General features: G+C 34.7%; 1 protein-coding gene across 1 annotated transcript; it reads right to left on the reverse strand.

Annotated features, from left to right (window-relative positions):
* Positions 1-22,456: 22,456 nt before the first annotated feature.
* On the reverse strand, positions 22,457-45,113 carry Rgs21 (regulator of G protein signaling 21). Its single transcript, XM_052201104.1, has 4 exons — positions 45,103-45,113; positions 40,921-40,997; positions 37,405-37,571; positions 22,457-22,660 (listed from the first exon to the last, which is right to left on the reverse strand). Exons 1-4 carry the CDS (start codon positions 45,111-45,113, stop codon positions 22,457-22,459), a joined length of 459 nt encoding a protein of 152 aa, XP_052057064.1.
* Between the last annotated feature and the right edge of the window lie 26,976 nt (positions 45,114-72,089).

A 72,089-nucleotide genomic window follows, 5' to 3' on the forward strand; every position in this document is an offset into this window, starting at 1 on the left:
TCCCCTACACACACAAACACACACACACACACACACACACACACACACACAAACACACACAAAACAACACACGAACACACAGAGCAGGGGAAGAAAGGTATACATTTCTCTCTCAAACTCATCATTGCTTCCCACTGTATTTGACCTACTTTCTAAAAAAAATGCTTAGATAGGTGGTGGATGCTTAGATGTTTGAGTTGGAGACATGATTACCTCATTCCACGTTCTCAACAACTTTGTTATTTAGTATTCCTAAATTAAACAATTAATAATTAGGAAGTATTGAAACTAGGAAGTCAAGAATATCAATGTAATAAGCAAAATAAAAGAAATAAAAATTTATTCCAAGCTCCCTATTGTTCATTTTTAGATATTCATGTTACACAATATCTGAAATTACTGAATATTTCCAACCTCATGCATATTATAATGAGGGATGGAGTAGAGATAGCTTAAATTCTACAAGTAAGAACAATTATTAAGAAGGAAGGTCATCCACAGTTTCTGTGCGTTTCTAATAGTCGCTTCCCTTAAATTTTTTTTTCTATTGGTATTTAATGCACTTGATCCACATATGAACTGTGTCTGTATACTAGAATGAGTGAATTGGTAACAAGCTGTTTTCTCCCACCTATTGTAGAATTATGATTATATTGACCACTTTATAATATCAGAATGTTCTGTCACACTCTATTTACACAAACTGTTTTAAATTGACATAGAATCTAGCTTCAATGTCTCACTGCTTAGATCTCTCATGAAGATAACTGGGTGACTGAAGGTGGCTTTCAAATAGGCAACCTTGACTCACTGCAACATCGCTTAACTGCAAGTGATGTGGTACTGACATGCTTCTACAGGACAAATTTAGAATTTATAATGTTGGTTTCTTGTGAGAAGACAGCAAATGGTTGGTGTGCGAGCAGTGATATTTTAGTTGAATAATCACTCTCGTGACACATTTTAAATGCAATCTGTTTCAACTAAAGCATGACTGCCTTTAAACAAACAAAAAAAAATATGCCTCTTCCAGGATATTTCTCTTAGCTACTTGGACGCAGCTTGTTGAAGAGCCTCCAAAAGAATAAATACCATCTTACAAAATAATGTACCTTGACATATTAATACAGAGAATTCTTCTACAGCAAAAGGCAACTGCCTTTTCTTTGTTGACTGTTACACACTGCTCTGAAAAAGGCCTTTGGCAAGGTCAAATACATGAGTATTCCTCACACAGTCTTTTAGATAAGATTGGTTTCTCCTCTTTGTGTGTTTGTTAACGGACAGTTTGCCACAGGCCTATCACATCTCTGTTCATCATGTAAGCAGAGGCATCAGCTCATTTCGTTGTTTGTACCTAATTCTATGCTAACAGTGTTGACCCCTACCATAACAGACCTTGCAGGCAGATATCACCTTGGCCCCTCTCTATCACTCTAGAAATTAGGGGTCAATAATACCAATGCTCTGGCTGCACAGTGCTTCTAATACCTATTACACACAGCAGTGCCTTTTGTCTTTGGACTTGGTATTTGTCTTTGGATTTCTGGTATCCCCAAATCACGGTAGATTAATTTGTTAGACTGAAGATTGGGCAGCCTCTCATGTCCTTCACAGTGAGATCTGCAGGCTGAGGCAACACGTCAAGCTCTGTGATGTGTGATTCATCAGTGAATGCTTTCATCTTGACTCATACTTTGTGTAGCATATGTTGCTGATGGTAGATTGCTGTGTGGTTAGTTTAGATTATCACTGAAGAATGCTTCCTTATGATATGGCAAGTGCATTTATTCAGTGTTGCAGTAAGGGCAGAATGCCATCTGCATAATATACTGCATAACACTTTAAAATCAGGATACTGCTTCTTTTCTGTTTAAAAAATTGGCACTGTTCTAAGTTTCAGATTTAAAGTCTGAGAAAAAAAAATAACCTTGGGTTTTGCAATTAAAATTCTTCAGATAGTTCCTATCATTAAGTTCTTTAATTATATTCTTATATTGCATCTCTAAAAACTTATACTTTTCCCAAGTATGCATCTGAAATAGCCATGCTTAATAAGAATTTGTGTTTGTTCACTTCACATGTGATTATAGTTTACAAAATCAGCCATTATCTAAATGGTTTACTAGTAATTATTACTTCAAATTCATAGACAATTATTAATTATAGATTAACATTTTATTTAACAAAAATTCTAATTTAAGCAACATTTTTAAATAATTCAAATATTTTAAAATATATTTTATGGAATTAAATTTTATTTATCACTAAAATGAGGATTTAATAGTGTTTCAGTTTATATTCTAGATTTAGGAAATAAATTCTTGACAATAATTTTATATTATACTTATGATTTTGAATTTGTGATAATTATATTATTAAATGGTGAGAAAACGTTTGGGTTAAGCAAGGTACATATATTTTATAGATTTATTATTGTTTTTATTTCTGACTGTGCCACGTTTTCTAGATGTGTTTTAGGGGAGACTGCCAACTTTCTGTGAGTAGAAACAAAGGTTAGTGTTAAGAATCAATGTTCATTGCAGTATGATGTGTCTGGCCTCTTCCTTTTGGTTCTTGGCTCTTCCTGTCTTGTCCTTTGTATTTTACTGTGTGTGTTTCCTTTTCCTCTTCTTTCTTTGTATCTGCTCTCTTCTTTCCTAGACTTCTAAGTCTTCTTTCAGCATCGACCTTGTAAGAATAGCCCCTGACTTCTTGTCTGACATGGAACACATAGGGTGATATTTGGTTGAGCTGCTCATAAAGCATGTTGTGTACTATAATATGAAAGGAGCAGTTAAGAAACACATGCCATTTTAGCTCATAAAAATTACATATACTTATGTATGTATCTCTGTATAGATATACATCATTTAAGGAAAAATATGGATCTAATGTGTTTAACATTATGTTCATTTTTGTCTTTACATCTTGCTTTGGGACTTGAACTAACCCTTTGTGTTTCCTATTCATAGTTTGCAATTAGCAAACTTTTCAGTGTTTGAGAACAAGGAAGTGAAGACTGTGAATTTTTTTTTCATCATATTAGATACAGCATTATGTAATTGCCTCTTCAAAGATAACAGTATTGTCTAGGGTTGGATTTCACTAATTCTGACCACGAGTTGAAATCCAACCAAATCGATTTTGGTTAATTCACAGGTAAGGATGGGTTTTATAGTTTTATACATTTTTTTTAAGAGGTAAAGACATAAAAATGAGTGTTAGGGATTTTATGTGGCTTCCAAATACTAAAATATTTATCATCTGACTCTGTGGACATTCCCTTAACATTTGATAGACAGGAATGAACTAACCTTTACTCTGCATTGTTCATCAGATTTCAGACTCAGGGTAGGTGGTACCAAGTAAAGTGATAAATTATATACTGTTTTACCAAATAGATAAACCTGTCGGGTAAACCTGAAGGTTAAAGTTGCATTACTTTCAAAAACATTTGCTTCTTTTACCTTCACTTTTCAACTTGGGTGTGAATCATTCAGTATTTCTTATACTCCTTTTAAATAGATTTACTCCATAATATGTAAAACAATTTTGCTGACTTTTTTATATGTGCACTAGAATCATAGATTTATCTCTTAAAAATTTAAGCATGATATAAATGAGCAACCTCACTTCATTTTATCCAGGATTCAGACTTTTTGCATGGTAATGCAGCATTTCTTTAGACAAGTAATTGTAAATTTTCACATATTATTCATTTCAAATTCTAGACATTTCCTTAATAGAATTTGAATCTACATGAAATGGATGTTTTTTCTAGACAGATACCACATACCAAAGTTAAATCAAGAGCAGGTAAACAATCTAAATAGGACCAAATCCCATAAGGAAATAGAAGTCACCTCCCAACCAAAAAAAAGCCTAGGGCTAGAAGGATTTAGTGCAGAATTCTACCAGACCTTCAAAGAAGTCTGGGCACCAATTTTCCTCAAACTATTCCATAAAATAGAAAGAGAAGGAACACAATCTAACTCATTCTACGAAGCCACAATTACTCTGATAACTAAACCGCACAAGAATTCTACCAAAAAAGAGAACTTCAAACCAATCTCGCTTATGAATATCCATGCAAAAATACTCAATAAAATTCTTGAAAACTGAATCCAAGAACACATCAAAACTATCACTCACCACAATCAAGTAGGCTTCATTTCAGGGATGAAAGGTTGGTTTAATATATGAAAATCCATTAACATAATCTACTATATAAATGAACTCAAAGAAAAATAAATCACATGATCATCTCCTTAGATGTTGTGGGAAGCCGTCCTGAGCTATTCAGATTTAATGCTTACTCATGGCCCTTAGGTGGTGGCTGCTAAAATATGAGAACAATTAACTAGAGACTTCCCCATGAGCTGTCGGTGCGAGAAGAGTGCGAGTTCGTGAGTTCCTGCCCTAACCTCGGAATGTTCCTGCCAGTGTTAATTCCCAGTGTCCTCACCAGATGACCTCTTCCCTTCCTGCTTCGGTCGATAGGGGTGTCTCAGCCCTTCCCTCCTTTGCTCATGTGTGAAGGTCAATTCCTTTTCTGTAAGCCTTAAAACCCGTTCTTCTCCCCGACATTAAATGAGGCCTTGACACAACCCAGATTGACTCTGACTTTGTTAGCGTGCTTGGCCCCCCTTTTCTCTTCCCCCCATTTTTGACCCTCAGGTAGTGCCTCTTCGAGACCCTCGAATAACTGGACCTGCTGGACGGGTCAAGATGTAGAAAAAGCATTTGACAAAGTACAACACCCCTTCATGTTAAAAGTATTGTAGATCAGGAATTCAAGGCCCATAACTAAACATAACAAAAGCAATTTACTGGAAGCCAATAGCCAATATCAAATTAGATGGAGACATACTTGATGCAATCCCTCTAAACTGGGGACAAGAAAAGGATGCCCACTCTCCCCATATCTATTCAATATAGTCCTCAAAGAACTAGCTAGAACAATAAGACAACAAAAAGAGATCAAGGGGATACAATTTGGCAAAGAAGAAATAAAGGTATCACTATTTGCAGATATGATAGTATAGATAAGAGACCCCAAAAATTCTACCAGAGAACTTCTCCAGCTGATAAACCACTTCCGCAAAGTGGCCAGATATAAAATTAACTCAAATAAATCATTAGCTTTCCTTTATACAAATGATAAACAGGCTGAGAAAGAAATAAGGGAAGTAACTCCCTTTACAATAGCCAGAAACAATATATCTTGGGTAACTCTAACCAAACAAGTGAAAGATCTGTATGACCTTAACATCAAGTCTCTCAAGAAAGAAATCAAAGATCTCAGAAAATGGAGAGATCTTCCATGCTTTTGGATTGGCACAATTAACATTGTAAAAATGGCCATTTGTCCTAAGGCAATCTACTGATTCAATGCAATCTCCATCAATATTCCAACACAATTTTTCAAAGACAGAAAGAACAATTCTCAAATTCATCTGGAAAGGCAAAAACTCAAAATATTGAAGACAATTCTTAACAATAAAAGAATGTCTGGGAGGAATCACCATCTCTGACCTCAAACTTTACTACAGAGCAATAGTAATAAAAACTGCATGGTATTGATACTGAGACAGACACTTTGATCAATGAAATAGAATTGAAGACCCAGAAATAAAACTACACACTTGATCTTTGACAAAGAAACAAAACATAAACAATGTATAAAAGAAAGCATCTTCAATAAATTGATCAAACCAGCCCATTCAGTCAACAGGTTTTCTAGGGCAGGAGTGAGGATTAAAAGAAAAAAAAGACAATTAGACCACATTGTAACATGACCCCCACCAGTTCTGAGGCTGAAGCAGTTTTATTATTATTTTTTCCAGTCTATTTTTATACCAGTTTAAGTAGATGCAAAATGATAATATCAGTTTTGGGGCAAGGAACAAGCAAGGCAAGAAACAAAATCTAGTCAACCCCTTTCTAGGGGCTAGTCAGGATTACCAAGACAAAAGGAATGTCACACATGCCTAAGGCTGCTGTGAGTTTGGCATTAACTCAAATGCAAGTATTCTTTTTATTATTATTATTATTTTTATTTTCTACATTCTTTGATTACATTTCAAATGATTTCCCCTTTCCCAGTCTCCCCCCCCCATAAGTCCCATAAGCCCTCTTCCCTCTGCTCATTCCCCAATCAACTCCCTCCCACTTCTCTGTCCTGGTAATCCCCTACATTGCAGCATCAAGTCTTTCCAAGACCAGGGCCCTCTCCTTCCTTCTTGGGAATTATTTGATATATTGTGTCTTGGTTATTCACTTACCAGTGACTGCATTCCATGTGTGTCCTTTTGTGGTTGGGTCACCTCACTTAGGATGATATTTTCCAATTCCAACCATTTGCCTAAGAATTTCATGAATTCATTGGTTTTCATTGCTGAGGAGTATTCCATTGTGTAAATAAACCACATTTTCTGTATCCATTCCTCCATTGAGGGACGTCTGGGTTGTTCAACATCATTAGTCATTAGGGAAATGTGAATCAAAACTACCCTGAGATTTCACCTCACACCAGTCAGAATGGCTAAGATTAAAAACTCAGGAGACATAGGTGTTGGCGAGAGTGGGAGAAAGAGAAATGCAAATATTCTTTTTTTCTATTTAATATATTTTTTATTTACATTTCAAATGAATTCCCCTTTCCTGGCTCCCCACTCCCTGAAAGTCCCATAAGCCCTCTTCCCTCCCCCTGTTCCCCCATACCCCCTTCCCACTTCCCTGTTCTGGCATTCCCCTATACTGCTGCACTGAGCCGTTCCAGAACCAGAGGCCACTCCTCCGATCTTCTTGGACATCATTTGATATGTGAATTATGACTTGGGTAATCCAAGTTTCTAGGCTAATTTGGGCCTATTTACTGAGGACTGGCCCAAAATCAGATTTTCACCTTGAGTTTACTTCTTTTGTCCTGGCCCTACAATAAATGATGTTGGTCTAACTGGCTGTCTGCATGGACAAAAATGAAAGTAGACCAATATTTGCCACCTTGCACAAAGCTCAAGTCCAAGTGAATCAAGAACCTTAACATAAAACTAGAGACACTGAATCTAATAGAAGAGAAAATGGGAAAGAGCCTTAAACTCATTGGCACAGGGGCAAAGTTCCTAAACAGAATTTAAATGGCTCAAGATCTAGAATCACGAATTGAACAATGGGACCTCATGAAACTGAAATGCTACTATAAGGGAAATGACATACTCAATAAGACAAATCGGCAACCTACAGATTCGGAAAAAAAAATTTCACTAACCCCACATCTGAAATACATAAATAACTCAGGAAGCTAACCAGGAAAAATCCAAACAACCCAATCAAAAAATGGGGTATAAAACTAAACTGAGACTTCACAAGCAAGGAATCTCAAAGGGCTGAGAAGTACCTAAAGAAATGTTCAAAGTCCTTAGTGATCAGAGAATTTCAAATCGAAATGGTGCTGAGATTCTACATTAAACCAATCAGAATGGCTAAGTTCAGAACCTCAGGTTACAGCACATGTTGGCTAGTTTGTGTGGAAAGAGGAACACTCCTCCGTTGCTGGTGAAATTGCAAACTGGTACTGTAAGACTCGGGCGAGACTCCTGAGTGCACAACGTGGAGATGGGAACTGTTGCAAAAGCAAGAGGAATTTTATTTAATCCAACATGCTGGGGTCACCATTCACATGGAGAGAGAACAACCAACAGGCCTTATGTAGTCCACAGGGCAGCTGCCATTAGGCACAATGTGACTGGAAGAACAGTGTAACTTTTAAACTGATTGGCCTTTTGGGAATGAGGTAGATGGCCTAAAGTCTGTCCTGCAGAATGTGTCCCCACCTGCAGTTCAGTTCCATCCTCCCTCCCTTCCCCACCCTGTGGTCTGAGGAATCTTAATTAGCCTCTTTCTTTCAGAGGGGCAAGTGTTCCCTGACCTTCCAAACTTCCTGAGCTGACCTCTTCAGTACAAGCACTGGAAATCAATCTAGAGGTTCCTCACAAAATTGGAAATAGATCTACCTGAAGACTCAGCAATATCATTCTTGGGAATTTACCCAAAAGATGCCCCACCATGTCACAGGGGCATATGTTTTACTATGTTCATAGTGGCCTTGTTTGTGATAGCCAGAAACTGGAAACAACCCAGATGTTCCACAACAGAAGAATGGACACAGAAAATGTGATTCATTTACACAATGGAATACTACTCAGCTATTAAAAATGAGGACACCATGAGTTTTGCAGGCAAATGGATGGAACTGGAAAATATTACCCTGAGTGAGGTAACTCAGACCCAAAAGGACACGAATCATATGTACTCACTAATAAGTGGATATTAGCCAAAGGGAAATATAAAAAATACCCAAGATTACAGTCCAAAGAACCCCAAAAGATCAATAAACTGAAGGGCCCAAGTAAGAATGGCTCTGTCCCACTTGGGAGGGAGAAGAAAGCAATCACAAGATGGAAGGGAGAAAAGGATCTGGGAGGGAAAGTGGATGCCTGAAGGGGAGTAGGGAAGAGGGGAACCTGATCTGGTATTGGGTAAGAGAAAAGGACTGAAACCCCATTCCAGAATGGGGACACTTTCTGCAGGACAGACTTTAGGCCATCTACTTCATTTCCATTCCAAAGAATGGAAACAGGCAACTTCAGGAGGTAGGAGGTTGGGGGGACCCTCCAGAATGTACCTGAGACCTGGGAGGTGAGAGACTCTCAGGACTCAAAGGGAGGAACCTTAGATGAAATGCCCTATTGTGGGGAAAGGGAACTTATAGAGCCTACCTCCAGCAGAAAGACAGAGCATCAAGTGACGGATGGGATTTTCATCCCACAGTCAAGACTCTGACCCATAATTGTTCCTGTGTGAAAGAACTGCAGGGATGGAAATGGAGAGGAGCCTGAGGAAAAGAAGTACCCAGCACAAGGAGAGGCCCAAGGCCTCTCTGAAGCTATGGAATGCTCATAAAAGGGATCTATCATGACAGACCTCCAAAAAACCCAACCATCAGCTGGTTCAGATGCAGATATTTCCACCCAACAAATGGACAGAAGTTGCTGACCGCTGTTGCTGAATTCGGGGCACGCTAGAAGAAGCTGAGGAGGAGGGCAACCCTGTAGGTGGACCAGCAGTCTCAATTAATGTGGACCCCCAAGATCTCTTAAACTGTGGACTAAACAAGGCAGCATATACCAACTGATATGAAGTCCCCAACACATATACAACAGAGGACTTTGAAGCTGGGTTCAGTCAGAGTAGATGCTCCTAACCCTCAAGAAACCTAAGGCCCTAGGGAGTTTAGAGGTCTGGTGGGGTGGGTGATGGGTGGTAGGGACATCCTGAGGGGGAGGGGAGGAGGTATAGGATGTGGAACAGTTGGAGGGTGGACCAGGAGGGGATTAAAATCTGGAGTGTAAAGTAACTAACTAACTAAGTAAGTAAATAACTAACTAAATAAATATAAAAAGACCTCTGTGTTCTCTGATTTTCATCAATATTTTTAAAGACTATATTTTCAGAGTAATTAAGTTTCATAGCAAAATTAACAGAGAACTATAAAGATTTTCCATGTACTCCCTGTTCCCCATTAAACAGATCATTTCCCAAGGCCAGCAATCCTCACCCCCATTCATGTGGTGGTACATTTACTGCAGTTGATGGGCCTATGTTAATGTGGTACAAACACAGGAAGTTTAGAGTTTACATTTGGGCTCACTTTGATGTTCTTATTTCCTAAGGAAATGCTACTTGTGCTGGAGTAGTGAAGTCTTATGGTCAGTGCCCGTCTGCTCATGCCAAGAAACGTGTGTCTGTCAAGAGACAGGCACGGTTTACTGTGTCTTAAGTTTTAATTTTTATTGTTACTGCATGCTTTAATTAAATAATGTACTGGTAGATAAAATTAGTGAACACAGGAGTTTAATTTAATAAAGATTAAACTAAGTACTTTTGGAAGACTCAATAAAGGTGAATTGTTTAACAGTTGCTGTGCAATTAAGTCTGAGTGAAGCCTTTGCAGAAGATTGGCATGCTGGGCTGGAACCACACTTTTGTTTGGGAGATATTATATATATTTATTTATATTAAATTTATTTATATATAAAATTTATTTTATATTTAACTCACCCTTATTAAATATAAAATATTAAACGTTCATTTTTTTATGAATGTGCAACAGCTAGAAAGCCTACTTGCCTTGTATATTATGACAACAGGAAGTTGCACTTTTTCTTAGGAAGGGTCTAGAACTAACTGGGGTTTACTAAGATTAAAATTCCATCACAGGGAGATACTTCTCTACCATAAATTATTAACTCAAGGACCTGTGTGACCTTATGAGGATTGAGAAGGTATGGGGAGAGTGTGTGACTTTTGGCCTAAATGCCTGAGGTATTTATTATCCTTTCTTAAGTTGAGAACATAGGTGATTGTCATGAGTAATCTAAGCTCTGTCACTACACTAGGTTGGGTTGTCACATTTGGAAAACAAGACTTGTAATGATTTTTCTACATTCAGATCATTTCGTTAAGTTCTCATTCTTTTAAAATAAGTTATTAACATAAATTAGAGTATTACAAAAAGAAATGACATGGAATTAGGAGATAAACACTGTGATGCTGTACCTGAAAGCATTGATTCACCTCATGTACCTTATGGGACCTATGATACACTGTTACCATTTCCTAATCTACCATGGGTCTAATCAGGTTTAATAATGAGCCTTACAGACTGATAAGAAACAAAATTACTAAAGGAAATAAAGGTATCAGAATAGATATTTTGTGACCTTCTTTTAATCGTTTTTCTCACAGTTACCTGCTATCTTCTTAATAAGAAATGCTTGCCGGGCCGTGGTGGCACATACCTTTAATCCCAGCACTTGGGAGGCAGAGTTAGGTGCATTTCTGAGTTTGAAGCCAGACTGGTCTACAAAGTGAGTTCCAGGACAGCCAGGGCTACACAGAGAAACCCTGTCTCGAAAACAACAACAACAACAAAACAAAAAACAAACAAACAACAACAAAAAAAAGAAATGCTCATTAACATTGCCTCCTGTGCAATAGTTAAGCAAGACAAACAATGCTTTCATATTAAGAAAGGAAAACTTTGAACCATCACAGTTCCCTTACAGTACCAAAGATTTATCAGCTAGTTAATGGATTTTAATATAAACACCAAATTCAGCCCTAGTTATTTCCAATTATGAAGATGAAAGAAAGGCTTCATTTACCAAGCCTTCATCTAGGTCAGCATGCTGTGGTCGTTGGAATAAAAAATGTTTTGGAACTTGTAATGGTCATAACAATTTAAGCAAGGGAAATGGGGGCATAGTGATAGTAAAGAAACAGTAAACACATAGGTGAAATGCTTTTGCCAATGATACAGGTCATATTTCAATATCAGTGGAATCTTCCGTAGTGCTGTGGAGGAAGAGTGGAGACAAGCTCAAAAGATGAGGATAAGATGGGTGGGACTTGTATTATGAGAAGAATCATTGCACATTTCACAATTAAAAGTTAGGGATTATCTTGAGGAGAGAGTATCCACTTAAGAGTTCAAGAAAGGAGAAGACGTGATAACATTTTCAGTGCTGAACATACTCTTAGGCAAAGAACAGAAGATAAGAAACATTCTAAGACTGGCAGAGAAAGGGCCAAATAGGAAACACTTAGACAAGCAGAAGTGTGTGCTATGACTATTATGGTCAGACTGTATGCTGTACATCGGAGAAAGGTAAGATTCAATGGTACCTGTTACAAATAATGTTGAAGAACCATGTAAAACTGATTGCTCATGTTGTGCTTATGAATCCATGTGCTAGGTAGCTGATAACAGAAGGGATTCTAGAGAATATACTCGTTCTGACTGACAGCAAGGTGGTAAGTCACTTATGGTTATTCACAACCAAAAGTGTTTGAGAAATAGATCAGTGTTGATTCCCATCTGGCTAAGAAAACTTTAGCCTTCAAATTGTGTGTTTACAAGAAGAGTCTTTTTGATATTTTCACATCTTTTTTTTAAGATTTAAAAAGTTAACACTGAAGTTGGCTGCCCTTGTGGGCTCAGATTTCCTTCCACTCTCTCTTTAGCTGCTTGTATAGTTCAGCTAAGCAAAGATGATATTTTATTTTAGGTATGGGATAAGGTTCTGATGCTTTAGAGATTTCCTTTGATAATAGAGTTTCTGCTAGCCACCCTAGTTCAGATACACCCTCCAAGACAAATATACTTCTCATATCAGCTCACCTGCATTGTGATGTAAAGTTGCAGGCTGTAGGGCCAAGTGTCCTACAACAGCTATAAAGAAAATGGAAGAAGCTGAGGAGGAGGGCGACCCTGTAAGACCAGCAGTCTCAATTAACCTGAACCCCCGTGATTTCTCGGATACTGGACCATCAACCAAGCAGTACACACCAGCGGATATGAGGCCCCCAATACATATACAGCAGATGACTGAAGGTTTTGGGTTTAGTCAATGAAGATGCACCTAACCCTCAAGAGACTGGAGGCCCTGGAGAGTTTAGAGGGCTGGTGGGGTGGGGGGGGTAAGGGATGGGGATATCCTCATGGAGACAACAGGGTGGGGAGAAGGTATGGGATGTGGAACAGTCGAAAGGTGGAATGGGAGGGTAATAAAACTTGGAGTTTAAAACAAACAAACAAATAAACAAACAATTTATTTAAAAAAGGAAATATCTGGGTAATGAAAGAAAAATGAAGTTTGAATTGTATGCAAGACAAACAGGACTGTGGAAAATTCCTCTTATCTCAGCCTTCTGTCTTCTGGAATTGAAAATGAAATGAAAATGCATCATAAATTTTGTATTTATTTATTTTGTTTAGTGTTGGGGACAAAATGGGTGGTCTCATACGTAGTAGACTATTAATATATTATTGAAGTGTACTCCTAAGTGTGTTCAACTTTTAAACAGTAGTTTTAGGCTCAGAACCATGTACTCTATTTATAAAAGTTCTCTTTGAATTGTATAAGGTCCAAAACTTATATGACTTAAAATGTCCTAAAAGTAAACATACATATGTGTTTAGAGGGTATCTGTGTTCTGAGAGCAACATTAGGATAGGAGTGCAAAAAGCGGGGGTGGGGGAGCGGAGAATCAGGAGAACGCAGAGGTCAGACAACAAAGCCAATGGAAGTTTCAGAAGGAAGTAACTTATGTTAAAAATCCCATAATGCCCATAACGGTATCACACCCACACACACACACACACATACACACACACACAAATTGCTAGTAGCTTTATTCCCTTAAAGATATAGCATTTTCAATGAAAAAAAAAGTAAAACCAAAACAAACCAAAAAGGAGTAAATCAGTGAAAAGAGACCAATGCACATTACGTTAAAACATGAATTTATGAAGAACCGGAGAATACTGAATATACATGAACTTTTCGTGATGCTGGTTATGAGAAGTATAAGCCAGGGCAGTTTTAGAACAGTGACTATTTTGTGAGAGGAAGAAAGCCTCTTTACTCAAAAGTAGCTCATGATTGTGTTTTTAACTGCTGACAGAAGCTGCATACACTTCCTGCAGCACTCCTTCTCACCCTGGCTAGGCATGGGACCCAGACACCAGCTCAAATGCACATAGCAAGTTCAATGCTCTGCTTGCCAGGTGATATCACCATCTTGCTTCTGTCAGGCTGATTCCCTACCAAGGGTTTTCTTTATAGTGCTAGCATCATTCTTCCATTCATCCTGGGACAGAATCTGGAAATCAACATTTGCTTACCTTCCTTGGGTTTTTACAGCATGTTTTTTTTGTGCATTATTTCTTCCTAAGATTGCCATCTTTCTGCATTTTATGCTCTGCGCACTCTGCTCTTTATCCTGCTTGCTGTGCTCTCTATTCTGTTTGCTGTGCTCTCTAATCTGTTTGCTGTGCTCTCTATTCTGCTTGCTGTGCTCTCTAATCTGTTTCCTAGGTTCTATACATTCTGTTTCCTGTGTTCTATACACATTTCCCTATATCTTCCCAGGTTTGATTTTGAATTTTTTGGATTATTTTTTGGCTAGGTAACCACTCTATTTACCATAAATTGACCCGTAATGATAATGACTTACCATTGTCAGCTCATCTCATTTAAATGAATTCAGCTATTGTACTGGCTGGTTTTGTGTGTCAACTTGACACAGGCTGGAGTTATCAGAGAGAAAGGAGCTTCACTTGAGGAAATGCCTCCATGAAATCTGGCTGTGAGGCATTTTCTCAATTAGTGATCAAGGGGGAAGGCCAGTTGTGGGTGGTGCAATCCCTGGGCTGGTAGCCTTGGGTTCTATAAGGAAGTAAGCTGAGCAGGGCAGGGGAAGCAAGCAAGTAACATCCCTCCATGGCCTCTGCATCAGCTCCTGCTTCCTGACCTGCTTATGTTCCAGTCTTGACCTTCTTTGTTGATGAACTGCAGTGTGGAAGTATAAGCTGAATAAACCCTTTCCTCTCAAACTTGCTTCTTGGTCATGATGTTTTATGCAGGAATAGAAACCCCGACTAAGACAGATAGTAGTTGTTGCATACTGAAAGGTAGCAACATGAGCTTCAAAATTTATATTTATATACATTGTGAAATTATTTTTGCTTTAGTCATTTTAGTGATATTTTTCTTTGAGGAGATATAGTGAAGTATAACCATGCCCTTTTCTAATGTGAGGAATCCTTTTAGAACTTTTAAAATACTTTTTGTGATTTCTGTATCTTACCTCAAAATTGTTAATTCAGTAAAAAGTTCTTAAGACTAGACAGTAGCTTTTAAATACTCCTGAGTCTACTGTTACAGTCTTTAACTGACAAGAAATGATTTAATCTTTTACAATTTATGATTATTTTTAATTATTCATAGAATGAGGGAATGCATACATTGTATTCCTATTTAGCATCTTTTAAGAAAGATATTGATCATGAAAATAGATCTTCTGAACATGAATAATATTGTTTCATTTTATGAATTTCTGAAACTTTACTCCTGTTTCAATTAAAATTTATAAAGATTGAAGTCATTATATGTTCACAAAAATGAAATCACATAGAAATTAATCATTAACTGAATATATATGCTGTTCATAAATATATATGCTTTTAGATTTTTAACGGGTTTTCAGATTTTTAAAGCTATTATGTTATGAAGTCAATTCTCTGTGTAGTATAAAAGACACATTTGGATAAATGAATTTTGCCAGCTTAAAATGTTGCTGTAGTTCAATCTGTAATATTCAACTGTTAAGATTTATTTAACTTGTGAAGAGACAGCTTCTATAAGAGAAAGCTTCAAGGGCATCAAAGGATTTATTTTACCTGAAACAATATTCAAAGTTAAAATTTCTATCAGATGTAGGATTGGCAAAGATCTTTTCCCAATCTGTTGGTTGCTATTTTGTCCTATTGATAGTGTCCTTTGCCTTACAGAAGCTTTGTAATTTTTTGAGGTCCCATTTGCCAGTTCTTGATCTTAGAGCATAAGCCATTGGTGTTCTGTTCAGGAACATTTTCCCTGTGCCCATTTGCTCAAGGCACTTCCCCACTTCCTTTTCTATTAGTTTCAGTGTATCTGGTTTTATGTGGAGGTCCTTGAAGCACCTGAACTTGAGCTTTGTACAAGGGGATAAGAATGGATTGATTTGCATTCTTTTACATGCTAAGTGCTGGTTAAACCAGCACCACTTGTTGAAAACGCTGTCTTTTTTCCACCGGATAGGTTTAGCTCCTTTGTCAAAGATCAAGTAACCATAGGTGTGTGGGTTCATTTCTGGGTCTTCAGTTCTATTCCATTGATCTACCTGCCTGTCACTGTACAAATACTATGCAGTATTTTTTTTTAACACTATTGTTCTGTAGTACAGTTTGAAGTCAGGAATGGTGATTACCCCAGAAATTCTTTTATTGTTGAGAATAATTTTCACTATCAACAGATTGGGAAAAGACTTTTAGCAATCCTACATCTGATAGAGGACTAATATCCAATATATACAAAGAACTCAAGAGGTTAGGCTCCAGAGAAACAAATAACACTATTATAAAAAGGGTTACAGAGCTAACAACTGTAGCTGCCAGCAACTACTGCGAACTGGCTTCCTAGAAGAGAAGATGGGAATAGATGGGGGAATCACTAATACATTTTTTCAAGACTTACATGTAAAACATTGATTTTTTGAATTCAGGATTATGCATAGAGAGTAAATATTACATGTTTGGAAAATAAAGTGAAAGGAATAATTCAAAGGTATTTTGCACAAAATATTTATTATTAAAGGCCTATACTGACACTGTAAAAATAACTCTATTTTTGAAAACTATAGGAATAAATATAAGCATTCAATATATATAAATTATGAAAACTGTAACATTTATCATTAGTTTTTATTAAATGAAACAACCATATTAGTATATCTTACATCTAATTTATCATTTCCACCATTATTGTTTCAAGTATTTTAAACTCTTTTTTCTTCTTTCTTTCTTTCTTTTTTTCTTTCTTCCTTCCTTCCTTCCTTCCTTCCTTCCTTCCTTCCTTCCTTCCTTCCTTCCTTCCTTCCTTTCTTTTTTTTCTTTCTTTCTTTGTTTTTCTTCTTCTTCTTCGTTAGGATGTAGTATTTTTTGGTAGGCTTACCCTTGACCTGACTTTGTAGAATAGGCAGACCTCAAACTAAGAGATTCACTTACCTCTGCCTCCCCAGTGCTGGGGTTAAAGGTTATAACACCACTGCCTGGCATAAACTCTCTTTCCATGTACATAAAGAAATACAGTTATTTGAACAAATAAGTCATTGGATTTTTGTAAGGAACTAAATATTTAAAATATTTACAAAAATCTTACTTTTGAAAATGTACATAAATGTTTAAAATTATATAAGAAAAATAATTGAAGATGACAATTTCCAGGGCTGTTCATAAATGTGCCTGCCACAGAACTAGAGCTCAGTTACTCAGCATCTTGTAGACAGTCAGGGGCGCTAATGAATCCACTGCCATCAGTCTAGCTAACTGAAGCATGCTGGTTTCAGTTTCAGGGAATTAAAAAATTAGAGTGGGACCTTATCACGGAAGATACCCGTGATCTCCATATACATAAACACACCCATGTGCATATTTGTGTACCTATGTACACATATTCACCATGATAGTTTTATGTCTTAGAAGTATTCAAACTTAACATAGCTTTTCTTTTCTTCTTTTTTTTTGTAAAGATTTGTTTATTTATTATATATAAGTGCACTATAGCTGTCTTCAGACATTCCCGAAGAGGGAGTCAGATCTCGTTATGGATGGTTTTGAGCGACCATGTAGTTGTTGGGATTTGAACTCAGGACCTTCAGAAGAGCAGTCAGTGCTCTTAACTACTGAGCCATCTCTCCAGCCCTTAACATAGTTTTTCAATGGCAAAATAATAACCTGATTAAATGTCATTAGAACTTTTTTTCTGTTACAATGTATCCAGGAATACACACACACACACACACACACACACACACACACACACACACACACAGAGAGAGAGAGAGAGAGAGAGAGAGAGAGAGAGAGAGAGAAAGTTCAGGCGGCCATTAAACTTCAGCACTTCCTGTCACAGTGGTAGAATTAATTGCATGTGCCATTATACACAGTTTACACTCAATCTTATTTAAAATGGTGTAAAAATGATGTGTTTTTTAAAATTAAGATTTTTGTGAAAAAAAGAAGATTTTGGGAAGGAGGAAAGTACCAGTGAGCAGAGGACAGGAGAGTAGAGTGGAGGGTGAATGCAATCAAGGTATGTTTTATATATGTGCACCAAAATATTGCAGGAAAACACTGCACTTTCTTCAGTTAATACACATTGTTATCAAAGAGGAGAACAGCCTTTGTTTCACTTGTAAACATCCCAGTGCCTTCTCTCTTATAATTAAAAGTAATTATGCACATATTCTGTATTCTAATATAATGTATAAATAGCAATTATAAAAACACACTTTTTCTTTAATGGCATTCTTTAAGTAGCTGCCATTTAATATTCATTTCTGATACTCCTCCCTAAAAATGCAATGGAAAATCTGACAAAAAGAGGCACATGGTCTGTGTGACTCTTTATTCATATAATAATTGATTACCTTTCTGACAACAACCCACCTTTTTACATGGCTGTAAAAAGAATTCATTTTAAATTAATTGACAACACTATGAAATAAATTGCTTTACTATGTGGCGAGAAAGTAAAGTGGACCAACACCAGACATAATTATTTTCAAATTGCTAGAAAGGGCTTGCGGGGGTGAAGGCTAGAGCCAGAAGGATTTGCATGGGAAGCAAATGTTAGGAGACAAATGATGCAGGGACCAAACACTCTCTTTAGTTTTCAAAGGAAAGTCTCTGCCACCTCTCACTCTCTTTTGGTATTACTCTGTCTTTTGTAGAGTGAATGTCTGGTTTTCCTGCAGTGGGTTAAACAGACAAATGGCTTATGTCACAGCTGTGGTACAGTGTAGCTTTCATGACTGGGAGTATTATCTGATAAGTACTTTTTAAAGTACTGTAAGGTTTTATTTTCTGATTTTTAAGTTGGGAGGTACAAAATTATCTCCCAGTTTAGTGGAAGAGAGGAAAGACTCACTATTGATGCATGGAATTTTCCAATAAGAATACATGGGAATGTTATTCTAAACTTTAGTTCCAGGATCATAGACATGAATACTTTCTAAACTTTTAGAGCAGCAACAACAACAACAACAAAATAAAACAGAAACAAACAAAACAAACAAAAAACCCCCTCTAGACTATTCTCAATGTGGTGAGTCTGCATGTTGTTATCCTTTAAAAATCCAGAATTCTGCTAATCTTTTTTAAAAAGGATATTAGAAGGAAACAAAACGAACATTTCTTTGCTCTTTATTAAGCAACACATACTCTTATCAAGAGTACTAGGGAACACAGAGACCATACAGAATAAGAACTACTATAGAGAAAATGAAAAAAAGAAGGTAGGGAATTTCTTCTTTCTACGGTAGTTAGAATATAAAAACAAGTTTTGAAAGGTAAAGATGGAGACTAGATCACATTTTTAATGTCTTAAGGGTTTTAGCATTTAATAGTTTTTATCAAAAATATCTGTTGATTACATCCTGAAATTGACATGGACATTTCCTAGGCAAATATATGAAAGTACATTTGTACAAGTAGAAAAATCTGTGTTGATCAAAGTATTAATATTTGATATGCAAACAATTCAAAGAAGATAAGTTAAATTTATGATTGTTGCAACACTTGAAATTGTTAGAATCTAAGAGTCTTTTAGAAAATAAATCATCTAATTTTCTTCAGTCTGTCTTAGTGAAGGGTGTTTGAAAATAGAAAAGGCAAACACGTGGATGAGATGGCTCATGCCTACAATCCCTGGAGTCAGCTATTGGAGTGGGAAGATTGTAAGTTCAAGGTCAGATTGGTAGACCCAGAGACCATATCTCAAAAAGGAAAAGAACAAACATAAAAACTAAAACAATGCAAAGAATTCATTCCTTATAATATGTAGCCATTTTGGGTCAATTATTTTATACTTTTATTAGCCAATTACTGCATAGTTTTGCTTTGATAACCTCATTTCTATAAGTCAGTTAAGATGTTTTAAAATGATAGTACAGTATGACTGATTATTTATTTTCATAATCAAGATGTTTACATTATTTTCACATTTTTTCTATAATATTTTATGCTTGCATTTATATTTCTCGAGTTGTGCATGATAACTACTGATTAAAATAAAATTTAGTGTGAAAGAGTCATGAATAGAATATAAAATACTGCATGTAGTAGTTACACATGGTATTTTTCTAAAGTCCTCATATTGATTTGTTTTCTGATTTATTAAATTGGAAACTCTAAAATTATATCTCATAGTGGAAAGTGAGTAGAGGCAGTAGAAGAAGAGTTCTACTGTGGCAAATTTAGGTTGGTTTTCCATAAGAGGTCATTTAGCATCCACTTTTAAACCTACCATGCTTAACTCAGGATGTTCCTGTGCAATAATATCTCAAGCTCCTATGGCCTCAAGGTGGTGAATGTGGGATCGGAGTCCCCTTACTTCCTGAGAGCCAATGATAAAAGTTTCGCTGTGTTATAATAGTTTATAAACTGACTGTAGAGATAATTCAAACATTTGTGGCACCTTGCCAAAGTGTGGGAGGTTTGTTGGAGCTTAGATTCCACACTTCCATGCAACTCAATGGGGAGGGACCACACTGTTTTCTTGGATCAAGCATCAGTGTGACAACGTGGTGACATCCACTGGCTGCAGTTATAGCTCTGTCACTCACCAGATGTGTGATCTCAAGAAACAACTGAGCTTTAACATTTTTTTCCTCTATTTGGAAATAAGAATGTGATTTAATGATTCTCGATGCCTCTTGCCCTTACATTTCTTGGAATAAATAAAATCTCTCCCGTTTAAAAGATACTGAAGCTAGAACCTATAGAAGTAATGCTGGTATAGTATGGATATTTTACAATTAGTGGACAACGCTTTTTCCCCTCCCCCGAAATTCTATTATGCCAGGTTTGTTGGAATTTGCAAGTGCACAGAGAATAGTCCATCCATTTGCATGGGTTTAAGTGTTGATTTTTCCACGAGGAGGAGGCCGCAATTGGTAGACAAAGATTCTTGTCTATCAAATGAATCGTTTATAGAAGCAAAATAAGTCACCAATGTTTTCCCTTCATTTAAAAAAAATTCAGTCCGAAACAGAGAATGGCAATGAATAGAAATGAATCTGTGAAAATAGAATGGAAACACAATGATCTGTTGAATCAATAGCACATTGTATATACAGGAAATAATTTATATTTGTTACATTTATATCAGTTGCTCATTTAATAAAATAAAAATTTTAAAATTTATTTGGGTTTTATGAACAAATTTCAGCACTGAGTAAGCAAGGAGACTCTTAACCCACAACGGATAGGTGATGTTACAGTAACTTTTACTTTATGGGACAGTCATTGCTGCATTATTATTCATCATCTGCAGTTGATTGTGCCTCCTTGATCTCGGTTCCTCCTAGTAGGAGAATATAAAATCCATCATTCACAAGACCCTTTTCATACACACATAATGTCAGGTTATTATTGAGCCAAGAAATAGATTTTGAAAAATTTGTTCTCTGGCACTGCCAGGCATATGTACAAGAATGCACACATCCATCACTTTTACTTTTTAACTTTAGAACCACAGTAGTTCAGATACTCATCACATTATCAGTTATTGTTCACAAGGAATAGTTGAATCCAGCAAACGAAAAATTATGTTTAGGTTAAGATGAAATGCTTGACAGTAGGGAGAGGGAACTTATAGAGTCCACCTCCAGTAGGAAGACAAGGCATCAAATGAGGGAGGGGGCTGCCATTCCAGAGTCAAAACAATGACCCATAATTGTTCCTGTCTGAAAGAACTCCAGGGATTGAAAGGAGAGGAGCCTGAGGAAAGAAGGCACAAAGTGTGATCCAGATCAAGGGGAGGTACCAAAGCCTGATACTATTCCTGAGGCTGTGGAGTGCTCACAAAAAGGGACCTAGCATGACTGGAAGACCCAACAAGCCGCTGACAGAGTCAGATGCAGATATTGGGAGTGAACCAATGGACAGAAGCTGCTGACCCCTGTGGCTGAATTAGGGAATGGCAGAAAGAAGCTGAGGAGGAGGGTGACCTTGTAGGAAGACCAGTATTCTCAATTCATCTGGACCTCCAAGATCTATCAAACACTGGACCACCAAATAGGCAATAGACACTAGCTGATATGGGGCCCCCAACACATATAGAGCAGAGAACTACTGGGTCTGTGTTCAATCAGAGACAATGCATCTAACCTTTAAAAGACTGTAGACCCCAGGGAGTTTAGAGGTCAGGCTGGATGGGCATGGGGAGTGTGGACATCCTCGTGGAGACAGGAACTTGGGGAGGAGGTATGGGATGAGGAACAGTTGGAGGGTGGATGGGGAGGGGGGAATAAAATCTGGAATATAAAAAAAGAAAGAAAAAAAAAAGAAAAAAATTTCTTTTTACAGAAGTGAGGTTTTTGAACATGCGAATGGCATTTTAAATGTTGTATATGCTAGGCAGTCCTCAACTTGTGATATGAAGATTTGTATATTTTTTGAAATTATAATATATAAATGTATTTACTAATGGTTGAAAAATTTTATTTATCTCCATCAACTCACTCTGTATTCTTTCAGTAGATTGTTAAGTACCTTATAAAATGACTAAATTTGTAGCATTTGACTTTTATAGTCATATATCTATGTGTGTGTTGAGAATATATACATATATATGTATGTGTATATATGTATTTATATATGTACGTATATGTATGTATATATATGAATTCTGATAAAGTAAAACTTTTTTAAACCCTGAAACGTTTTGTATTGTTTATGTGTTTTATATGGTAGCTTTTCATATACTATTTTATTTACCTTTTTTCACAGGAAAGGCAGCCATTTTTTATGATTTCCAACCTGTTGGCTATTTACCAATTTCTTATAAATTTCTGATTTTAGAAAACGAGGGAATGAATCCTTGGCCATGAGGCTATAGATTAATTTCTGAGCCTCATCAAAGCATTTTGGAGTTGGTTCAGCAATATTCCTTGAGATGAGGTCTCTGGTACTGAAGTCAATGTTAATCTGTAAAAAACAAGGTTGCATGTCATTACATGAGATTCAAACCACACATGACTCCTCAGGATACTATATATTCTTACGGCTGAAAAATTTTCAAAATTATTTGATATAAAATAGCAGTAAGGTCATGCATTTATTTTTTTGACACAATGGGCACATTCTTGGTTTTAAAATTTATTGTAGCTTGAGACAGGGTGCATTGACAGAAAACAATTAAAGTTGGCTTTTAATATTTTTTAGAGGCAGTACTATTCAGCCATTAGAAACAATGAATTCATGAAATTCTTAGGCAAATGGATGAAGCTAGAGAACATCATACTAAGTGAGGTAACCCAGACTCAAAAGGTGAATCATGGTTTGCACTCACTAATAAGTGGTTATTAAACTAGAAAACTGGAATACCCAAAACATAATCCACACATCAAATGAGGTACAAGAAGAAAGGAGGAGTGGCCCCTGGTTCTGGAAAGACTCAGTGAAGCAGTATTCGGCAAAACCAGAACGGGGAAGTGGGAAGGGGTGGGTGGGAGGACAGGGGAAGAGAAGGGGGCTTACGGGACTTTCGGGGAGTGGGGGGCTAGAAAAGGGGAAATCATTTTAAATGTAAATAAATTATATCGAATAAAAAAATTAAAAAAAATATTTTTTTAGAGGCCAATCATTTTATTTTATTATTTTATTTTTTCTTCCTTTTATTTTTTTTACAATCCAGTAAAAACCCTCTCCCAGGTTCTCCCTCCCACACTTCCATACCCATTCTTCCTCCCCTTTGTCTTCAAGAGGAGGTCCTCACCCTCCACTACCCCACCTAATATTTTAAAAAGGCAAAATTAAAATGTAAACCAAACACATAATAATTTGAGATGCCTTTTTCCCATAGTAGTTTATTTTTCTAAAACTTTGATCTGAATTCCAAGCATGAATTTGTGTAGGAATAGCCATAATAGCCTAGACTGTGTTTCACCATTCTCCATCTACTCAGTGAACCTTGTGGGTTCCCCAAGCATTGCTCTTCATTCTGTTTCTTTCTACTTGACAAAAATGAAATAAGTTATCCCTTTTCTTTACTGCCATAATGCCTTCTGCATGTGAAAATGTATATATGTTGAATTACACATAAACACACAGACATCAACAACTACTACAACAGCTAAAACAACAACAACAACAACAACACACCAAGGGCCTAATAGAGATCTATTACATTGTGATACCCCATTCACCTGAAAAAACTGCTGAAATGTAAACCAACTTTTGCAATACTTGTTCATCTCCATCCATATTTCAGAATATTTCAACAGCTAAAATTTTATTCAAGGCAAATGAATTAAACCAAAAATATTCATGACGTCTAAAATATATTTGAATCTTAATATCATAATCTCCCTAAAGGCAGGTGCGGTATCTCATTTATCATCATTTCTAGTACTTAGCTGAATACCTAACACAAAATAAGAAATCAATAGAAATTTATGGAATAGAATGAGTACATCTCAGGAGAAAATGTGAGAGTTGATAAAGTGCTGCAATTCAGGATTTTAGTAAAAGTAAAACTCGTAAATATCACTTATACAGCACTGAAGTGAAACTAAATGATAGGTAGATTGAGCGGTAATTAAGTCCAATTCAGCTCCTAACTTGCTATGTGTCTAACAAAATCCAATTTGTAGTTTCAATTTCCAAGGCAGAAAAGTGAACAATAAGGGCTGTTACTTTAAAGTGTTTTGTTCACTAATGAATGCTAATGAATAATATTATAAAATATTTTAGGGAGAACAATATTAAAATGTAACTAAATTGAAGAAGTCATTAAAAGGGCATGATTAGATATCATATAGTTTTCTTTGATTAGGATTTCAGATACTCACTGGCCCCAGATCATCTATAATTTTATTCTTTTGATCAGTTCATTTGGTTCTTCCTCAAAGATCCAGGTAAAATGCTGAAACTTCTATAAGCATCCCCCAAACCTAAAGTCAATTGCCCCATCTTCATATAAGAGATCACATGGCCATTTTTAAATCTGATGCCTCGGTGACCTTGGACCTTAATACTACTGAGGTTCTGTTTCCTAATTTTAGTCTATTTATAGTCTGAATTAGATGATGTAACTGAAGTGAAATGTAGAAGAATTTTAATCCAGCAACTGCTGGTCTGGCAAGGGATTACACCCCAAAATACGATCCAGCCAGAATACAGACATGCACTGGACTACTCTATGATCTGACATAAATAACAACATGTTCTTAGTATACACCTTTAATCCTTATCAATGAACATAAGGTTAGTTTGTAGAAGAAAGCAGCCAGGCTTGAAAGTGACCATTAATTGAGGGCAAAGTGTTGAATCAGAGAAAGATTTGACAGAATGAGTCACAGATAGGATATACCCGGCTTATGTGAGAAGAGTAGAAGAGGAGAGGCTACTTAAGAGTAAGAAGAAAGAACAATGATGTGGTGTGTTGTGGGTGTTATATGTTTATGGCAGTTCTATGGATCCAGGTTACACAAAGGACAAGGTAAACACATGTGAATTAAGAAGAGCCAGAGTATGAGAAGCATCCAGATGATTAGAACATATTACCAAAGGTAGTATGAGGCCAGGATGAGCAATTTAGCCAGAAACCAAAAGAATCCAACTTGAATCAGTCAGGATTTAGAGTGGAGGTTGAGTCAAAATAGTTTAGTTGAACAAACCAGTCAGAGTTCAGAAAAAGCTAGAAAAGGTGAATTTATTCAGCAATAAATCTGGGAGGCTAAAATATTTTGGACATAGGTTAGCAGATGTTGGTTAGAAGCTGAAGCCTTCAGGACTGGGATTGCAGAGGATTAGATTTTACAGAGGCTCTAAGCCTCCAGGCCTTGGCCTAGGAATAGTTATAAATGTTTTAGGATCAGTCGAAGCTATATATTCCTAAAGCTTGGGTATGAGTCTCATCTCATCACTTCATTAGAAGAAAGAAAAGTGACACATTTACAGGGAGATACACTAATTAATTGGTTTTAATAGAGGATTGGAGGTGTCTAATATGTGCCATATGCTGTGTCTATTTTGGGGAAAGACATCTGATGAAATTAAATTAATCATAATTAAAACTGAACAATAAAAAGCCAGATATCTAAGAATTTGGAGAAAGGTTTCTGACAGATAAAACAGCAAAGATTTTAGGTTCTGAAGAGCTACTCTCTTGGATGTCTAGGGTGTGATATGCAAGAGAAGAAACCCAAGCCTGAGAAGTGTGAGTAAGATGTGAAGGGGAGAGCCAGCCAGGTCTATCATGTCTTATGCTCTGCAAAAAGGAATTTAGCCTTCTCTGTAGTAGAATGAAAGAACATTGACTACTATCAGGAACTTGTCTTGTTTTGTGAACACTCATGCTAACCCATTAAAAAAATAAATATAAAAATATGTGAATATAAACTTCCATTTGTTTCTTTACTTAGATATGAAGAAATGCTTCAGCAGCACCACTAGTGATTTGCAGTCTCCTAACGATGTGTAGAACAACTTATCCTATTATGTTTAGACATTCTCCAGAAGAGGTTTGACTGACAATAGCATTCACTGATGCCTATAGTGTAGTCATGTGTACTGTTAGCATATCACTATTATCAGTTCCACTCTCATCATCAATATCATCACGATCATAGTCATGCTTGATCTAGGCATTCATGATCCTTGCTATGTAGTCCTGAGTTACTCATTCCTTTTGTTCTGTGTCAACTCTGCAGCCAATAGCACTATTGGTGAGATGTAGCTCCTCTGCTTCCATGGACACTTTGTATTCCCACAAAAATATAGAATTCACAGCATATTCTTTATATTTTGCTGCTTCTGAAGTTTTTTTTTATATTATCCTGCTTAACCAAATCACTTTTCTTTCATAAGTCTTTCACAAGACTTTGTGTGTTTAAGGTTAAATTCAAGTCACATTTTCTTTGTGGCATTATGAATTGATTAAAAAATGATGACTTCACAAAAAATTTTGTGTCTCAGAAATCTGTCAGATAGTTACACTTTTTGCATTCCTCACAAGGCTAAGGAACCAATTAACTACATGTTATAAAAATTCAAGTGAAGAAATGGCTGCATATTTATTCAAAATCATTCAAAAATTTTAAAAGAATTCCATGTAAATGCATTGATGATAGCTAATATTTATATCAAAAACATTTGTGACTTGCTTGTTTCCTTTCCAAGGAACTGCCATCCTTAGCTATTGATATCTCAGTGATGAGAAGATCATTCTTTCCGGAGGATAATCAGTAGTTTTATGAAGACATGTCTTGGCAATTCCGCTTAATGTCTGTGACAAAACGTCACACCCACATGTTTATATAAATGACATTATTTTTCTTTAACTTGTTCAAACTTGATATAGAAGAGTTATCCCTTATTTCTCTTTTCTGATCGTTATCTAGTATGTAGTGTGTGTCTTTGTGTGTGTGTGTGTGTGTGTGTGTGCCTGTGTGTGAGTTATCTGAGTAACTTGTGCCCTTGTTCTTCAAGTTTTACAGTAGTTATTCTTAATTTCAGTCTTGCGCCTACTGTTTCAGATTTTACTACATAAACTTTTCACTTTCCCTATGCTATTTCTTATGAAACCTTTTCCTTTTAACTTTGTGGATTGTATTACCATATCAATTACATAAGTGTTTATTATATGAATATTTTTATCTGGAATTCTATTAATTTTCTGTGGTATGTATATGAAACATCCCATTACATCTGTTTCTGTCACTCTGCTTTCAATATTTTGATTGTCCCTGCTTGTAATAGTAACTTTTATTCATCTGATATAATTGTCATCTCATATGCTTACTGCCTCTGTCTGATAACCTAGGCCTAGTCCTGGAAGCTTCTAGCCTCCATACAGTCTCATCTAGTCCTAGAATATTTTCAAACTCTGAGACTTACTAATGCGTAAGTTCACCCTTTCTTGTTCTTTGTGAGCTCTGCATGGCTGATTCCATGCAATTGTTCTGTCTCAAACCCCTCTCCAAGCTGACTGATTCAATCTGGCCTCTCTCTGGGCCTCTGACTGAATTGTGCTTGGTCTCTAAATTTAGCAATCTGTTCTGATCTTCTAGCTCCTTCTTATTCTATTTCTCATTCTGTCTTCACATGTGTCTGGCTTATTCTTTGTCTCTGCAAAGCTCTCCCTGTAAAACTGACTCCTCTTTCCCTCTGCACTGCCCCTCAACTAGCTTCCCTTTCCTCTCTCTTTTCATGAAAGCTGGGCATATTTTATTCTATTAAATCTCTCTCTGATTTATCAGTTTGTCTGCTACTCAGTTAGACATCACTTTCAAATGTGGGTGCTTCCTTCTACAAACTAACTTTACCTTCACTATTTGGGATAAATATGCATGCTAACTGCTGAACCACACCACAAGTAAAAATGGTTTTGGTTTCTTTCTTACTTTTTCTTTTTTTACTTTTTGTTTTAATTTTCCCCCCAGTAAATAGCACACTCATGGAGTTTACAGTGTGATCTAATATCCTGCAACATGTGGTTATATCCCAAAACATACTACTGTAATTTCTGTTCCAAAATGAGTCTCACATAAATCTTTTTCAAATGGTTTTCCCACCTAAACTACTTTTGCCTTGTGTCTCCATATAGCATTTTTTTCTCTGTATGCTTGATTTTATAATGAGTATTCCCCCGCCAAAGCATTCCTGTGTCACGGAAAAGATGTTTCTGTTGTTTTCTTGTTATTGTGTGTAATTTTTGTGTAGAAGTTTTAAAAATTAAGTTTATGGTTAAGCAAATTTGGGTATAAAAGCTTTAGCTAATGTTAAGTGTTTAGTTTTGATTATCTGAGGAAGGATTTGTTATGACAAAAGCCTTCAACAATTCAGGGGATGTAATTAACCTGCCTTTTATTTACTATCTTTCCAAGGTTTTTCTAATTATTCATTTTCTACATATCTCACAATTATCAGCAGAATGGATATTTATTTCCAGTCATTTATTTTCTCTTTTCTTTCTAGTTTTATTTTCTGAATCAACTGGGTCTTTTCCAATCATAAAAATTTTGAATAATGGATTCAATTCTAAAATAATGTGCAAGTTTAAATAAAGATGGCTTTAAATATGAAAACAATTTCAGGTGGAATATTAATAGTAGTGTGCTAATTATTTATGTTGATCTTTTATGCTGTTACATATACCTTTAAGATGATTATAGTTATTTACCTTATTGTTTAGGAAAATGTATCATATATTTAAAAATATAAACTATTTCCTGAGTTCAATTTATTTTTTTAATGAACTGTTGTATAGAACTGTGTGGTATCTGAGAATACCAAGAAAATCAAGATGTGATTAGGAGGAGAAATTTTGAGAAAGCAATCCAAAAGATAAAACAAAAATGCTTTCTAGAAACAGGTCTCTCCCAACAAAGTGAAATTTGAAACTGAACTTTGAATTATTATTATGGTTAGGAAATATAAAGTCTGAGGCATGCCTGTAGGAGGACTCATTGAAAGATGCCTGTTAGGCTGCAAAGGAGTAAATGCAATAGCTAAGTGAGTTAAGTAGGTCACAGGCCCTCTAGCACTATACTGTTGTTTTATGTATCTCGAGAGCAATGAGGAGAATTTTAAGTAGGGTAACAAAGTGAACACGTGTTTAAGTAATCAACTGATTCTGCATGAGCTTACTAGACAGGTCTGAATGAGGAAAATAATTTAGAAACCTTATCAGACAGGTGGGCAATAGATGGTAGTTAGAGAGTGACGCTGCATGGACAGAGCATGTGTATTCCAAACACATGTGCTAGGTAGAGAAAGGAAGACTTATTACCCAATGCTTGTGACCTGAGGGCATGTCTTAAGAATGGCTGGCCTTGAGGAATATTCTAAAGAATGATAGAAAATGCTGATTAGATATGAACTCTTAGAGAAAGAGAAGATGAAGAGCTGGCTTACATCGATCTAGTCAAAACAATGGCAAACCAGAATTACCGTTAAAGAGATTTAAAGGACATCAACAGATGAAAGCTTTGAATGGAAACAACACTTAGCTTTCAATTTTTACACACACACATACACACACACACACACACACCACTCTCACACACAAAACTATTATATATTACATATTAAGAATATAAAATTGTTTATATAAGACTAACTATGTAACAATTTATATTAATATAAATGAACATTTGCTTTTGTTTGTATAGTCTTTGATTTCAGGTGTTTCAAGAAATAGGATTTTATTTGCATATATTTTAAAAGGTTATCTTATATACCAGACTACTGACAGTCTAAGAAAGCAGAACATAAGATTGTTATTCTTTGAAATAAGAATTGTGATGTTATCACAACCATTTTGAGGTTTTAAATCCTGCTAGTTTTTGAAAAGGTCTTTGCAAGGTTGACAAGGAGAACTAACAATTTATTGCTTTGAGAATATGCCTCTATAGATGTTGTAGGTGTTTAAAATATTTTTATTTTAAGATCCAGAATATTTTAATACTTATGATTTTGGTTAGCTGAAAATTATGAAATCCAATTTCCTTTTTTGTACACCCACAGTTTTAAATTCTTTCACCTTTCAACAAAGCATTCTCACAGGAAGAATGTATTTTAAAGACTACCTGTTGGGTCTCTCTTTTAACCCTAAATGCTATTTTATATATTTTTATATAATTTGAATGGAAAGTTTTCAGTTTGGCTCTCAAATTCAAATTAAATGACCTTTGCTCATTTAGAATGCATAGTGTAGCAGATTCTAATTGAGCAAAATATGTAAACATGCATAAGTAAAACATTTTACCAAAACTGAGCATTTAGCATCTGAGACCTTATTAATAACAATGCTAAAAATTGCTATTTAAATCAAAGTCATCTGTTACTTAATTCCATTTAATCACCACTAACACCTCTTGTATTACTTCATTTTTGGCATCATTAAAGGCAAATGAAAATACTGAACTATATTCTCAAGGGTTGTGATTAAATAAAACGTAGTCTTTTGCAGCATCTACAAGGAATATGTGACTACACAAGAATGTATCTACTTGTTATCAGTGGCTTTGATGACAGAAATAGATGACACAAGTTGGGAAGCATCGTTAACACATTAAATTGGGCAAGGGAAAGAAAGGGAATAGAATTAAAAAGCACCTTCATTAATTAGACAAGTAGTCAAAGCAAAGATGGAATTGAATAAGAACCAGATGCCTCTTCAGCGTCTGTGGGAAAAGGAGCTGACATATAAAATCATGATGTGCACAGATTTCTAAATATACATTCTTGGGATGTTATCTTATTGTTAGTGGAGCTGGGAAAGCGTCAGCTAGATGGCTTTCTCTTACCAGCATAAACCTGGTTTCCCTTGTTTAGAAAACACAAGACTACAGGGCAGCTTATAGAACACATGAGGTTTGTATTTTTAATTTAAAAAAATGTGTTGTTCTTTTAAACAAATGTACAATTTAAATAAACAGAAAGTGTCGTCCTGAGTGGGGTAACCCAGGCACAAAAGAATGCACATGGTATGCACTCACTAATAAGCAGATGCTAGTCCAAAAGCTCAAAATAAACAATTTTCAATTCACCCAGCACAGGAAGCTCAAGAAGAAGAAGGTCTTAAGTGAGGGTGCTATGGTTCCTCTGAGAAAGGGAACATAATACTCACAGGAGCAATAAGGGAGGCAATGTGTGGAGCAAAGACTGAAGTAAAGGCCACCCAGAGACTGCCCTACCTGGGGAGTCATCCTATAAACCCTGACACTATGACAAGAAGCGTGTACCAAAAGACAAGCGCATGCCTTGGCTGTCTCTAGCGGGGCCTTGCTAGAACCTTACAAATACAGAGGCAGAAACTAGCAATCAACTATTGGACTGAGCTTGGGGTCCCCAACAGAGGATCTGGAGGGTGGTCCCGAGGAGCTGAAGGGGTTTATAGCCCCAATGGGAAGAACAATGACTTCGGACACCCGGACACTCCAAGACTCCCAGGGACTGAACCATCAACCAAGGGGTATACATGGTTCCAGCCAAAAATGTGGCAGAGGAATGCCTTGTTGGGCATCAGTGGGAGGAGTGGTCTTTGGTCAAGTAAAGGCTCAATAGAGGTCCCAACAAAGGGAAATAGATGGGGGTTGGGCGTTGGGGGGGAGGTGGGAGTGTGTTGGGTAGAGGGGCATATACATGGAGGCAGGGGGTGGGAGGAGGGGTAGGGAATCTTTGGGGAGGGGGCTTTTGGGAGGGGGAAATTGAGAAAGGTTTTACCATTGGCAATGTAAATGAAGAAGATACTCAATAAAAAAAATAACTGGTAAATAAAAAGTAACTCTCAAGGTGACTTCAACACATTGGAGAATCAACAATAAAATGATATCTATTAATGAACTTATGGTGGACAATAGAAAGTATTATTCCAGAAACACAAAGAAATATCTGCATATCCATTTTAAAACCTCAGCTATCACAATTCACATACCTATTTCTTTACTCAGTTCAGTTTCAAACTAACTTTATTTGAAGAAAAGTATAATTTAACACCCTATGTTGGAGTCATCATTTCTGTCCAGATACAATGCAGTTTCATCTTATATTTAATATTGTATGTTAAAACATATTTTTTCTAATTAAAAAGTGGAGAAAACAATTAAACACCCCATTCTTTTTATGTATCCTTATTCCCAAAGGTAAATGTGGCTTGTACCCTTCAATAAACAAACACTTTTTATAATAGATGTACACGTGGTAAAAATATAGAAAATAAATAACTGTGGTGTGCTTATTCCTTACTGGTGCACTATAATGCACTGCCTCTATCTAAGGCTCAGGGAATATTCCATCAGTATATGGAGAAGTTGCATCCAATAACAACACTGGTTGACATGCCAGCATGGATGGGGGAGAATTTCACAAAGAAGCTCCTTTAGATGCAGAAGCCTGGACAATAAGTAGTTGTTGAGAATGACTCAGCTTGCTTTGGGCATGAGACCCTGAAAGTTCATCCAAGCCCCAGTGTTCAGCTTTACATACATATAAATATGAGCAGCACTAAAGGTACACAGTAGGATGTGGTCATATGCATATATGTGAAGATAATGATTAAAGAACAACTTAGGATTTTAAGAGGGAGATGGGGGCCTGAGAGGAGCTGAAAAGAAGAAAGGTGGTAGAAATTATGTAATCATAATAGCCATGTATGAAATTGCTTTGAACATCTTATAAAATAAGATAAAATATAACAATAAAACAAGAAAATGTTGCTTGGTTGGTAATAAAATTAATCTGAGCTTGGAAATATTTGTTTCTATTAGTTTAATTAGTCCAATATCTAGCAATTGAACTCAGGGCCTTGTGCATGTTCACTACGCACTCTGGCAGAAGATTGTACTTCTGGACTTATATAATTTATAAATACAATATTATGCATTGGCTGCTCAGCTTTCTATTCTTACAGCATGGGAATGAACTTCTGGCTACTAGTACTACTGGGTAATAACAGTAGACTTGATACTCCTGTCATTTTTTAAAAGATTTATTTGTTTTACTTTATGTATGTGAGTGTTGTGTCTTTGTATGTGTATGTGAATCACGTCAAGCTCAGTGTCTGTGGAGGTCAGAAGAAATGTTTGATTCCTTGGGTAACAGAAGATGGTTTCAAGCTAACATATAGGTTCTGGGACCCAACCTCAGGTCTGCTGCAAGTACTCCTTACTGCTGTGTCAACTATCCATCTCCCAATAAATTCCCCACTTTTAAAAAAACATGTAGTCTCATCAAATTTACCTATCAGATATATCTAGAATATCTTTCCCATGATTTCTTTATCTCCAACAATGGAAATAAGATCTCAAATCTACTTCTTCCTTTGGCTGACATTAGCAGTTTTATAATACTTGCAATTTCTGAAAATATCACAATGCTTTATAACATAGAGGTAAACTATAGTATGTCTTCAATCTGAAATATTCTAGCTTCATTTTCTCTTTTCAGAAAACATGAATTATATTTCAATACCTGTCTCTTTAATCAGAAAGTTACCGTAGAAATCTATATCTTTCGATCTGGTTTTAATTTCTCTTTACTACTATAGCAATAATTAACTTTAAGTGGGTTTTATTATTTTATGCTCCCCTTTCTATTTGTGCAGTTTTGTTACAAGTTAATCTCTTCCTATCTCATTCAATTTATTATCTTAAAAATATGCAAACATTCTGTTTAATAAATAACCTACTAATGTATATATTATCTTTAATATGTAATTGAAAGCCAATAATTATTTGACAAATTAGTTGGTAAATAAAACAAACCATTCAAGTGCCCTGTGGTATTTGCATTAGAAAGAGTTAATGGTACATAGTAGAAAAGAGAGTGGTTATACATGCACACAGATATCTGTGAATTTTCTCATGTTTAAATGCATATTTCAGAGTTGTTTTGAAACAATATAATCATTGCTTGAAAAGGGACCATAAATTTATTTGTATTTTATTTAGTTAATTAGTTGGGTAAAACATTAAAACTTATTAAAGTTTTATATATGGAAACAACAATTGCATTGGGTAGATAAATTATTACTGAGAGTGTTTAGTTTAGAAGAAAAGGTTAGGGCATAAGCAACTGTCAAAATTGTTAATTATAACTTTGATTTCAGCTTCATTGTTTTCTATTTTCAATTTTTATTTTATTCATGTGTATTGACTTCTTGCCTGTATATGTGACTGTGTACCACATGTTTGCTTGGAATTCTTGGATGCCAGAGGAGGACATCAGATTGTGTTCTGTTTTGTGGGTGCTGGGAATTAAACCCTGATCCTCTGCAAGAGCACTGAGTTCTCTTTACCACTGAGCCATCTCTCAGCCTCTCAGCTGCAGGGTTTTTTTTTTTTTTGGTGCTTTTTATTTATTTCATTCACCTTATATTTCTTTCATGTTAAATATTTCTCTTGGCATTTAACAGATACATGGTCTCTTTCTTTCTTTTTTAATTTTCTATATTCTTTGTTTACATTCCAACTGCTTTCCCCTTTCCCTGTTCCCCCCTCCCCATCGGTCTCATAAGCCCTCTACCCTCCTCCCATTTCCCAATCACCCCCTCACATTTCTCTGTCCTGGTACTCCCCTACAATCAGCCGCAGTTTTAAAATTGTATTTTATTATATTTTTTCATGATGTTTACTGTTATGTTAAAGTAGCCACTGCTAATTATATTTGTAGGGAAGAAAAAACATTGGCTTTGAAATGAGGATCCCAAGAAAATACACTTTTCAGGGTTTCTTTCAAACTTTTAGGAAATGGTACATTAATCAACTTGACAAACCATAATACTACATATTCAATTTTCCAGAATTATTTATTGATTTTTAGGTGGTGACTTGGAAATGAATGTTGAAGCATCTCCCCATGAGTTAAAGTTGTTTTCTACCCCCTGTAAATTCCAAGCCACACTTCAATAGTTCTTGTGTCTGCGTTATACCAAACCCTAGTAGCAACTGCAGTAATTAATGTCCACCTAAAAGTTGAACTTTCTATAGCTTTGTGTCCTATTTTAAATCAATGTTTTTGCATTCTATTCAACTTACTCAATACCTATAAGGACCAACACTTTACTCTCAGTTCAATTTGTATCAGAAAATATAATATTTATTAGTGACACATATGATTTTCTTACCTTTGTAGGAAGGATCACTGGTGCTATGAGCTAATTTTTGCCGTTACAGCTTTCAATTTGTCCACTACTTATTCATTAAAAATTTGACTTTGGTGGTTTCATGAGCAGGGGGAGAGGGGATGGGTTAGGGGATTTGGGGGGCAGGAAAGGGGACAATATTTGAAAGGTAAATAAAGAATATATCTAATGAAAAATTGACTTTGTGTTACATATTTCAAGGGGATATTTATCAATTTTAACATATAAACTGTTTAAATATCAGTTACAATTAGTACTATATTTTGTGATATCCAATCATTGTTCTGAAAATTAAACCAAACACTAATAAAACTTTCCATATCAGAAATGTCATTAAAGGGCTCAGTGAAAAACATTCTTATCCAAGTATGATGGTCTGAGTCTGGGTTTCCAGCCCACAAGTAGGGTTGGGTCATGATGGTAACCCTAAAGCTGAAGAGGGGATAGATGAATTGTGAAGGCTTGTTGGGTAGACAGTATAGCCAAATAGTAAACTCAAGTTGCAATGAGAGATCTTGTCTTAACAATTAAGATGACAATCAATTGGTATGATCTTTCCTGGGGAAGACCATCTCTCCTTTCTATCTTTTTGATTACTTCTAGTTCTTCATGTCGTGGGAAGGTATGTGGACTTTTTCCTGTCCATTTTGGCAGGTATGAAAAATAGAAGACAAGAATTTGAAGAAGAGCTTGGAGGGGTATATGGAAGTTTTTGGAATGAGTAAAGGGAAAGGTTTGTAAATGTAATTATTTCATAATCTCAAAAATAAAAGAAAATTTAGAAGTTAAGGTAGATGGTTAGATAGTCACATATCTAAAAGTTCATACCTGGCACACACACACACACACACACACACACACACACAAACATGTACACACACACACAGACACACACGTACACACATACAGCTGAGTGAATCTATACATATATATGCATATATACAAAGGAGCACGCAATGTATACATAATAAAAATTAAAAATAAACATTATTTCAAAAGATATTATCAGAATCATTCTAGAATCCCTGTAGAGGAATTTTAAGCCAGCAGCATGGCTGCTCTGGCTGGAATAAAGAGAGCCCTTATTATTCTCTCTTAATCCCAGACAATGTAGGTAAGCTTAGTGTGTCGAAGGAAGCAGCCATATTTGAAAGTAATGTCTAATTAAGGTTTAGATAAAGTGATGAATCAGATATTTGACAAAAACGAGTCAGAGGCAGGAAGTATCCAACTCTCTCGAGGACAGACAAGAAAGAAAGTACTACGTAAGATCAGTGAAGGAATTGAAAATTGAATCAGTTCTTTTCAGTCAGTTGAGTTCAATCAGTGCAGCTTGGAGCCATTCAATTCAGTCATCTGGTAATTAGTTCACTGAGTGCAATGTAGTGAAGTTGAATTCGTTTGTGAGTTCATGCAGTTCAGTTTGGGTTCAGCAGAGGCAGTTGAAACCAGAGACTAAGAAGTTAGCCCGGAGATTAGAGCAAGTTGCTAGAGTTAGTATAAGGCCAAGCAGAACAATTCAATGAGAAGCTTAAAATAGCCAGATTGAATCTGTCAGTTCATAGAAAAGTTTGAGTCATAACAGCTTTATTGAAACAGCTAGCCAGAGTTCAAAATGGTTTGAAAGTGTGAATTTATTCAATAGTAATCCTCTGAGATGATTATGATATCAGGTGAATAAGTTACTTTTACATTCCCCCTTGAGATGTGTTGTATTTTGCTATTTTTTAGGTTGTATACAAGAGACTTACTCACTTTGTAAAGATATCTGGCTCATTTTCAAACAAAAGATTCATGGGCCCTTTTGGAATATAGAACATTATTATATTCTATAATGCAGACTTCAAAGAAATTAAAAATAAAAACTGGTGATATTCCAGTGGTGAGATTGCTTTCTTTCACATCTATTATTTTCTTAAAAATATACTGGCATTGAATATATTTGTATATTGGAGTCTGCTGACATTTTTTTAATATATAAAAAAGAAATGATTAGGTTACTCTTGAGATGGAGTTAACTATTTCTCACTAAACAGCCTATGAGTGATGCAACCTCATTATTCTGAGATAGTTCACTCACCTCTTTTGGTGCATCAGCTACAATGAATTCAGAGTAAATCATCTTAGCTTTGGTAGCAATCTTTTCTCTACATTCTGTTTTCTTGAAGTCTTCACAGGCAAGCCAGAACTCAACATTTTCTTCACTAAATTCTGATTTTAGAAATGTTCGGAAAGCATCCAATCCAGCTACAACATATTTAAGAAAGCATTGCATCATCTATAAGATAGTAACATTCCCTGAATAAGCCCATTGCATCAAATGAGAATTTATTGATATAATGTCTATTGGTAAATATTTATCATCTAGACAATGTAATATTTATATACTATCATTTTCATATTAGAAAAAGGAAGGTTTTGAGAGTAATCATGAGTCCAAAATATTTTCATTTATATTTTAAAAATTAACTTAATTAACAAAATGCATATTTTCTATTTCTAGATTTGACTTATTTTTCAGAGAATGTCTTGATGACTAGTGCCTTGGACTATTGAACTGCTTAGCTCAAGTTATGTTATATTAATTAGGATAAAAATATATTTCTTTGATATAAGCTTTTGAGACAAAATTTGAAACTGAGGGAATAAGATGTGTTAGTTTGGGCTCAAAGGAAAAGACACAATGTTTGCATTGACTATGTTGGACAAATATAATCCTTAAATCAAGAAAATAACTGACAAAATTTTGGGATTGAGTCTTTATTCTCCTCTTCTTTGGATAATTTTAATTCTGAAAGGCAACAAAGGAGCGTTTTTTTCCAATGTTGCTTTAAGCAGTGTACTCAATGTGAAATGCCAAATGATCATGTTTTCTAGTGAACATTTCTCTGTTGATGGAGTAGAGGGTACATGGGAGCCCACTTATCTACAGGTTCAGTTCCTTTAACTTGACCAGGATATAGATTTATTAAAAAAAAATCTCAGTCTTATAGCATCACATGTTTCAACCCCTGCCCCTACATCATCACACATGCATTCAAATATGCAGTACAATTTCTGGCTTTCATAAATATTTGAGTTTAAAATTGGTGCTTAGGCTTCTATTATTTTTTTGTAGTCATCATTAAAATGTGCCTTGTAGAATTCTTTTGTGAAATGATTACAAATAATCCAAAAAGATGATTCTTGCCTAGTGTTTTCAGCTATGTATGGTGAGAGTGTGACAATAGCTACATGCCACGCTAGAAAGATTAAGAGCTTTTATTTTGACTATGCTCTTCAGGTATCTTAAAGTCGTGGTATTCAGCTTTTCTGTTTGTATTTGGAAGATATGCTTGTAAGCTGAGGCTTTATGTTTGATTAGGAACATGTTCTTGAGGATTTTGTCACTGAGGAATTTACCTTCTGAAAACACCAGTGATTGTGCTCTGAGCACTTGTTTTCCCAGTGCAGGCCAAGAGAGTTACCCCCTCTTGTCTAATCATCTGGAAGAAATAAACTTATGAAAATTCATGGGGTTGAGAGTCTGACCAGAAATAGAAAAAAATATGAAAGGAATGGGAGCTCTCAAATTTTTATAGGTTGCTGCAGGTGGGAAACAAAAGTAAATTTAATAATAAAAATATAAAATAAAGCATAGCTTTCTAGGACAAAATCTCAAGTGTCGAAAACACTGTATAAAAGTAGCATATTTTTCATAGAGAAATGTGGTTGTCATTATCAATTATTATTAATCATAGAAAAATTAAATTAGCTGTGTAAACTAAGCTTATCTGTCACAAATTTAGATTTTTAAATTTGTAGTAAAAGGTAAAACTTTCTCTGAAAGTAACCCAAACATTGCTGGTGTTTTGAAGGCCAAATACATAAGATAAAGTATTCATTAATAAAGAAGTAATACTTCCATTCTTGCATGATAATATTGTGGGTATCATTAGGGCATATCATGCTCTTCACCTCAAGAATTTTTATGAATCTATCCTAGAGATATGGACATTAGAAATCAAGGAATGACCTCATCTTCTGCTTCTCTTCAGTTTCTAGAAAGGCCTACAATGAAAAAATGCTTCCTTCTATACCTTAGTTTGTACCCAAGGAGCAAAACCAACAATTAACTTTCAGGTCATGAAGCTCTGTCTCTCTAATCAGTATTTCACTGACATATCTGTTTTAGACACATTTTAATTTGAAAACATTTCAAATAAGTCTGGACTAACATATTACATGCAATAAAATCCATTCTTGAGGGCATCGTGCAAGATAGAATGACTTTATTTGTTTCGCAGTCACAGAGTACATTAAGTGGAGTAGAAATTGAAAGCTACCAGGAAAGCCAAGTCAACATAGAGGCAAAGTTAGTAAAAATGTTTATGTAGTTTTCTAATGTATTAACTGTTTAGAGGGTTACAAATAAATTATACTGTTATTATTTATCTTGATTTACAAAAGCCATATTAACTAGCTACTTAGATGAATTTTTAACTTTGGCCTTTTGTTATATGAGCACAGTTTTCTCCATCTCAGATCCCTCCTCACTTCTGTTCTGCATGTTTGTTGTACAGAAATCCCTTCCTCTGCCTTGGAGGAACCATGTGCATGACCACCAGGAGAGGGACTCTAAGACTCACTTACCAAACGTGACTTAATCTCTTGGTTACACATTGAAGAACATAAGAAAGTTCCCATTCTAACTTAGCAAAAGGTGTTTAATATCCAAAGCATTTTCAATGAATGTCTTTAGTTGTACGTGAGGTAGTAGGTAGATTGATTTAGGATTTAGCCTATAAAAATAAAGTGTTCAGAGGAGTATTGTAATGTATTTAATTCAGTATAACTTTAAGTATGAACAGAGAGCAATGCAGAATGTGCCCAGTTTTATTATTTTATGCTTTTCTGATATTTTATTAATTTAAAACAGAAATATTACTTGGTTAATACAATGGATACTATAAATATGTTCTGCTTAATCTCTACAGTCCCACCTTTTCCTCTCAGGATAAATGTGCTGAGAAGCAGATTGTTTATAAGACAAACAGGAATTGTAGAAGAGCTTCTGACTATTTTGTGTACAAAAATGCATGCCAATTTTAAAGTATTTTATGTATAATTGGTCACAATTGCAACATTGAACTATGCTTTTAGATATAAACACATATTCATTAGTAAAACATAAATTGTTTGTATTTAGTCAAAATGAATGCCATTTATTTTAAATATGCTAATAACTTTCTAGTTTACCTCATGAAACTGAAAAACAAGTGGTTAATTTAAATTTCCTATTGTTGATAATTTGCATTTCTTTCAGCTTTTTTTTTTTTATCAATGGTAGGCAAATGATCAAATTCATCTAATTACAGGCTAAAATAATGGAAAACTTCCTACTTGATTATCATTTATAATTAATTTCCCCTGTATTCATGCTTCAACTACTGACAAATGTCTATTTAGGCTAAACTAAATCTATTTTGACTCTAAGATGTTAAGTTTTTATGCTTCAAATGCTGATCAATATCATACCTCATGAAATATTTGTAATTTTTAAGGTTTAATGAATTGTGTTTATAATCTTTAAAATGCACCATTGCTTGAATCTTACCTTGGTTAGCTAAGAGCGAGTCCATATTTTCAGACCATGCCAGTGTTTCCGTAGTTGGAGACCTGTAGAAACAGCATCTACCCTTGACAATAGCATTGTGATCTTTTTCTTTGATGAATTATAGTATTACTTGAGCTGAAAGTACTTTTAGAATTACATCATTTAAACGAGCCATTGCTGAAACAGGGACATGTCAATAAAAATCACACAGTGTTTTTCCAATGTGGACAATAACAGGAGTATAATGTGGAAGATAATTTGGTATCAGAAAATTATTTATCAATCAGGACAACAGTGTTAATATTTGCAAATAATGAAGTTATACTAATGGCACCAGAGAAACATTGGTTCTGTGAAGCAATTATAACCTTTTCTGAATATATTATTAATTATGTGTCTGTGGATAGAGACTTCTGATAGCAATCAAAATGAATGAATGATTTTTAAGTTTTCATACCATACAAATTTACTAGTTTAATAATCATGAATATTTAGAAAGTGTAGAAAGGCTTTAGGGATTTCTAATGTGATGATGTTTGATTTTGGTATTTTGTTGTAGTTAGCCTATTCTGAATCAGGTATTATTTCTCCTTAGGTTGGTAGACTAGTTCTGGACTATACTAGTACTAAACATAGTAGACTAGTACTTAAACATAGGAATCTGTCAAAAGTGTGCTTTTTCAAAGCAGTAAAAAATTGTGGACTGAAGTTTCCTGAAGAAGGTATACACTGGGGAATACTACATAAAATAATAAATCAGCCTTAAGATATAAACTTTGTGAGACACAAATATACCATGTATTATTCCTCATAGCAGATAAAGATCCCGATGAAACAAGGCCCTATCCACAGGAAGCCACTCCTAGCCAAGGAGTCTGATTATGTAATTATGATGTACAGACAGAAAGGAGCTGGCTAACTAAATCATATATTTAACCAATTGACAATAGAGATGGTCTCACTTCCATCTATCCTTACAAATGTTGTGTTGCTTATCAGACTGTTGCATTGCATGCTGGTAATCCTATGTATGGGTTTGTAAAGTGATTATTATGCTTTTATGTCTTATTGTTTATAATTACTGTAGTTTTTGTATACTTTTGACTGTATTTCCTCACTGTTTTAATATTAGTTTCTACTTTTGTATAATACAAGGTTTGAGGCAAGCTACTTGGAATTCATTTTCTCTCTCTTCTTTTACTGACATTTTCTAGCTCACTTTTCCTTTCTAAGTGATGGGCTTTGGATCTCCATTTTTTCCTTTCACTGACTAACATTTGAAAGCACTGGTTGTCTAGGAGACTTGCAATGGCAGTCTCGCAATAAAATGGACATATAAAAAGATTTGCATTGTTTAGTTTTCAGTGTTCATAAATCAAGTGTTAGTCATAAACCTAGATTTAATTTCACACTAAAGTGCTTTTGTGCATTTAAACTGTTGCTTCACTATGATTATGCTGTATTACATGGCTCTCACACTGTTTTGTTGGAATTCTAAAATTATCGTAAAGGTCATTTAAATTGCACTTGTATAAAAATAGTCTTTGCAGATGGAAATATAGTGTTGATGTAATATTTAAATTATATGAAACTCGATCTCTGCAGAGTATATGCTAGTGCATAGGGCAGAGAGGTGCTTGGCCATCAGGATATCCTTTGGAGTGAGGAGAAGCTATCAGAAACATATAGAAATAGCAAATCCATTCTAGTATAAATGTCTACATCTCCATTTATATGTAGGTTTTTTAATAAGTAAAAGTAGTTATTTTCTAGCACCCAGAAGAGTGTGGCTAGGGCAAGAAACTAATGCTCAAAATCTAGACAATGGCTGGTGTGAGACAGAGGAATAGGAGATGTGGCTTTCAGGATGCTGGAAGAAGACAATGAAAAAGCTTGCTAGAAAAGCATAGGTGAATTGTTCAGGTGGAACATCCTACCGTGCTATTGGCAGGGACAGAGTACGACAACATGCCTAGAGGACCACAGAACAGCAGAATTTTATTGTCATCCCCCAGGGAAGTGACAGCAAAGATTGCACCAGGGGCCTTTAGGTAAAGCCAGGAAGAGAAGGAGCTTGGAGTGATGTCAGTAAACAATGGCCGTTCCTATTTCCATCATTGTGTGAAGACAAGAAGAAAAGTCTGGGAGCGAGAGCGGAGTTAAGAACAAAATGAAGAATGTAGTTTTAGATTACAGAGCTGTACTTAAAGTGCTCTGTATTCTGTAGATATACACACAGCGTATTAGACATCCTACAATTAGAGTTGCCAGAGTGTTCTACTATAAATTCTGGTCAGGAAATGTTGACTTTGCTCTAAAGGCGTAAGCTGCCTTTCAGCTCTCAGAAGGGATACCCCCGTGGCTTTAGAAGATTCCTGGACTGCTCACTTTGCTGACCTGAATTTCACCTACAAGATTCAGTTTTGAATATTTATTATACCGTTAAAGCTGGAAGAAGTGGAGTGCTTCCTTCTCAGAAATTAGGTAGAGTGTAGCTGTTTTAATGAATAATATTGACTACTATTAATTTTTTTAATTTGGGATTCTTATGAGTCTATATTCTTTGGAAGGACACGTTCTGATGTCAATAAATAAAGTAAATGCTAGTATTTATCAGTATACTAGAATGCACAACTGTACCATGAATGTTTAAAATATACTCTGGGTCACATTAAGCATGTCACATATCTTCCATCAGTTAACAGTGACAATAGCAGTGTATTGAATTCTATTATCTATGACTAAATGCTAGTGACTTGTACAGTATAACACAGATAGTAGTAGGTAGACTTAATATTTAAACACCAGTCTGCTTAGGACCCTAACGTTTTCAAATGTCATACCGAAGGATAAGTCAGCACATATGGGCTCTTTCTAGGACACATGCAGTAGTTTTCCTGCAGTAGAATATCACACAAATCACCCAGATACTTTGTACAATACATACATATAACAATTAATTATTTAACAGAAAGCTTATGCAATTCATATAGCTTTTAAATAATAAAATAAATGTAGAAAATTACTTAGGTTAGCTGCGTATGAGAAATACAAGCATGTGTTTTTATAAAATGCAGCTATAGAAATATTAGCAAAATCCATTAAATAAAAATTAGAGAATAAAAAATCAGCAGCTATTTAAAACTATAGAGGCTCCATTGATTTTTTTTTAACTTATATGTTACCTGAAATAAATGGTGAAAATGCCATTCCTTCATTATTATTTTTCTGCTTTTCATTTTATTTGTGTCATAATTATAATATTAATGTAGGTACATGTGGTTTCTTTCCTTTGTGTGTGTGTGTGTGTGCGTGCATGCGTGTGTGTGTATGTGTGTGTATGCGTGTGTGTGTGAGTGAGAGAGAGAGAGACAGACACAGAGAGAGAGACAGAGAGAGACAGAGAGATAGAGAACTTTTTAAAATTCTGGTGCTTTAATCAGAGTAACTTTCCATTTGTGTATGGTTTGCCAGAAAATTCACTGTGTATTTGGAGCCAAAATCGCACTTAGTATTTCATGGGGTTTTGGCTGATTTCCTGCCTGTTTTCTTCATTAAGCAAGTGCCATCAAGGCCGGCAGTACTAATATTATATGTCCAGAGAAGAGCCAGACCAGATGGGAACTGTGTGAAAGCTACCAGTTATCTTGCTAATTGAGCCAGCTAGAACCAGTTGTATTGCATTAAAAAATGTGGAATCCAACAACTTAGCTGTTCACACTCAATTAGCAGTGTGCTGGAGAATGGAAAACTCAAGCAAGGAGTTCATGTGCCCGAGGAAGCGACAGCTGCTTCCATACCCAGCACTGAATATCCATGTAAAAGTTTCTTAATAAGTACTGTGATAATGAATAACTCTTACGAAGATCATATATGTTGTATCTGTAACTCACTACTTTGAAAAACACGATGAAAAGTGAGGTCAACTTTCTGTTGACTCTAATGTTTTTTTACTTAGCAAACAGAGAATTTAGAACCAAAGCAAGCCATGCATCGTGGATATGCTTTAGAAAGGAAAGCATCAATAGAGAAGGGCAAGAGATAAAATGAAGTTACTGTGAAAGGCAACAATTAACATTTTTCTATCATAAATGAAGGCAGCATGTCATATAGAGTACTGAAGACTCAAGGGTGGTGTGTATGCATCTTCTGAGATAAAAAGAGCTTTAAACAGTAACTCACTTCACTGGCATTGTGCGTCCCACTGTCTGCCTGTCACAGATGATGCAGTTTCTCTTTCTGACTGATCTTCAAGCTGAAGGCACATGACAGCAGGAATATTACAATTAGTATGCAAATACCTGTCCCTGGCTTACAAGTTGGCATTTTTTAAGTCGTGCTAGTCTCAGCTTTTATCATTTTGTTAAGTTCACTCTCATCAAAACAGTTTAACTTCCAAGGAACACATAATTCTTTGAATAAATGTGACATTTCTCTGAGTCGGGCATAAAAACATAACTATTCCATTAGAATAATAATTCTGCAAGTTTACTTGCTAAATTTCCTATGCATTCATTGCTATCAGTACCAAATTCTCAATATACTTAGTATTATAATACTATAACATGTGCTTAATAATCACCTTTAGGCCTGTATTATGTCTAAAGATCATTCATTTTCCTTTGTTCTTTGATTTTGTGAGGCAGGCCCTACCTTTTAGTGCACTCAAACAACCACTTACATTCATAATTTTTTACTGATATACAAAATTTTTCTAGAAAATGCCTTATTTTGTTACCTATAATTTGTTCAGCTCCTCAAGGCTCAGTGACTTGGCTTTCCCTAGTATTTTAAGCTATGAATCTCATATAATTTATGCCCATGTATTTTAATTCAACATTGATGCTTAAAATACTAATGTCAACATATTTATCACAATAAAGCCCAGATGCTATTGTTTTTGTAAATGATGTTTGGTAACCCTATTCTTTGTTAAGCTTTGATTGCTGTATAACAAAGGTAACAGTAAAAACAGGCATCCTTTTAACTTACAGCTGAAGCATACCTATTTGTTGCTCTATAAAAATTCCTAGTATTTGAATGACCATGAAGTACTGCGGCTAATGGAAGTAGAAGTGATGACCTAAACTAAACCATCATGGTATTATTAAGCAGTGGAATCATCAATTAACTCAATTGATTTTGTTAGTTCAAGCACCATTAAGAATGTTCTTAAGATATGCAAAAACTGAGTCATTAAGCATGTTTTGATTTTTTTGTATTGCTGGTGAGGGATAATACAACACTAAGTCTATAAAACACATTTGACGTTATTTTCAATATACATTATATTAGAAATTAAATTTAAATTTTAGATAGAAAATTTGTAAAGTCTGTCAAAATATTTAAGAAATAGGAGGCATAAAAAGCTTAATTTTTGTTGAAACTCTAAGATGAAATTGAAATATGTGCTTTGAGGTCAATAAAATTATTTTGTCAAATCATTCTATAAATCACAATCACTATTTACTTGATTATGACATTCTGTTCCTGTTAAAAAGCTTCTGTTCATTTAGAATACATTTCTGAATGTATTAACTACCTTTTTATAAAAAGTTATGATTATGAAGAATTTGTTGTTTTGGGGAACCTGACAATATTTTCCCCTAGCCTTTCTTTATAATCATAACTGTAGAAAGATAGTTATTCAGAACATTTTTTAAAAAACAAATTTTGCTTATTAAAATGAAGATCCATGCTGAAATGAGCAGGAACACAAACTTTCTTTGGAGGTTCAATGCTTTTGGGCAATGTTCAAAACATTCTTGTAGACAATTGCCCAAGACACTGGACATCTAACCATCACTTTTTTTTTTAATTATTGGATATTTTATTTATTTACATTTCAACTGTTATTGCCTTTCCTGGTTTCCCTTCCAGAAACCCTCTATCCCCTCCCTCCCCTTGTTTTTATGAGGGTGATCCTCCACCCACCCACTTCCACCTCACTACGCTGGCATTCCCCTACACTGGTGCTAGTGTTTAATTCAGTGGTTAGCTTTCGCTCAGTATGGGAAGTTGAATACCATCTTTCAAAAGGTGTTGGCATGTTCCTCCCTAGATAACATGAATATTTTACATGGCAAAAAAAACAAAAAAACAAAAAAAAAACAACCCAGTGTAATTATCTTGGCCCATTTTAGAGGAATGGCAGGAGGGTTTGAGTGACTAGAAAGATTTATGTGAATGAAACATGAGAACTTGTTTTTCCATAAACATATGTCCTTTTACTTATTGTTTTGGGATCCTGACTAATTTTTCTTTTTTCAGCCTTTCTTTATAATCATAACTGTAGAAAAGTAGTTTATTTTATCTTTTAAATTTTATTTACCTTTTTGCATTGTATTTTTAAATAATTTATTTGCATTAAATGTTGACCCCATTACCCCCTTATAGACACCTTCCCCAGTACCTCTCCCATCCTAAGAAACATGAGATTGAATCAGTATGAGAAGCAGCCAAGAGCTAAGGACTTCAAACGGCACTTAGACTGAAAGAAACAATGGGGTAGGGACTGGATGTTCTTCTTAGACTATCCAGTTGTCTACCATACCAACAATCTGATTTAACCCAGGTCTAACTTGAACTATGATATCCAGGGCTTGAAGATATTTTAAGACATGAAGTGTATGGTGTGGTCATTTCTTATGTAAGCAATAGTTGTCTGATATATCAGATTTTTAAAAGAAGAAAGGCATATAATAAATTAAATATAAATTTCAAGTATAGACCAACGATCTCATAGATAAATGTGGCTTTTAAAAGTTTGGCACATTGATCTTAACTTTTTTGAGTTTCATTTTAGTGAAATATACCCAGAGGATTCCCCACCATGTAATAAGGATACATGCTCTACTATGTTCATAGCAGCCCTATTTATAATTGCCAGATGCTGGAAAGAACCCAGGTACTCAACAGAAGAGTGGATACAAAAAATGTGGTATATCTACACAATGGAGTACTATTCAGCCATTAGAAACAATGAATTCATGAAATTCTTAGGCAAATGGATGGAGCTAGAGAACATCATACTAAGTGAGGTAACCCAGACTCAAAAGGTGAATCATGGTATGCACTCACTAATAAGTGGTTATTAACCTAGAAAACTGGAATACCCAAAACATAATCCACACATCAAATGAGGTTCAAGAAGAAAGGAGGAGTGGTCCCTGGTTCTGGAAAGACTCAGTGAAACAGTATTTGGCAAAACCAGAACGGGGAACTGGGAAGGGGTGGGAGGGAGAACAGGGGAAGAGAAGGGGGCTTACGGGACTTTCGGGGAGTGGGGGGGGGCTAGAAAAGGGGAAATCATTTGAAATGTAAATAAATTATATCGAATAAAAAAAATTTTAGTGAAATAAAATACTACATCACAAGGTTCTGATATGAGAATAAAGAGAGCTCTATATAATAAATCGGTGTGTTTTGATGTGACTATTTATGAATGATTGGTTTATTCTCCTCCCTCCTAAAACTTAAAATCTTTTATGGATCCATTGTTGAGATGCTAGAGTAAAGAAGATTATGAGAATCACAAGTACTAGAAGTTTCTGTGGGGAGAAAGGAATTGTACTGTACAAATTCTTAGTGTTTTGCACTCTAAAGTGTCTTTGAGATACCAGATTTTATACAATGAATTTGCAGTTGATAATTTTGGAACTTGCTATGCTTAAGTTATATGTAGGATGAATGGGAAAAATGTAAGTATAAAGGCAAGTGTGAGTGGACATCATCTGTAAGTATAGATATATAGTTTCCAATTTATTCCTCATTTATTTACATCTTAAACACTGTCTGCCCTCTGGTCTACCCTTCCCAGAGTCCTTCTCTTCATTCCCCTTCCCCTTCTCTGTGAGAGTGGAGACAATCTCTGAGTACTAGAGTATTAATGGTATTCTATTATGCTTACAGACAGGAGCCTACAACTGTCCTCTGAGAAGCTCTACCCAGATACTAATTGAAACAGATGCAGAGACAGCACAGCTCAGAATTGCATGAACTCGTGTGAAAAGGTGGAGGAAAGATTGAAATACAATTAAAATAATTTAAAATGCATTAAGAATCCTCAGAGTCAGAGATTTATGGTTTTGGGATTATGGAGTAACAAAACAAATCGCACTCCCAGAGCCTGTGTTTATGCTTCTGAAGCGTGTTTGGAGTACTGAACTCCACTTGGTTTCCCATTTTAATAAGAAGTACTCTTCTTTATTTTTGAAATTTGAACAAAAAAATAAAAGTTTAGTGAAGGGACACAAGGGTATCAGGATATTAGCAAAATGTCAGTGAAAGACAATGTCACAAATTTGGTGAAATTCTGTTTAAGATTGATTCATAGGTGGGTAGGGTGGTCAAAAAGAGATCAGAAGATAAAGATAGAATAAATAGAATCAGCTCAAAAAGTTATGTGAGATTACCCAGGTGATCATTAGACAGAACAAGAGGCAAGCTGAAGCAAGTTGAGGGAGTGTCAAGCACCTTGGCAGTAGTTAGAAGCTTCTATTTTGCTTCCTTAAATCACCAAGGGAAAGAGTGATAGTTTTCATGAAGATCGTCAGAGATTTATGATAGAGCTACAAAAGCAGTAGTTTGTTTTGGACTTTAAGTTTTAAATTTCTGTTGTATAAATGAGAGAGAGAGAGAGAGAGAGAGAGAGAGAGAGAGAGAGAGAGAGAGAGAGAGAGAGAGAAGAGAGGAGTATCTTTTGGTTTGGTTTTGCTTGAGGTATGATTTGTAAGACAACAAGGCAGAATCAGTTTGAGCTCACAAATGTTATGAGCAATAGCAATAGTGCTGAAGCCTAGCCCTCGGATTGGTTGATTAGAAATGTGATGCTAATTTTGATATACGCTTTGTACTTATTTTCTACTTAGGATAGCAAGAACTACCATTAAGAGACATCTGCCTCAGAAAAGAGAAACAAGATTTCTGATATTATTAAAAACTTTCTTTTTAAAAAAGTTAAATGACACTTGGATCTTAATAGATTTGAATATACAAATTATTTAGCATTACTTTCTACAGAGATAGAAGCTAGTGACTTTAAGATTATCCATGTAACTTTCTAGCCTCACTTTAAAGGGATACTAGAGAACTTTTAACTCCCTTTTATAATGTCATAGTCTTTTAACATCTGCTATTAATCAGACTCCTAAATTTGAAAATTTTCTTATTGTTGCTAAATATTCTAAGCACACATGTGCACACACACACACACACACACACACACACACACACAGGCACTTAACTCCCTTCCATCTACGTTTTATATACCTACATTTCCATTTTATATATGCAGCATTTGCTTAACTCTTCTCCTGAGGTACCTTTCCATTTTTAAAACTCTCTGGTAAATAGCTTAATATTCAATGCAAAAATATGCAAAACAATGTTATAATCTTGGGAAAGATTCACAAAGGTAAATAATATCATATTATAAGAAGCCTGTAGTTAGACCATGTACATTCTTGGCCAAAATTACTTTGTTAACATTCTTGTGATTCAACTTTTTGCAGTGAAATTGTAATAAATTGAAAAGAGCAACTCTCTCTAAACCATTAACAATGTATTTAATAATTAATAAAAGTTAGAAGAAGCTCATTAGATTCTCAAGGAGCAGACACATATTGAAATGCACAGAAACAGACACACACACACACACACACTCACTCTCTCTCTCACACACACACACACACACTCACTCACTCTCTCTCTCACACACACACACACTCACACACACACAGACACACACACACTCACACACACAGACACACACACACATTCACACTCACACACACACAGACATACACAATCACACTCACACACACACTCTAACACTCACACACACACTCACACTCACACACACACACACACACACAGACACTCAGGATTACATTCCAATATATTTAGAGCTCTGTATATGGTCTGTTCTGCTACTTTAAGATAACAACTCCAATTCCTTTATTACATAATATTAAAACAAAATATATAAGCCATGACATAAATTATAGCTTATTTTATTTTATTTCAACCAAGTTCATATTTCCCAAATGGATAATTTACCCTATCCTATTTTTAGCTAACCCTAATGTAAAATGAGTGGTCCAAAACTTCTTCCTCAGAAAATTACTCTTTTCCCAAACACGTAAGATCATTTTCACATATTTTGCTCACAGTCAATTATCAATCTCCCTTTGTATAGTAATGTTGATTTCATATTTTTATCTTTTAAAATTATAAAAATCGAATTTTCTTGAGTAGCAAAAGCAATAAGAACTATTCCCTCTGTTGTAAAGAACTGATTAAATACCTGGCATGCTGCTTAGGGATATTCAATCATGTAACTTTTCTGACAGGCTAAATGGGTTTCTCTTAATTTGTAGATTATTGCTGAAGGAACTCCCTTTTCAGCATTATGAAGAAGGCAGGAAGTCATCAAATAAGTGCACTGCCGGGAACCCGACAGTAGTGAGTCTCCCACTGAATCTATCATCCTCTGACTACTGGGCCTTTTAATCTTCTGGTTAGTGGTGCTTAAGCTTGACTTATAGACTGGGTACAGGAAATTCAGAAATGTCATACATGCATTAATTTTCAATCAATTGGTTTTTAAAAATCATGTTCCTCTGGAAAGGATAGTATGCAATTTGTTACCCCAGATGCTATTATAATGATATGGTATCTTGAATAATCACTAAGCAATATATCCACCAGTTTCTTATTGTTTACTTTCTGTGTCCAAAATTCTTAGTATGACGTTTTGTAAATTATTTCTGGAAAAACAGAGATTTGTTTGTTACTCTCATACAGATTGATTTTTTCCCCATTATTTGCTAACCGTGTTCTTGATTTATAACTACTCATTTATATTTTGTGGTGCTAGGGTCAAACCCTGGATTGCATAGAAGTTAGGTAAGTGAACATGTGAAAGATCTGTATGACAAGAACTTCAAGACTCTGAAGAAGGAAATAGAAGAAGACCTCAAAAAATGGAAAAACCTCCCATGCTCATGGATCGGCAGGATTAATATAGTTAAAATGGCCATTTTGACAAAGCAATATAGATTCAACGCAATACCCATCAAAACCCCAACTCAATTCTTCATAGAGTTAGAAAGAGCAATTCTCAAATTCATCTGGAATAACAAAAAACCCAGGATAGCTAAAACTATTCTCAACAACAAAAGAAATTCTGGGGGAATCAGTATCCCTGACCTCAAGCAATACTACCGAGCAATAGTGTTAAAAACTGCATGGTATTGGTACACTGACAGGCAGGAGGATCAATGGAACAGGATTGAAGATCCAGAAATGAACCCACACACCTATGGCCACTTGATCCTCGTCAAAGGGGCTGAAAACATCCAATGGAAAAAAGATAGCCTTTCAACAAATGGTGCTAGTTCAACTGGATGTCAGCATGCAGAAGAATGCAAATTGATCCATCCTTGTCTCCTTGTACTAAGCTCAACTCCAAATGGATCAAAGACCTACACATAAACTCAGACACTCTGAAGCTAATAGAAAAGAAACTGGGGAAGAGTTGACCAGTTTCTTGAGGACACCAGTACAGGGGGAACGTTCTTGAACAGAACACTAATAGCATATGCTCTAAGATCAAGAATTGACAAATGGGACCTCATACAATTACAAAGTTTCTGTAAGGCAAAGGACACCATCAAAAGGAAAAATCAGCAACCAACAAATTGGGAAAAGATCTTCACCAACCCTACATCAGATAGAGGGCTAATATCCAATATATACAAAGAATTCAAGAAGTTAGACCCCAGAAAACCAAATAACCCTATTAAAAATGGGGTAAAGAGTTAAACAAAGAATTCTCACCTAAAGAACTTCGGATGGTGGAGAAACATCTTAAAAAATGCTCAACTTCATTAGTCATCAGGGAAATGCAAATCAAAACAACACTGAGATTCCACCTTACACCAGTCAGAATGGCTAAGATTAAAAACTCAGGAGACAGTAGGTATTGGCAAGAATGTGGAGAAAGAGGAACACTCCCCCACTGCTGGTGGGGTTGCAAATTGGTACAACTCAGAAAATTGGGCACGTCACTTTCAAAAGATCCTGCTATACCACTCCTGGGCATATACCCAGAGGATTCCCCAGCATGTAATAAGGATATATGTTCCACTATGTTCATAGCAGCCCTATTTATAATAGCCAGAAGCTGGAAAGAAGCCAGGTATCCTTCAACAGAAGAATGGATGCAAAAAATGTGGTATATATACACAATGGAGTACTATTCAGCCATTAGAAACAACGAATTCATGAAATTCTTAGGCAAATGGATGGAGCTGGAGAACATCATACTAAGTGAGGTAACCCAGTCTCAAAAGATCAATCATGGTATGCACTCACTAATAAGTGGATATTAACCTCGAAAACTGGAATACCCAAAACATAATCCACACATCAAACGAGGTACAAGAAGAATGGAGGAGTGGCCCCTGGTTCTGGAAAGACTCAGTGTAGCAGTATAAGGCAAAACCAGAACAAGGAAGTGGGAAGGGGTGGGTAGGAGAACAGGGGGAGGGAAGGGGGCTTATGTGACTTTCGGGGAGTGGGAGGCCAGAAAAGAGAAAATCATTTGAAATGTAAATAAAAAATATATCAAATAAAAAAAACAAAATAAATAAATAAATAAATAAATAAATAAAGAAAGAAAGAAAGAAAGAAAGAAAGAAAGAAAGAAGTTAGGTAAGTGCCCTATCACATATATTCATTTCATTAATTTATTTTTGGAAGACTCTAGATTCATAGGAAAATGGAACAAAAGGGTTTTCCTGCACATTAGTCTTTCCAAGTGGTTCATACTATATGTAAGTGTATACACAGTAGTAAAAACAGAATAAACACTGATATATGTGTGCCTGTTTTTCCAGTTTCCATGTGTATTTATTTAGCCACCATAGTAACAACATAGAAAATTATTGCACTGCCTCAAAAATATCCCCCAATCTGTGACTTTAAAGACATACCTCTATATCATCTCAAATCATTAATTTTTAGTCATCTTTAATTTTGTCATTCCAAGAATTTTTAGAAAATGGTATGTAACAGTATATGGCAGTGTAAAAGTGTCATGATCCTGAAGATAACTGGTGTTATTTTCTGTATGAATAATCTTTTTACTTTTCACAGTGTAGCATTCTACTAGCATGGCTATATTATCATCTTACCATCCACTTTTGAAGAACAATGTTTATTTAGAATTTCAATCTATAAAAGTTAAAGCAGTTACCAGAATCATCTGCATGTAGATGAATATCCTATATGTGCATAAATATTTAAAACATTTGATTCAACTTTTGTTGTATTTATCTACACATATATTAAAGCATCTGGGTAAGTACTTAACAGAGAGACCATTACTTGCTATGGCCTCTGTGGTATGCGTATTTCTATGTTTCTGCAATTCCTTGCCTGCCTTCTTTAGATGACATTGCTCTCTTGGTAATTCTGCCCAAAGTTGCTGAATGACCCCCGCCTTTCTTTTTTATAGCTTTATTGTTGGTATCATAGATTTTTAAATTTTGTTCTTATTATATCCCTTTTTTACTTATTGATCTGGACACAAGACATCCTTTCAGTAGACTGTTGTGGTTTCACTTGGGAATTTGCTTTTTTAAACTTCCAGCAATTGCTGTTTAAACCTCTTTATTCTCCTTGGACCTCACCTTTACCAAATTGACCATAAGCATTTAGTGAGCCTTTGGCCTACAGTCTTGCCCTGTTTGCCTTGCCATGTAGTTTTGTTCATCAAATATTTTTTGAAAAGAATTACTTTTAAAACTTTTAAGACTCTCAGGCTGCAGAGATGGTTCAGCAGTTAAGAGCACTGACTGCTTTTCCAGAGGTCCTGAGTTCAAATCCCAGCAACCACATGGCAGCTAACAACTGTCTTTAATTCCAAAATTGACACCTACCCACTCAGATATACATGTATGCAAAACACCAATGCACATGAAATAAAAATAAATAACTAAAAAATTAAAACAAATAAAAAAGTCAAGACTCATATAAATATACTCACTAGTATGGATTTGAATAATATATAGTGCTTTACATTATTTTAAAGTGATTTATTTTTAGGGAAAAGAAGCAACTCTATTGCCAGTCTTATATTTCGCAGAGATTCCTGAATCCAACTTTTTTAAAAAATTATCATCTAAAACAGTTTTGATCTAATTTTCATAATTTCTCACAATGTTTCTTTAATCATTTTTTCAATTATTTCAAAGTATTTTTAACTAAATGCCTTTTCCTTTTTAATTTAGTTTGTTTTCTTTTATTGTTATTTTTTTAATAAGGACATAACTACATACCCCAGATTGCTTCAAACTCATTGTAGCCAAGGCTGGCTCTTACAGCAAAAGTAAAGCTGAGATTATAGTAATGCATCATTTTTCTCAAACAGTTAACATTATACAGTTAATATTTCTGTGGCAACTTTTAGTTTTTAAGTATGTTAACATTTTTGAAGTTGGTTTATCAATTTTGTTTATAAATTCAGTTAAACTTAAGTTTATATATATCATGTAAAATATAAATGTTATATTAAACTTAAATATCTGAAACATAAACCCATTTTATTAGGCAAATTAGTATCCTTTCATTCGTATGTAAAGAACATAGAAAAGTGTTCAAAATTCTCAAAGTTAAGTTCAGATCTATCTTAAAAAAGCATGCTGTATCAAAAGTCTTTTGTAAAGTGGCCTGGATACACACAGACAGGTCACACCCATCAAACACAAATATGAACACCTATTAATGATACATAGACACAAATATAATATCATAATCACCCATAAATCAGCTCACAAATTTCAACATGTTTTGGGTGGGGGAGCATGCTCATAGGGGCAAAGGGGAGGGAGGAGAGGGCAGATATGGGATGGGGGTTTGTGGAGGGGTAACTGGGAAGTGGGATATGATTTGAGATGTAAATGAATGGAATGATTAATACATAAAAAATGAATTTGTAGTTTTCTATCACTTTTTTCTTTCTCACTTCCACTATTTTCCCAAACTTTTCTTCTTGCTTATGTTAAAAGTATGCATTGTCATTCTAATATGAAATGACAAAGTTATAAAAACATGGAAAGACAGTACTTTTTCAAGGTGTATTTAGAAATCCTTAGTATTTGTCTATCATCCGATTTCTACCAATGTCCCTCATATCCATCATTTTATTATAACTAAAGCTCTCTGTCTGTATAGTTCTCATTCAAGTCCATTCTGCCCACCTTCAGAGAGTCATACTGAAGGGAATAATTATCCCTACACTTTCTGTGCTCAGACTCTACATTTTATGTAAACCTCTTATGACTTCTCACATTTTTCAGCCCATGGTTCTGATCTGATTTTATGGACTGTCTTCCAAAGTTCCTTCTTTTTTATTTTCTTCTTCAAAGTTCATCTTTTCACCATAGGTCCCACTTAAGTCAGGCAACTTAAGTTGGGTGGGTGGGATGAGCACGGAAAACTGGAATTCTGTATCTTAATCCTCACACTGAGTTCACTCTGTAGTTGTCTCATCCTTACAACTAAGATGTTCAGATTTCTTCTCTTGCTCAATTCACACTTTGGTCTGAATGCTTTTCTGACTCTCATCAAAGGAGCTGGGATAAACTCCCGCCTCTGACCTTTTATCATATGTGTAGGATGTTTAGTCATTCCATCCCCTGTATTTCTATCCCATGGCCATGGCTTATCTTGTCTTTAGGATTATAATCAGATCTTAAGAAAATAGATTTATTATTTAATTATGTGTATGCACATTTGTATGTGTGTGGGTATGCAGGTGCCAAAGGATGCCAAAGAAGAGCTACATTTCTCTTGGAGCCACACGATATGGGTGTTACAGTCTAAACTCAGATCCTCTGCAAGAGCAGCATGTGCCCTTAACCACTGAGATGCTTATCCAGCTGCTACTTTTGAATTTCTTAGTCCATGTGGATTAGTGAAATAGTTATCAGTATTCAGTTCTCCTCAGCATTTAATACAGTACTCCACACATAATAATATCATCACCTTAGACATATTATTAATAATATGGATTATGAAAATATAATTTAATAGATTATGATAAAAATCCATATTTTCATTTTGCACAGTAGATGGAGAGTATTTTGTGCCACAAAAAGATACAAGATAAAAATATATTATTCAGTAAGTAAATTCTAGTATTTAGTCCAGTTCATAATGTACAAAAGGAAAAAGATGTATGCATTACTTTATGTTCTTTAGTGGGCTTCATGTCTGATTTAATACTTTTCAGTTTCTTATCTGTGATGACCTCTTTTTTCTCTTCTGTAATTTTCTGCATCTGTAATTTTCTTCAGGCATTGATATTAGAGAACAAAGATTTGGTGTACATTAATTGCATGATAACACCTAATTTGAAAGCATCCTTCTGCTTCATAAGATCCAGGAAACTGCTATAATGGCTTAATTCATGGTAAAGATATTTTTTAAGTCATCATGATAAGTGGTTTCACAATTTTATTTTTCTTTATGTTCAGAAGTATGCATTTTTATCTTAATTATAATATTTTTTTAAAAAATCCCACACTTCATTCTTTACAGAAATACTCACTATAGAACTAGAAATATTTAAGGAGTAACTTCAGCAAGTGTTAAAGGTATCTGATGAGTCTCAGTGTAATGGCTTTGGGAAACACTGATGTTTCTCTTACGCTCAGAGTGAAGCTAGCATAACTTCAAGGGAGAAAATGGAAGACATTCAAATTTTATGTTCATGTTAGGGAAGTGAATCCTGTATATTTTAGAAAACTAGTATTTATTTTCTTGAATTTTGTCAGGAGTTGTCAATTTATTTCCAGTTGAATGTGACAGTACTAAGGTTTTCAAAGTCTACTAAAACCAACTAACATTAAATTTATGATTTATGAGATTATGTTATTTGTGTTATTTTGACTTAAGTCAACTTTCCTTTCTCATTTCAAAGGAGAAAAAAATGAATGGCCTATAAAACTGTAAGAGTTGATCTGTCAGAAATTATTCCCAATTGCATAATATTTTTAAAAAGTGAGTTAATTTATTTTAATCATATTTATAATATAAAAGTATAAGATAATATTGCCTTCTAAATTTTACCCTAGTAAATAGAATTATAATAGAAATATATACAAATAATTTTATAATTATTAATCCTTTTTATTATTTATTTTATTTTATTTTATTTTATTTTATTTTATTTTATTTTATTTTATTTTATTTTCTGAGACAGGGTTTCTCTCTGTAGCCCTGGCTGTCCTGGAACTTACTTGTAGACCAGGCTGGCATTGCTTCTGCCTTCCAAGTGCTGGTATTAAAGGCATGTGCCACCATTGCCCTGCTTATAATTATTAATTCTTTATTTAATTTTGGCATGTTTCTCATAATTCACCATTGTATATAATCCTGTGACAGATATCCCACAGTACATACATATTTTATTAATATAAATTCCTAGAAATAAGTTTACCAAATAAAATTTTATGCACAATTGTTACTTTGGTACTTGTTGGTAAACTGTTCATTAGAAGTATTGTACTGTTTCGTAATGTAATATGGAACATTCCTCTAAAATTTTCTAACTATTAAATTTTATTGTAAAATGATTTTAATTTACAACAAATCCAATAGATACACAGTTCCTGTTTTATTGAGACTCTTATTTCAATTAAAATATATTTAATTTAGAAAAATATAATAAACTGTGAAAGCAAATTATCATTCAAGCACGTATATTACAAATTTTAAAATCACCTTACTCCATATAATCTGTTTTTAAGTTTTATCTCTAAATTTTTATATTTCTAATTCTAATAGCTTCAATCTTGAAAATATTGAGTATATATTACAACTAAAATGTTACTGTCAATAAGACTGTAACATTAAGTATGTCTTTCTTTTTAAAATAGTGGCTATTAAACTTATTTTTCATATGGGGAACAATTACTAATGCCAATTAATTTGATTTTAGTCCTTGAAATAAAGACAACCTTATTGGTAAAGTGGGAATATAAATTAAAAATAGTTAATATCTTTAATTAATTGCTAGAGTTGCTGAATGCAGAGCTTCAATTTTGCCATTATAACTTTTTTCTCTAATATTTTTATGCATGTGATTGGGTATAACAGACTTTCTATATTTACCAAATGCTCAATTAATTATTTAATAGGCCTTTGCTTTCCAGATGGCAAACTGTTTTAAGAATGCTTTCTGTTGCCTTTGTAAAATGTAGTAATTTTTCATAACATATATTTGTTTAAATTCAGCATTTTTGTCCTTATACTTTCCTGGTTTCTTGAGTTTACATGATCTGTGGCATTGCCGATCCCACTCTTTGCAAGGAATTTTTTGCTGTCTAGGTTAATTTTTATATTAATCTGGTCTTGTTTTCCTAAGCCCTACTCTTGTTGCTTTCTTTTGTAATTCTTTTTTTAACCCCTATCTTCAGCTCTGTATTAAGGCATTGTGAGATGTGGTCTACACTCTTAACACCTTCTTAAGCAAATCAACAATTAAATTAGATACAAAAAATGCACATTTAAAGATATATGTGTAATGAGATTCTCTTGCAATTTTTGAAGAAATCATTGATCATTATTTTGAAAATATTATCATATAGTTAATGATAATTATCAGAAGACAAACTTTGATCTCCTCCCATCTCCAGACACAATGCAAGACAGGATCAAGGTGGCTAGAATTGGAGCAGGCCAAGGCTGTTGTTCTTATCTTTTTTTGAGAATATGATACAATTACATCATATTTCTTGTCCCTTTTATCCACCATATTTCATCATATTTCTCTTCCCATAATTACCTCATTTTTCTCTTCCTGTTCATCTATTCTGGCTTCTTGTAAGAGCCAGAAGATCAGGGAGTTGACTGTGAGATTGGGTCTCCTATTAATGTCAAGCTGCAGCCACAAAGCCTCATTGACATGACTGTCTAAATATGGGTTGAATGAGCGTGATGCCAACAGATAATGCCCACATCAGAGAGGAAAAGTCCATACAGCCTCAAGCTTACAAAGAACTACAGGCCACTGAGGAATTTTGAGAGCAAGCTAAGACTTTTTGAAGGACTGTTTTGACTTCATGGTCATGTTTGGAACATGTAGATATATGCATTAGCTTGTTGGTATTATTCACTTACTCTATGTAAGTGGCTAATATAATTAAGGTCGCTCTTATGTGATGGGGGTATACATGGAGAGACTACTCCTACAGTCTAAGGGGCAGGCAGGTGAACTGGTGATATTTATATGTAACCCTGATACTTGGAACGCAAAGGCTACAGGATCACAGCGGGCTAGTCTTGACTGCATAGAGTGACCGTGTATCAACAACATCATGAAAAGACTCGTAGGGGTAATACTGAACATGTTGTAAATGCAAACTACACCAGTGTATCTTGAGCATCAAAATACTAGGCTCCAATTTGTGAAATTACTTCTCATTATCATTTAAAGACCATAAAATAACTTGAAGTAAATATCACTACTTATGCTTCTTTTACATGTGAAAATGTTCATACACAGGTTATCAACCCAGCTGCTAGCATTTAAAATTAGAAGATAAGAATTGTAATCATCTGGAGAATCTATGTTGAAGTTGTTCTTTTTATGTTGTATTCAGTAACACAGGGTAGTCCATACTTGTTTTACTCATAAGTATTAAAATATTTTAAAATAATTCTACTCCTCCATGTGATATAATACTAAGAGACATCTCATTACTATAATACCATATTTAGCATTTTCACATTCCAGTAACAAAAAGACTATGCAGACTTGTGAATCAATAAAGTCAATAATCATTCCATCATCTTGGTACTCAGGTGCAGTAATTGCAGAATCCATATTTAGATGTATTAATTATTAGTCATGGAATCACCATATTTTATCTCTATAATTTATCAAATATTATGAGTATCTCATATAAAGCATTACTTCTTTTTACATAGCAACTTTAAGAGAGTCATATTCCTTCTTTAGGATCTGATTGCCCAAGTTACTCATAACAAAGTAGACTAAAATTTGAATGGCAAGATATTTATTCTATATTATTTTCATCCTCATATCTGTATAACTAAAGACAAAAGAAGGTAATTTTAGGAAAGGCAAGCAGATCTTTGTGAGTTGAAGATCAGTCTGGTTTACATATGGAGAGCTAGGTCAGTCAGACCCACATAGTAAAATACTGCCTCAAGACAAAATCAAAATGCAAAGATGCTAAGTTCATCTTTATCAGAATTGAGTCTATATCTTCATTGAAGAAATCTTGCCTTCTTTATCCATCTTAGAGCTATCAGTTTCCTATTATTTACATCTAACTTTTGAGTGATTGTGCAATGAAGATATTTATTGGCACTTAATAGGTTATGTGTGCTTGCCTTTGGCAAGGTCTAATTTAGCTTATTTTAAATATTAGTATTAGAAAAGATGAGCAGTATTTAAAAGTACATTAATTCAATATCAGCTTCTAGGGTATGGATTTTTTCCAGTGTAAAAATGCCAATATATGTCTATATGCATTTATGCAAACATACTATTGCTATTTTGTTATGATCGGATTTTCAAGTGCATTGTAGTCATTATTCATATTTCCCCAAGAGAAACTCACATTGAGGTGAAATAGTATTCTTTAGGGAAAAAAATCTTGTTCCTGACTCTCAGTTCAGTTCTATAGTGTAATAGAAAATCTCAGTTAAATGCAGTAGGGAGATCCTAACCCTTATGTGAAATAAATCTTCACAGCAATCCTCAGAGAGGGAGAAATCATGCTCAAATGTAGAACAATAATTAATCCCAAATAAAAGCTAATGGAATAAGAACATTTTGCTACTATCTTATAGGATTTTCTATGACTTGACTCACTTTATTTTGACAAAATGGAACTATAATTGATGTTCGTTGCAAGACTAATTGATCATCTCATTTTATACAAAGGTATGTTGATTTTTTCCTTTGATATTTTTATGTGTGATGTGTGTGTGTACCTGTGTATCTGTGTGTGCCTGTGTGTGTGTGATATGTGTAATTGTGTGAACCTGTGTACTGTGTGTGTGTATGATATGTGTACTTGTGTGAACTTATGTGTACCTGAGTGTGTGTGTGTGTGTGTGTGTGTGTGTGTGTGTGTATGGACTTGCAGAAGCCAAGGGGGAAATTGTTGCCTCTTTTTTTCTCTATCCCTTATTGTCTAGAATTAACTCTGTTGTCTACTCTCCGACCAGCAAACTTTAAGGATCTGTCTCTGCCCTCCGATGCTTAGCTACAGGTTTGCATAGCTGTGCCTGACTTTTTCTGTGAGTGCTGGTTATACAAATTCTGTTTTTTGTGCCTTTACTGCAATGCAACTGACTGTGCCATCTATTCAGTCCCTACACTCGTGTCTGTATCAATAGTTTCTAACCAACCTATATAATAGTTCTATTTGTGCTTAGATGAATATTTGCTACGTCAGTCACAGTTTCGATGGGGATGAAGAGCAAAGCATCATCGAAGCACACTAATAAGTTTTTCACCTCCCTGCCCTTCCTCCCAACCCCGCCATGTCCCACACTTAGTCTTTCTCAAATTAATGACTTCTTTTTGATTATTAAATACTTGCAGGAGCCTGTTTTTAAAAATTCTTTGACATAGTGCTACAATCTTTCTAACATATTTTAACAAAGAATCTCTTGGTTATGTACTTTTCTGACTCATGTCTTCATTCTTTTTTCCCTTTGAATGTATGCTTTCCTTATGGGTAGTCTCAGTACTTAACATAATTTTACTACATCTGTTCCCTTGAGTGCTGATTGTTCTGTCTTCCTGTGTTTCCCAAATGCTCCTCTTGATAATGCTTTTTTTTTGTATCATTCTTTGAGTCTTTCACTGCCTCTGCACTTTAATTTCTGCATCAAGCTTGCAATCCCTCTCAGGAGCTCCCCCAGGTTAAATTTGCATGTATCCATTGTACACAGAGCTGGCTTTTATAATGATAATTTCCTTTTTTTGTTATGTGCCTTTTGACTATGGCATCTTTTGATTTAACACTTTGCAGCTGTTGTTTTTCCCATCTACTCAATAGTCTAAACAAGGATCTGGGAGTCCCTTTCTTCCCTTTCCTCCCTTCTGACATATTCTATTTGTTTTCATATTTCATGACTTACTTCACTTTGCCTTTCCCTTTAGTAGAGTAAAATCCCTGTCTGATATTTTAAAAATAGATTCGTAACTGTGCATCTAGCTCCCTCTCTTCCCTTGCTGAAGACCACACCCAATAATGCAACAGGTTTCTGTTTTCTGAAAAACAAATCTTGAGATAATGTCATTCCCTGACCAGATGCCATGCAAAGCAATGTAATTTCCTTCATGGGGAACCTTTATGCAAAGACAGAGAGAGGCAGCTGCCTCTGTGTGGTGGAGCAGGGGAGATTCTCTTTCTCCAACACAAATGACTCAATTTCCAAAATCATTATATCTGATATTTCCATCTCTGTACTTTATGTTAACAAATTGAAATTCTCTATGAACAAAACACAACACTTAAATTTTTAAGACAAAAATATAATTGAGTAATTTCAGTTGCACATGTAATTTGCAAAGCTGGTACTGAATGTATCCTTTATCCATTTTCATCTTTTCACATTCTTTTATCATGGTGTGTTTATCAAAGTTATAAAAGACTCATGACATTTTATTGTAATCTCTACTACAAATTTCACTCATATTTCATTCACTTTGTTTATGATTCCTTTTTTCTGTTCTCAATATTTAATCCAGAATGTTTGATTGTATTATTCTTTAAAGTAGGAAAACCTGATGGTAGCAATTAAAAATTTACCTTTACACACCCTTTAGAAGGTTGAACAATGAGAACAGAGGTGAATTTGAGAACTAAAATATTTGCTGGGAATATTTGCTTGGTAAGGAGTTCTTGGCTTGAAGGTTTTATTCTTTTGGGAATCCTGAAAAGCCAGGAATACCTAATGTCCTCTACTTAAGGTACCTCAAAAATAAGGAGCAATAGAACAGGATTTCAATTATATTTAAGAAAAACAACTTTGATTACAGACTCTGAAAATATTTGGAAAAAATAAAATTTGCACCATTGACTAGCACTCCGCATTTGCAAATTCCTTCCTGAGGGATTCTTTGTGTGACCTTTGAATGACATATTAATATGGGAATGGACTTTGATACTCCAAGTTTTGGAGCAATTAGGTTTGGTTAGGGCCTTGCAATAGGGCCTTGTTTCTGATTATACTCAATTTATAATCAACCTTAACAGTCCAAAGCCTGTGTAACTATATTTAAATAGATCTCAGGTTTCAGTGGGAAAAATACCTGAATCATCTCCCTAACACCTTGAGGGGAAAAATCTGTGAATGTGTCTATTTCCCTGGAAGAATCTCCTGTAGACCATATGCAGTCAGGATATTGGATTAGCAGGACCACTTTTAATTTCCTGGGAACATTTTACGTAGCTATGAGTACATTATAAGAAAAAAAATTAAATGTCTTCAAAATATGAGATATATACAAAGTTCATTGGCTGGGGTATAAGTGAATGTATATTTATGATTTTGGCTTTATTTTTAAAGTACATCTCTTTCTCTCTCTTTGATATAGTATGAAATTAAAAAAAATAAAGCTTAACTATTAGAAATGAAAAACATCCCAGATGCTCATTATCTTCTGATCAGGCTCTTGTTATTATACAAAAGCATGTTTTTTTTCTTGTTTCTTTTTTTTTTTTAGAATTCATTAGGAAGTAGTTTGATTTATTCTGTTCTACATCCAACTAATAAGTCTTTTACTCATCATCGTGTTCTTATAATATATGAATATGCAAATAATTTATATAAAAGCAATTTAAAAGGCATAAAATAAAATCAATAAGCACTTGTTTCTTCTAATAAAGTGTTAATAACTCCCTCAGTTATGTGTGTTTTTAGTGTTTAGTACCTGAAGTTATAATTAGAAAACAGCAAGGATCAGGAGGATTTTTACATGAGTCGCATTTCAGCAATGTGCCTTGGGATTAGAAATTCCCCAAGTCATAAACCTTCCATCTATTTCCAGTGGAAATTCAGCCCTAATGTCAAGTCATTATAAGTTTATTAGGTCCTTGTCATAATACCAGTTATAAATTAGATCATTTTATAGTCTCAAGAATGAAAAAGTAATTAAATTGGTGGTTTTATTAGTTGATGGACAGTTTCAAAGAGTTTATTTCTCTTGGAAAATCAAGGTATATTGTTCTTTTATCTTCCAAAGAAATGATTAATGGAAAAATGGGGCTGTACAGAATTCTAAATGTAACAGAATAAGATAATTTTAGCATGAATATCGACTTTATTTTATTAATAAGTATTAAATATGTATTTAAATATGTGAAGTTTTTGCTTTAAAATTTAAATATTAGGATTTTCTTCATTAGTATGTGAATTCAATTTCAAAACAGGTATTTAATTTGGTGAATTAAAGGTAGTCATGTTAATATTACAGTCTATTCTTTGAAAATATGCTAATTGAAGCCTTTATAAAATGACATAGAGATTAAATCTTTGTAAATTCTTAAGTGTTATAATTAGTCTTTCTGGTTTTTTGCTCTCCAGACTCAAAAGAATACAAATGATTAAAGTCAGCTAAATTGAAAAGGAGATCTTGAGTATCTTTATTCATTTAGCTAATTCTAAACTTGTCTTCTTGCCTCTCATATTATTTATTATTTTCATTTTACTCTGGAAATGCTAATGCAGCTACAGAAAATTAAATGAACAGTATATTACATCATAAAAATCATGTTCCAAAGTGTCTTGAGCCAGTCTTCAGTAGCTGTGCTAGAACATATGTGTTTTCTAATGTGAAAATCATGGAGATACACAATCCTTGTCTTAAAAAATGACCTCCATCTAATTTTTTAGCGTCTGGAACCTCTTCAAGGTGGGGGTGCTCTGATTCTTAGTTTCCCAAGCCAATATTGTAATGATGAGCACTGTGTATGTCTATCTGCAACATGAGTTTTGTCAGTGCTTAGTTGGTAATAGACTATTTAAATAGGTCGCATTATATAAAGAACCTCATTGTGTTGTTTTAAAAACATGTTTCAATTACCCTTGTGCATTAAATAATGCTTTACAAATGTTCCTGTGTTTGTTTTGTAATATCCTTTATTGAGTGTCTTTTGTATGATTTGGTTATCAAAACAATTTTACTTCTCAGAAACTACAAGTAATGTGAACACACTTCTTCGGATTCCCCCCTCCCACCATTTTTAGAAGGAATGGGCATTTGAGTAATGTTACTGTAGCTGTACAACAGCAAGTAGAGCCTGTGAGTCTCCTAAAAGAGTCCACCACTCTTTTGGCTTCTATACTGCATAGTTCTGATTTGGTAGCCATGAACACAATAATTTCTCTTATTATAGAAACATACAAATATATGATATATAATACATTGTTGTATTACATGTTTGAGTATATATAATATATAATAATATAAAATAATGTATTTGTTTTATATACATATATCATATATGTATACTTGGTGTAATTCAAATAATGTGATCTGAAACTATACTAGCTTCAATTTTAACTCTTGTCTACAGCTTAAGTAGAATAATTCAGTGACTGAAACTTAAATCTAAATACCACTAGTCTCATAATAATCTACAGAATATGAAATGAAAGGATAAAAGTTCTGATCAAAACTGAAATAGAGAAGAACAGTAGTATCTCTCTCTATATGTATCAGTATATATCTGTATGTATCAGTATATATCAGTATATATCTCCTAGATATATATTCTCCATATTATGCACTATAGCAGAATAGTGTTTGATTTTACCCAGCTAAGAGCCCGTGGACACCTTTCTAACAAATTACAAAAAGATTTGTCTAGTTGTGAGTGAAAATTGTTGTAGAATCAGATCAAGCGTTTACATAAAAATGGTTGCCTCAGAGGATTTTCTGTTACTGCACAGGTGTTAATCTAGCTGTACCTGTACACAAAGTCTTAGTGAGAATTCCATGAGGAGACCTACTTTAATATTAATTTTGTTTGTTTATTTTCTAATTTTAATAATTCATGGGAGAAAAGTGGAAATACATATTTTATCTTGAATTTTTACATGAGTTGATTTTCCTAGAAAAATATTTGAAACTATATGAATGAAGTTAAAATGAGTTATCACAATTAAAAGATTATTTTACTCTAGAAGTTGATTGACTTTGCCTCTCTTTGTTAATGGGCTACAGAATGATTTTTATACCTACCTAAACCTTTACTTCTGCCCTCAGTTTAATGTTAAATGTAATGGTTAGTATGTATTTATGATGATGGTTATGATATAGAATTATTAAACACCTGTAATAGCTTTTGAATGAATTACTGTTTCAAAACAATGTTTAATTAAAAAAAAGTCTTACTTTTTTTTTTTTTCTGGATTTGGTTTTTTCGAGATGGGGTTTCTCTGTATACCCCTGGCTGTCCTAGCGCTCACTCTGAAGACCAGGCTGGCCTCGAACTCAGAAATCCACCTGCCTCTGCCTCCCAGAGTGCTGGGATTACAGGCATGCGCCACCACTGCCTGGCTAGTCTTACTTTTTAAATGGGCAATATTTTCCTTGAGTGTGAACAGTGATGAATCCATTTCTGATAAAGCACTGAAATGACCTTTGAAAGAAATAACCTATAGAAAAGCAACTTAATTAGGAGCTAAATTATACCTGACTTAGGAGTGTTTCTCTAAGTCACACTTTTACTCCTGTTTTCCTTGTAGAATAAAAAAGTCTTAGGAGAGAGCAGTATCATGGCACAGCAAATACAAAGAAGTGAGCTCAACACAAAAAGTTTTGACAGAGATCCCATTGCTCTGAGAGCCCCAATGCCCACCTTCAGGAGACAGGAAGTTGTAAGTGGTCTGACGGGTTGAGAGCTTGTGATGTCCCTCAGCAAACCAAGACTTAAGTTTTACTCCTTTCCCAACTGCTCAGAAGCAATTAGCAGAAGTAATTAATACTGTTACCTTGTGAATTCTTTGGCTGCTTGATTTAGTTTCAAATGATATGGACAATGGTAGTATCTCCTAAGTATATCTGAAGGCATAATTGATATTTCCAAGGTTACTGAATATATTTCTTTTTCAAGATAATACAATACCTTAATATTTTCTATTGATTTCTTAAAAACAGACTTTAAATTGTAAAGCTATAAGTACTTGCTATTTTAGAATACAACAAATATTAGAAAAGGATCCAATGAACTGTCAGAAATTTGGCACATGACATGAACTTCGAGCATGTAATTGTGTACACATAAGTACTAATGTGGTTTATAGATGAAGAGAGACAAAAGTACAGGAACCATTTCATCTTGAGCCAGGAATGCATTTATTGACTATCAGAATCTTATTAAGCTTAGAATTAAACTAATATGGATTAATATTTTTAAAAACCTAGAGATTCCATTGGATTTTTAATTTTATTTTGTGTGAAATAAAAACACATTTTTCAGTCTTAAGGATAAAACTGGAAAAAAAGTTGAAAAGAATAATATATATATATATGTGTATATACATATATATATACACACACACACACACTTTAGCAGTACTATGGTTGCTATCTTAAGTTTTGTCTAAATCAGGTAAATTGCAAAAAACCTACCAATATAAAATATTTCATATTAAGCATGTACTTAATCCTATTTTTAATCCTATCTTCACATTGAAAAGATAACTTATTATTTTGGGGTTTTGTAGCCCAGTATTTCCTACGTACTTGATGAAGGCTTCACTACTCATCCTAGTCTTAGCAAAATAAAGGAGGGGGAGAGATGATACTTTCTTTTCATCCCAGCTCTATAATTCTCTGGGCCAGCGATTCTGTGTCTTGTCTCTTCTTTCCTCCTGTAAAATCTGATATTATTCTCTGTTCAATTTTCCTGTTCAAATTTGAATCAAACTATTTGGCAGCGTGTCAGTGCTCTGATAGTCTGTGACAATATATTATTTTGTGTGAATCTTAGCAAATGATTAGCTAGTAAAAGTTTTTCATTTTATGATTCTCAGCTTGCTGAGTTTGATGAATATGATCTAATATCTGAAATTTTTATCTGTAAATGTCATCAGTTTCCTCTTTGTTGTAGGTCTTTTTTTAAAAAAAATAATAATGTTGAAATGACTTTATACTCACACAAATAAATGTGCTGCAGAGGTAGCCACTTCTTATTCCTTTGAAGTGGTCCTTGCTCTCCCGGCTGATGCGAGGATCCTGCTTGTATAATGGGTTTGTCTTCCAACTGGTAACTTTTCTATAACATGCTTCCTACCATGTATATTTATTTTCTAAACAATCTTCAAGCAGCCACATCATTCTTTAGCTTAGTTTCTGAACACCATTGAATCCATTTCATACTCAAGATATTTAAAGTATAGTTTGAAGGATTTTGTTGTTTCTATCAAGTTGTAATAAATCAAATCCACTCATCACCCCCAACTGTTCTGGTCTCTGTTTAATGACCTATTGCTTGAGTGTGTATCCTGGAATTTTCACACTGTGAAGTTACTTACCCTGTGGTATGTAAATTATTTTTCAGTCAAAAAAAATGTAAATCTTTACTTTGCAATTGTACTGTGACGACATAGATCAATTTGAAAAAAAAATAATGACAAACATTTTCCTTCTGAATGCTGTATTTGCATGGCTTCATATGGTCTAAAGGTTTGCATGGGAAATTCATCTTTCATTTCATATCTGCATACCTTATTCTTTAGTTTCGGTCAATCAATGTGCATCTGGAGGACACTGAAAGAAAAAGCTTTTAGTCTAGAAACAACATCTTTATCAGGAAAAGACACTGGTGAAAATTGTCAAACTATTTAATAAGTTTGAGGGTGATAGGATATACTTGAAATATAAAAGAAGTATACCAGCTACTGTAGTGACATCATCTTTGATGATTGTTTTACTTATAAACTGAAGACAAGTCAAATCAAACCAACTCAATATGGGTTCACTATGGCATGGTTTATCACATAGCAAAACAGTTGATGAGATGGCGAGACAGCTCCGTGGGTAAAGACACTTACTCCTAAGCCTGATAACCTCTATTTTAATCCCTGGGTACAAGAGATCTGATTCTAGCAAGTTGATTTTTTTTTTGTCTCCACACAAATGAAGAAATAAATAAATGTAATAAAATTTGATTAGCAAACAAATCTAGAAAAATATTTATTTTCTTTTAATTTTCAACAGGCTTGTTGTTAGTAAAGGTATGAAACCAAGAGTTAATAAAGTGTGTTAGACAGTAAATCATTTGATGTGAATATATGAGGAACTGAGTTTGGACCCCTACCAATCGCACAAATAGTCGAGAGGCCCCTGAGGTGGACCTGTATATTCCACTCCTGAGGGTGCAGAGACAGAAAGGTTCCTAGGTTTTCTGGCCAGCCAATATAGACAAATAGGTAAGTTTCAGGTTCAGTGAGAGCTATGATCTCAAAATCTGTGGTGCAGAGAGGCATGGAGGAGATGTTGACCTCTAACCTATACAGACCTGTGTACCTGTGTTCTCTTCCTACATATGTGAAATGAAGAGGTGTACACACATGAAATGAAGATGTATACACACACACACAAATGTAAAAAAATGCATATTGATGAGTAGTTAATGTTCAGGACTTGGTGCTGCTGGGGGGATTTTTAATCATTTTGAGTGATCTTAAAGAACATGACTTATTTTTGAGCCTCGATGAGTCATCACTTTTGAATGCTGATACTCTTCTCCAAGTAGTCAGATTTTAGATCACATTTCCAAACTACTTTCAACCTGGAATTTAGTCCTCAGATATAGTACAACAATTTTATAGAGGATTGATGAATTCTGTTAAAAACAAAACCTTATTTATTTTCATAAAGCTTTTAATACATAAGTAATTGCTTAGAGCAAACAGTGGATATACAAATATGGCTGTACTTCAGCACAAATCTACATTCAACAACTCAGCTTGTATGTCCTAGGACTAGTTTTCTACCTTTGGAGACCTTTATGTTCCATATTTATGTAATATTCAGGCTGTAGACTGGAACTCATGCATTATAGTAAGGAGTAAATTAAGTAGCCCATTTATGAATTTACCACACAGATTTCCAGAATAGAAAATACAAGCAAATGCTAGCCATCTCTCCTGGAACAAAAAAGCATGTTTAAAAAAAAATCAACCTGAGTATGCGTCAAACAAAATTTAGGATATAACTTCACTTAAACTAAACCAAAAAACTAAAGGGGGATATAAATGCAATTTAAAACAAATGTAGATGAGAACGTTGAAAATAGACAGTTGCAGTATGTTTCTAAGTTAGATTATTTCACTATTTTAAAGAAAATTCCCAGAAAAGTGGAAACATCTTAGTACCCCCTCCCACTTGCCCTGTGAACAGGCAAAACCTTGAAGCAGAGATGGTGAATTCTCGGCACAGGGTTAGAAAGAAAGGTCACCTGCGTGATAGAATTATGCAGATTTTCTCCAGACACTGGGTTTTGAAACTGATTTACAGAGTTTATAGAAAAGGCAGCCAAGGAAAGAAGAACTAAAGATATGGCCAGAGGTTTCGATGGAGGCATACTTTAGTCAGGGCTATGGGTGTTGTGAGAGAAATTTTAAGGATGAATGTGGTAATATATATGAAACACTCTCTGTTCCCTGGAAGAAAGGTTCTATAAAAACATAACGTATTGCTGATTCTTAGAATGAATGGTGAAGGTTGAAAGATTTTCAGACATAGGGAAAGGGCACATTCACAATCCAGTGAGAAGCAAAGAATATTGAAAATGGAAGTCAGAAACAAGAAAGTGAAAGTAAAGCAATTTTAAAGCTGGAGCTCAGGTACACACACACACACACACACACACACAAGAGGGGGGGTAGAGGGAGAAAGAAAGGGAGGGAGTGTTAAAAACACAGTTATCAATATTCTAATATTCTTGTTACTTTGTAAAATTAGTTTTTATTGTTACAAAATAACATAATTTAGGCACATCAAATTTAAATATTATGATGGTCAAGAACACCAAACAGTGAATTTGGGATGTCTGAGAAGGATAAACAACAAAAAGCACAGTAGGAACAATGAATAA

This window comes from Apodemus sylvaticus, chromosome 12, assembly GCF_947179515.1.
Source record: "Apodemus sylvaticus chromosome 12, mApoSyl1.1, whole genome shotgun sequence".
Taxonomy (NCBI): Eukaryota; Metazoa; Chordata; class Mammalia; order Rodentia; family Muridae; genus Apodemus; species Apodemus sylvaticus.

Coding starts and splice junctions, on each gene's coding strand:
- Rgs21 (XM_052201104.1), bottom strand. Junction 37,572..40,920: donor CTCGCTCTTAGCTAACCAAG/GTAAGATTCAAG, acceptor AATATGTTGTAG/CTGGATTGGATGCTTTCCGA. Junction 22,661..37,404: donor TAGCTGATGCACCAAAAGAG/GTGAGTGAACTA, acceptor TGTTTTTTACAG/ATTAACATTGACTTCAGTAC.